Source organism: Homo sapiens, chromosome X (assembly GCF_000001405.40).
Source record: "Homo sapiens chromosome X, GRCh38.p14 Primary Assembly".
In the NCBI taxonomy this organism is placed as follows: Eukaryota; Metazoa; Chordata; class Mammalia; order Primates; family Hominidae; genus Homo; species Homo sapiens.
Genome location: NC_000023.11, coordinates 3,301,031 through 3,373,119, shown reverse-complemented (window position 1 = coordinate 3,373,119; position 72,089 = coordinate 3,301,031). Strand labels below are relative to the sequence as shown.

General features: G+C 43.4%; 1 protein-coding gene and 1 pseudogene across 1 annotated transcript, besides 1 other annotated feature; one reads left to right on the top strand and one right to left on the bottom strand.

Moving 5' to 3' along the window:
* Positions 4,511–6,072, bottom strand: ASS1P4 (argininosuccinate synthetase 1 pseudogene 4; annotated as a pseudogene).
* Positions 9,678–10,228: an enhancer, noted in NCBI's record as "OCT4-NANOG hESC enhancer chrX:3280933-3281483 (GRCh37/hg19 assembly coordinates)". NCBI's record gives its function as "activates a minimal SCP1, AML or CMV promoter by ChIP-STARR-seq in naive H9 embryonic stem cells {active_cell/tissue: H9 hESC(naive)}" and the evidence as "EXISTENCE:reporter gene assay evidence [ECO:0000049][PMID:30033119]".
* On the top strand, positions 26,468–64,555 carry MXRA5 (matrix remodeling associated 5). Its single transcript, NM_015419.4, has 7 exons — positions 26,468–26,605; positions 29,259–29,474; positions 42,347–42,476; positions 42,712–43,102; positions 48,145–53,112; positions 55,117–56,017; positions 61,496–64,555. The coding sequence occupies exons 2-7, from the start codon at positions 29,287–29,289 to the stop codon at positions 63,402–63,404; spliced, it is 8,487 nt and encodes a 2,828-aa protein (NP_056234.2). The 5' UTR covers positions 26,468–26,605; positions 29,259–29,286; the 3' UTR covers positions 63,405–64,555.

Sequence of the window (72,089 nt, the reverse complement as noted above, 5' to 3'; positions counted from 1 at the left end):
GGTCATGGGTGAGAACGCTGAAGCTTCCATTGAGCTCACATTCTAGTGAGAGAATCAAATGCAGTAAAATAAACTCTAAACTCACATAGGAACTGTTTCCAAAAGTGAATCAGGGCAAAAGGAAAGGAGAAGATTATTTTGGAAAGGGACAGATGAAAAGCCACTCGGAGGAGGTGGTGTTGGAATAAATCATTCAGCATTTGGAGAAAGAAGCTTCCAAGCAGAGGGGCCAGCAGGTGCAAAGGACCTGGGGTGCATTTCTCTTGTAGGGAAGGTTGACCAGCAGGACGATGAGTGTGCAAGTCTGTGGCTGCTGTCACAAATTATCACCCATGTCATTGCTTAAAACAACACCCATTTATTCTGTTACACTTTTGGACATCAGAATAAAATAAAGATGTCTGCAGAGCTGTGTTTTGAGTATTTTAGGAGAAAAACGATTTCTTTCTGTTTCCAGCTTCTAGAGGCTGTCTACATTCCTTGGCTCATGACTGCTTCCTATATCTTCAAATTATATCAAGCCAACCTGCAGCCTGCAGCCTGTGTCTTTTCTGTAGCTTTGACTCTCCCACTTCCCTTTTGTAAGGATCCCTGTGATGATAGCAGACCCACCTGGATAAGGCAGGTGTTCTGAACCTCTCCACACCATACCTGATGAGCAGAGATGAAAGAGTGGCTTGAAAAACTTTTAGGAATGTCTACAACTGGTTGAATGTAAACCAAGACTGACAAATACCTGTCTAAATCAAACAATGTGCTGTGATATTCAGCTCCAATCAGCTGAAGTGTAGGCACCAACAGTCATCCCAACCTGGTCTCCCTGGATACCCACAGTGCTGAGTGCTCCATTTTGAAGGCATATAGTAGAGTGAATGCTGCTATAAGAAACTGTATCCCAGTCAATTCAGACTTCTGTAACAAAATACCTTAGATTGCATGGCTTATAAACAGCAGACATTGATTTCCCATAGTCCTGGGGCTGGGAGTCTAATATCAAGGAATGGCAGATTCAGTGTCTAGTAAGGATTCGCAACCTGGTCTCATCCAGATACTCCTGGCACTGAGTGCTTGAATTTGAGGAAATATAGAAAAGCGAAAGTTGGTGTAAGGAACGTATTCTAGTCTACTCAGACTTCTCTAGCAAAATACCATAGCCTGGGGGGCTCACAAACAGCAGACATTTCCTGCTCACATTTCTGGAGGCTGGGAGTCCAAGGTCAAGGCGGGGCAGATTCAGTGTCTTGTTAGGACCTGCTTCCTGGATTAAGATGGAGCCTTCTCGCTGTGTCCTTACATGGTGGAAGGGGCGAGAGAACTTTCTGGGGCCCTTTTTCTAAGGGCACTGATTCCACTCATGAGGCTCTACCTTATGACCTCATCACCTCCCAAAGGCCATGCCTCCCAATACCATCACCTTTTGGTGAGGATTTCAGTATATGAATTTGGGGTGGGACATAGACATGCAGACCATAGCAGACTCTTAACCTCAACAATGCATGAGTGCATATTTATTCTAAACCAAATTAAGACACAGGAAGCATGATTATTTTTGTGCGTGTGCCATTTAAGATTTGAAGGGCTGCTGTGTAGTCGAAGTATCACAGACATTCTACAGGGTCCCTAGCGGTGTACCTGTGATCCATGAAACTTACCTAGAGGTGGATTTTTGTCTCCCTAAAAGGAAAACCCACACAATAGAGCTGGTGGAATGTGGAACAGACCTACCCCTAAACGAATTGAAATATCACTGCCTATCGCTGGAGGCTGGGCAGGCCTTGGCAAGGGTGTTGTGGGTTTAACTTAGTCATCAATTGGGTGATACAACTACATGGGAATTATATAACCAGATAGGAAACTGCAGCCATTGAATTTTATTTCTTTTGAAAACACACTGATACCTGTTACTTCAATTACTCTTTAAACATGAATTAAGCACATTAGCTACTGTTTCCTGCTTTTTGTAGGCTTCCTAATGAATAAAGGTGGATGCAACTTCAGATCTTCTGACCTATTGTGGATCTGTTCATTCTCCTTTCTATCAGGGTTACACTCTATTATTGCTACTGTATCTTTGTTTGCAACTAATTTGGCCACCCAGGTTATATACTCAGACTATGGTTTCCATATGTGGACAATATGCAGTGTATCTGTCTTCCCACAAAACAAAACAAAATGACATCATTTTCCAAGTGTCTCATAGGTGTTCATAGCCAGGGGCAACGTTTCTGTAGGAACACCTTACTTGCATTTTGTTCCCTTAACAATCCTGAAATGTTTAGTCTCTCTAGCAAGCTGTTACATAACAGCAACAGGCTATGAGTCACTTAGGGATATAGGGGATTCTGCTAAGTAAACAAAATCCGGGCATTTTAGTTACTTCTTCACAACAGGTGTGGAGATTGTGGGTGGTTCATTTAGAACAAAGGTCTCATATTTTAAGATTCGAATTCAAGGGCACCTAGTGCTTTTTTCTAGGATGGACACAGGGCAGGAGATCAAATTACGTTGTTCAATTCATATTTTATTTTATTTTATTTTACTTTATTTTATTTTGAGGCAGGGTCTTGCTCTATTGCCCAGGCTGGAATGCAGTTGTCTGATTATAGCTCACTGCAGCCTCCACCTCCTGAGCTCAAGTGATCCTCCCACCTTAGCCTCCTGAGTAGCTGGAACTACAGGTGCGTGCTACCACACCAGCTAATTTTTTTGTATTTTTTGTAGAGACAGGGGTCTCATCATGTTGCCCACCTGGTCTTGAAATCCTGGGCTCAAGTGCTCCTCCTGCCTTGGCCTCCCCAAGTGTTGGGATCACAGGCGTCAGCCACCGCGCCCAACCTGAAAAGCTCTCATATTTTAAGACTCTAATTCATGTGTACTTACTGCTTTTTTCTAGGACAAACAGAGAGTAGGAGGTCAAATTATGTTGTTCAATTCAGTTATTTTTAAAATGTATCCACTTACATAGTCTAACTTGCAGTAAGCACCTTAATAAACCATTTTAATGAAAGGATGGTGGAAGGTAAAGTCCCTAAACTGGGGATGATGATCATGAGATATACGTTGTGATAATTGTGGTGATACAATTAGACGGGGAATACATAACCCAATCAGAGCCAGTCAGGGCAGGGGGTTGGGGTAGCTCCCTGCAGGCAAGATTCCAGGTAATGGCTAGATGTGAGAGACCAGGATCCCACTGGCTAGGAGAAAACAGCGGGAGCCAGAGGATGCGGGGAACACAACAGGTATTCTGTGTCTTCTCCCCACCTTCCCCACTAAAAAAAATTCCATGTCTGCTCGAAATTTTGAAATAGGACCTTATTTGGAAATTGAGTCTTTGTAAATGTAATTAGTACGGGATGTCAAGATGAAGTCATGCTGGATTCAGTACCCTAAATGCAATGACAGGTGTACTTGTAAGAGACAGAAGAGGAGATACAGATACAGAGGTGAAGGCCATGTGGAGACAGAGGCAGAGACTGGATTGATGCAGCCACAAGCCCAGGGATGCCTGGAGCCCCCAGGAGCTGGGAGAGGCAGGAAGGACCCTCCCCTAGAGCCTCCAGAGGGAACTAAGGACACCTGTAGTGGCTTAAACTGTGGTCTTGGAAAGATATATCTATGTCCTAATGCCCGGATCCTGTGAATGGGACCTCATTTGCAAATAGGGTCTTTGCAGATATACCTAAGTCAAGGATCTCAAAATGAGATCATCCTGGATTAGGTTGGGCCCTAAATGCAATGGCAGGTGTCCTTCTAGGAGACGGAAGAGGATACACAGACACAGAGGAGAAGGCCACATGGAGATGGAGACAGGGACTGCAGTGATGCAGCCACAGGTCCAGGAATGCCAAGGATTGCCAGTGGCTACTGGAAGCTAGGGAGAGGCCAAGAAGAGAACTAGGAGATCAAAAATGACTTACTTTTACATTTAAAAATAACTAAAAGAGTATAATTGGATTATTGGCAACACAAAGGGTAAATGCTTGAGAGGCTGGATACCCCATTCTCTGTGATGTGATTGTTATGTATTGCATGCCTGTATCAAAACATTGCAGATATCCCATAAACATATACACCTCCTATGTACCCACAAAAATTAACGAATTTTGAAAAAAACAGAACTGGGAGATAATACATTTATGTTGCTTTCAGCCACCCAGTAGGAGGTCATTTTTTTTTTAATCTTCTTTTAATTGTCATTTCTGGCCAGGTGTGTTGACTTACGCCTGTAAGGCCAGTACTCTGGGAGGCCGAGGTGGGCAGATCACCTGAGGTCAGGAGTTCGTGACCAGCCTGGCCAACATGGTGAAAGCTGGCCTCTACTAAAAATACAAAAATTAGCCAGGCATGGTGGTGTGCACCTGTAATCCCAGCTACTGAGGGATGAGAATGAGAATGAGGGATGAGGGATGAGAATCACTTGAACCCGGGAGGTGAAGGTTGCAGTGAGCCGAGATCGAGCCACTGCACTCCAGCCTGGGTGACAGAGTCAGAACCTGTCTCAAAAAAAAAATGTCATTTTATAGCTCCCCACTGCAGCTGCCCCCCACCCTTCCCTTTGATGACTATTTTTGCAGGCTTCAGGGGGACCAGGGAACAAAGCTAGGGCCTGGCAGGCCCACTACGCTGCCAGCTGGGAAAACAAGTCACAATTACAAATTATCACAACAATTAGTGCCTGTACTTGGGGGATCTGCAAAGTGAGGAGGCCCCAGCTCCCACTTGTATAGGGGTCCATTTGGCAGTGACGTTGCTCTGGAGATGATGATATTCCTTCAGCCTAAGGGAACTGATGGTGATGAACCCGGTGGCATCAACTGGCTCCTAATCGCCCTGCACACTCATGCTCACCAGCTCCTCGTTGTAGAGAGGCAGTGGGGACTCCTGTCCGAGGATGTATACCTGGCCCTTGAAGACGGACACCTGCACTTTCCCTTCCACTAGCTCCTGGGACTTGACGATGTAGTGGCGGACAAATTCACACTCAGGGCTGTGCCAGAAACCGGTGTACAGCAGCTCAGCAAATTTCAAGCCCAGGCCTTATTTGATTTTGCGCACTTCCCGATCCATGGTGAAGGCCTGGATGTGTGAATGAGCATGGTAAAGGATGGTGCCTGCTGGGGTCTCATAGATGCCTCAGGACTTCATTGTAATGAAATGGTTCTCCACGATGTCAATATGGCCCAGGCCATGCTTGCTTGCAGCTTGGTTCAGGTACATGAAGAGCTCCTAGGAGGTCTGGTGGGTGGCGCCATCCTTGACGTTGGTCACCTTCACAGGGACCCCTTTTTTGGACTCAATCTCGAGAATGTCAGTGGTGTTGGGGGCTTTGGTGAGGTCCTTAGTCTTCATGTAGAGACCTGGAGGTGCTTATGGTACTTGGGTTTCTCCAGAATTCCAGCCTCGTAGCTGATATGCATGAGGTTCTCGTCTATGCTCCACGGGTTCTTGAGAGTGACTGGGATGGGAATCCGATGTTGCTTTGCGTATTCCATGAGATCATTAAGGCCCTTGAACCAGCTGTAAAACTCGGGCATCCTCCAGGAAGCAATGACCTTAATCTGAGGGCCAGTGAGCAGGTGAGCTCAAACAGGACATGATCGTTCCCCTTTCCCATGACGCCGTAGGATACATACTTGGTCCCCTCCTGCTGGGTGATTTCCACTTGTTTGTGGGCGATGCAGGGCCTAGCCAGAGAGGTGCCCAGGAGGTAGTAGTCCTCATACAGGATGCTGGACTGGATGGCTGGCCAGATGAACTCCTCCACAAAGTCCCTGCTGACATCATCAATGAACACCTTTTTGGCCCCAAGCTTCCATGCCTTCTTCCTGTCATCCTCGAAGTCTTCCTTCTGGCTGATTTTGGCCAGGTAGGCAATGACATCATGGCCTTGTTCCTTCAGCCACATGAGGATGCAGGAGGTGTCCAGGCCACCACTGTGGGCCAGAACCATGGAGCCTTTGCTGGACACAGCGTCTGGGATTGGAGGTGTGAGTTCCCTGCATCTGGAATCTGTCTTCACAGTGCAGTGAACCACTAGGACCCCGGGCACCTGAGGCAGGTGATAGAGCAAGAGGAGGTAATTTTTTACAGCAAGTGTACCAAACTAATACCCTTCAGGTTAGAGGCAACATCAAAATCAATGAGAAATATCAGGTGGGTTAGCACACTGACCAAGAGTTTGGGTCAACACGGGCCCCAGGCCCGTGAGCCATGCTCAGACACTGGGTGGAGAGTGTGGTAGTGTACACTGAAAGAGCTTTGAATGCTCCTTTGGAGCACCATGGCCTTGGTGTGGCTGTCAGATGTGCTTGGATTCAGTGCCTATCAGCTGAGGAGCTGAGCCTATTGAGAACTCTGTGTGTCAAAATTGGTCAGCATTTGGGGCAGTTCTGGGCTATCAGGGGGAGACAAGATTCCATGGCAGACATGAGCCAGAGTCGAAGAGAGATGAGTATGGTGGTCTCTGGAAGCTGGAAATGATGTTCAGTTTATAGCCAGCCAGAAAGGGAGACCTCGATTCTACAACCACAAGAAACAATTCTGCCACCATCCTTGAAAAGCAAGGAAATGAATTCTGCCCAACATCTTCTCTAATAGAATGCAGCCCTACTGACACCTTTTTGCTATTGTTTTTTTTTTCACTTTTATAATTATAACCACTTTAAGGAATGATTTAATGTAAAAATTAGGAAAAAAATCAACATTTGTACCAGACCAAAGATCAGGTTTAAAAAATGAATACACCATACATCTGTTCAAAAGAGATTCCAGAAGGAAATTCACAAGGATTTTTCATTCTTGGTGAAGGTTTTTATTTTTTAAAATAACTGCCAACTTGTACTTGTGATTAAGGGTTACATGTGCAGGTTTATTACATTGTTACATTGCGTGACGCTGAGCCTACCGACATCTTGATTTTAGCCCAATGAAGCTCTTGTTGAACTTCTCACCTCCAGAATTACTGAACTGTAGAAGTGTAAGAAAATAAATTTGCATCATTTAAGCAACTAAGTTTATAGCAATTTGTGACAACAGCCACAGAAAATTAATAAGTTGGCAAATGGGTGAGGGCCTGTGAACTCTCTATCTTCCCAGGAGGCAGCCATTTATCCAGTAATAATGCACTGTACATCAGGAATTACTGGGCCACAACGTGAGTCATTTCTAGTGGTAGGAATTGACTGCCGACCCCCCCCCGCTGTACCTTGGTCTTCTCACCTGTGAGCCATTGGGCACCCTTGTGAGTAACTAGGAAGGTTAACAAAAGAGCCAGTGTCCCTGAACTACTCTTTCTCAAGGTGAAATTGACCTGTCATGGGCCCCGTCAGGGTTATCACTCAAAAAAGCCAATGAGCCAGTGTAAACAGGAGATTCCTTCAAATCAGAGTATCCTCTGGGAGATGCACGATCCGTATTCTACTTGCTTCAGAAACAACTCGGGTGTTCGCCAAAAATGTGCAGCCCCAGGTCAAACGCTCGGATTAGCTCAATGAAGGTTTCTGGAATGGGGCCTCCACTGTCTCATTTTCTGGTTCTCCGATGGGTCCTTCCTGGTATCACCGCCCCATAAACACCTTACCCTCAAATCCTAGTCTCTGCTTGTGCTTCTAGGGGGAACTCAGTTTCCTACATTTAATTCTGCTTAAACCCCTACCCCAATAAACCTACCATAACCCTACCAATAACTCTTTCAAGCAATCCATGTAAGTCGTATGAGCCATAGACAGATAAACTAAGTGTAAGAAATGTTGGAATAAACAGATCAAACATTTAGATTTTAACTCAAGTTTATTTATGCTTTTTCCAGTTGAAAAAGAAGGAAAGCTTATACAGAATAATGAACTCCCTAAAGGCAAAGGGAAAATATGTTTGCATGCTTATCTAATTAATATTGAAATCTGCATAAGATATTCATACATATTTAAGTGCATAACTTAAATGTATACATGTTTGAATAAATATGAATTTATTGTAATACATAAATATTTCATAATACACTATATATTGATGCTGATACATTTAAATGTATTGCTATAATACTATAAAATATAAATTTTATTTAGATGTTTTTAAGTTAGATAATTAGATAACTTGATTAGATAAACATTAGATATATTTAAATGAATGTATAATATATAATATACAAATATATAAATATAATATATGAATATATTATATAATAGAATGAATATATCATCAATAACATAGATATTACATATTACAGAAAGATATTTATGTTATGATGCAAGTTATATATTCATATGTAACTTTTTTTTTTGAGACAGAGTCTCACTGCGTCGCCCAGGCTGGAGTGCAGTGGCGAGATCTCAGCTTACTGCAACCTCCGCCTCCTGAGTTCAAGCAATTCTCTTGCCTCTGGTTCCCGAGTAGCCGCACCACGCCCGGCTAATTTTTGTATTTTTAGTAGAGATGGGGTTTCATCATGTTGACCAGGATGGTTTCGATCTCCTGACCTTATGATCCACCTGCGTTGGCCTCCCAAAGTGCTGGGATTACAGGCATGAGCCACCACGTGTAACTTATATGCAATATATTATATATAATATAATATAGTGTGTATTTCATGAATATGATATAATTTTATAATATATCTTATACACCTATATAACTTATAAAATATACTTAAAGACACATATACTTATATAATATATATTATTTGCATTTTTAACAATAAATATTATAATAATTACAATATTAAATCATTTGTGATACAATTATTAACAAATATACACAAGACAAAATTGCTCTAATAAATTTTGAAGAAACCAGTGATAGAACACGATGTGCCTGGAAATCAAGTGATCTCTTCTAGGCGTTATAAGATGTTAAAAATGGAGGCTAGGCGTAGTGGCTCACGCCTGTAATCCCAGAACTTTAGTAGGCCAAGGCAGGAGGATCGCTCGAGTCCAGGAGTTTGAGACCAGCCTGGGCAACACAATGAGACCTCGTCTCTACAAAAAATATAAATGTTAGCTGGGCATGGTGGTGCACACCTGCAGCCCCAGCTACTCAGGAGGTTGAGGCAGGAGGATTACCTGAGCCCAGGAGGTCAAGGCTACAGTGAGCCACAATCGCACCACTGCACTCCAGCCTGGGTGACAGATTGAGACCCTATCTCAAAAACGAAACAAAACAAAACAACAACAACAAACAGACGCTCACTTTCCTTTGAAGTTTCCATATTGCATAATTAGGAGATATTTACAAACAAATCTATTATCTTCGTTTCAGTAAATAAACTGGTATAAATCTTTTTTCCCCAAAAAAGCTGTTAGAAAAATCTTTAAAAATTGAAATGAGATAGTCTATGTTAAAATTAGGTTTTAGTAGGCTGGAGAAGCACATTCCTAAAACTACACAGGCAAGCATGTTACCAATGTGATATGGTTTGGCTGTGTCCCCACCCAAATCTCATCTTGAATTGTACTCTTGTAATTCCCATGTGTTGTGGGAGGGACCCAGTGGGAGATAATTTGAATCATGGGGGCGGTTTCCCCCATACTGTTCTCATGGTAGTGGGTGGGTCTCATGAGATCTGATGGTTTTATGAGGGGTTTCCGCTTTTGCATCTTCCTCATTTTCTCTTGCTGTCGCCATGTAAGAAGTGCCTTTCACCTGCTGCCATGATTCTGAGGCCTCTCCAGCAATATGGAACTGTAAGTCCAATGAAACCTCTTTTTCTTCCCAGTCTCAGATATGTCTTTATCAGCAGCGTGAAATGGACTAAGACACAATGCAATAAAAGTTTGCACTGAAATAGCATTCGGACTGATGAGGGCAGGTGTGCCAATTGAATGCCCCGGTGTCCTCCTTTCTCCCAGCCCTTGGCAGACATCAGTGATTTCTCGAAGTGATTTTCTCTGCTTAGCCCAGACACATCCCCAGACTGGTTCTCTATTTGCACTTCAGACAGGTTGCTACTGATCTGCAGGAGCAGACAGGCAAGACGGCACATGCTGTTCCCTGCTGAGATGTGGAGTGTAGCCAGGAGTTCCCATTCTGACCTCCCTGCCTGAGTAAAGAATTCAGCAAGTGGGATTAACACAATTTAGGCCCATGTGGAGTTCAATCTACATCAATACACTAGACATTGTGTGATTTATTAACTAGACAAATGATTAAATCAACAAATGCATTTTCTATCGCTTGACTTTTTAAATTATGACTTTTAGAAGCAGTGTAATTGGTTTTTAAAAAAATTTGTATTAATTTATGGGGTATAAGTGTGATTTTGTAACCTAGATAGATTGTGCAGTGGTGAAGTGTCCATCACTGGCATAATGAATATTGTGCCCATTAAGTAACTTCTTATCCCTCAGCCCCCTCCTACCCTTCCCGGTCAGCAATGTCTATTATTCCACACTCTACGCCTATTTGGAAACATTATTTAGCTCCCACTTATAAGTGAGAACACGTAGTATTTGTCTTTTTGTTTCTGAGTTGTTTTACTTAAGAAAATGACCACCACTTCCATTCATGTTGCTGCAAAAGACATGGTTGCATTCCTTTTTGTGGCTGAATAGTGTTCCAGTATGTACATATACCACATTTTCTTTATCCCATCATCCATTGATGGACACTTAGGTTGATTCCATATCTTTGCTATTGTAAATAGGGCTTCCAGTACAGGTATCTTTTCTTTTCATTTTGAGGTGGAGTCTCGCTCTGTCTTCCAGGCTGCAGTGCAGAGGTGCCATCTTGGCTCACTGCAACCTCTGCCTCCCAGGTTCAAGCAATTCTCCTGCCTCAGCCTCCTGAGTAGCTGGGGATACAGGCGTGCGCCACCACGACTGGCTAGTTTTTGTATTTTTATTAGAGACAGTGTTTCACCATGTTGGCCAGGCTGGTCTCGAACTCCTGACCTCTAGTGATCCACCTGCCTCAGCCTCCCAAAGTGCTGGGATTACAGGCATGAGCCACCCCGCCCAGCCAGTGCAAGTATCTTTTTGATATAATGATTTCTTTTCCTTTGGGTAGATATCCAGTAGTGGGTTGCTGGATTGAATGATAGTTCTATTTTTGGTCCTTTGAGAAATCTCCACACCCTTTTTCATCAAATTGTACTAATCTACATTCCCATGAACAGTGTGTAAGTGTTCCCTTTTCTCTGCATCCTCACCAACATCTGTTTGTTTGTTTTTTTAATAGTAGTCATTCTGACTGGTGTAGGATGAAATCTCATGGTATGTGAATAGTTATCTTGCTACAGCGTGTTTAAATGTACTTTGCTGTGTGGCTCACTTTACCATGAAACAAAATCACAGCCCATCATATCTTTTAGTGGCAATTAAAATGCTCACATGAGGCCAGGCGGGGTGGCTCACACCTGTAATCCCAGCACTTTGGCAGACTGAGGCAAGCGGATCACCTGAGGTCAGGAGTTCAAGACCAGCCTGGTCAACATGGCAAAACCCCATAGCCAGGTGTGGTGGTGCACGCCTGTAATCCCAGGTACTTGGGAGGCTGAGGCAGAAGAACCACTTGAACCCGGGAGGCGGAGGTTGCAGTGAGCCGAGATCATGCCACCGCACTGCAGCCTGGGCGACAGAGCGAGATTCTGTCTCAAAAACAAACCAACGAAAGTGCTTACATGTTAAGATCTACCATAAAATTTGGTATGCACAAAGAGATTACAGATAGGTCTAGGCTGAGTGTACTTGTAGCTCCATGAATCTACATAAAAATCAGTCATCTACTTTTTCATTTACAGCACTATTCATATGGAAGGGGGGCAGGGAAGTGCTGGGTAGAGGAGGGTGTGGTCCCTGGCTAGGGCTCCACCTGTGGGCCTGTGCCCACGGACCTAAGTGAGGACAGGCACTCCTGTTTTCCTGCCCAAATGTTGCATTTCCCAAGACCACTCTGGCCTGCTATGCCCCCAATCTGTGCTTATAAAAACCTCGAGACCTAGCAGGCAGACACACAAGTGCCTGGACATTGAGAGGAACACATCAGCAGAAGAAGACACAAGCAGCCGGACCTGGAGGGGAGCACGCCAGCGGAAGAGTGCAGCGGCGGACGGCAGCGGGCCGGCGGGCCATTGACCAGCAGAACTACACGGATTTTGGCGGGGAAGGTCAGAGGAAAGCCTGGATTGCTGAGCGGCCGGCAACTCCAGGGGAAAACCATCTCCCTTCTGGCTCCCCCATCTGCTGAGAGCTACCTCCACTCAATAAAACCTTGTACTCATTCTCCAAGCCCATGTGTGATCTGATTCTTCCGGTACACAAAGACAAGAAACCAGGGATACAGAAAGCCCTCCATCTTTGTGATAAGGTAGGGGGTCTAATTGAGCTGAGTAACACAAGCCGCTTATGGGTGGCTAAACTAAAAGAGCACTCTGTAACACACGCCCACTGGGGCTTCAGGAGCTATAAACATTCACCCCTAGATGCTGCCGAGGGGTCGGAGCCCCACAACCTCCCGGTCTGCCTGCACCTCCGAGGGGTTTGCGCAGTGGGGCACTGAAGGAGTGAGCCACACCCCCATCGCACGTCCTGTGAGGGAGATGAGGGAACTTTTCCCCTTTCACTGTGGCTGAGATAGTCAGATACCTACGTGACACTCATTTTCCCTTACTTCTTCACTGAGTGTAACAGGCTGCATACAGGTGCCCAGAGATGTCCACATCCTAATCCCTGGAGCCCATCAATATGTTATTTCATGTGGAAACAAATGACTTTGCAGATGTATTAGGTTGGTGCAAAAATAATGGCAAAAACCACGATTACTTTGGCACCAACCTAATATTAACGGCAAAAACTGCAATTACTTTTGCAGCAAGCTTATAATTAAGTTAAACATCCTGAGATGGGGAGATGAGCCTGGGTTGTCCAGGTGCACCCTGATGTAATCACAGGGTCCGTAGAAGAGGGAAGGAGGAGGGTCAGAAAGAGAAAGATTGGAAGACACTAGGCAGCTGGCTTTGAACATACAGAAAGGGACCACGGATTTCACCCAAGAGCCTCCAGAAGGAACACAGTCTTGCCAGCACCTTAATTTTGGACTTCTGAGCTCCAGAACTATAAGATAATACATTTGTGTTGTTATAATCCACTAAATGTGTGGTAATTGGTTACAGCAGCTGTAGGGGAAAAACACTCACATACCCACACACTATGCAATATGCTCAACAGAAAAATCTATTCTTTTCTAAAGATTCTTCCAATTGACACTTTGTAAGTTCAGTGGTGCTGGGAGCTCCTGGAGGGGGTCTTGTTTTGTTTGTTTTTCTTCCTTCCTCCTGTTCTCCTGATTTATGTCTGGAATACAGATGGGGTGGCTGAAGAGTCAGCAGCTTTTGTCTTTTTTTTTTTTTTTGAGATGGAGTCTGGCTCTGTCCAGGCTGGAGTGCAGTGGCACGATCTGGGCTCACTGCAACCGCCACCTCTTGGGTTCAAGCAATTCTTCTGCCTCAGCCTCCTGACTAGCTGGGATTATAGGCATGTGCCACCATGCCTGGCTAATTTTTGTATTTTTAGTAGAGATGGAATTTCGCCATGTTGGCCAGGCTGGTCTCGAACTCCTGACCTCAACTGATCTGCCTGTGTTGGCTTCCTGAAGTGCTGGGATGACAGGCGTGAGTCACCGCTCCTGGTCAGCAGCTTTTGTTAAACGTGGGAGTCCACATGCTAAGGGAAGAAGGTGCCGGCATCCCAGAACTTCATCCCTGGGTTTTCCATCTCGAGAATTCCTATAAATGAGGGAGAAACAAATGGTGCTCTTGTTAAAACACTATTTCTGCCAAACAAACACAGTATTTAAATTGTACAAGCACTTTCAAGTCAAGTTTTTTATTTTTCTTAACACCCTGCCCCTTAGGAAACAGGAGAATGTACGGACTTTGAAGGATTGACTAAAAGAAAGAGCTGGAAATCACCATTTTTCTAGACATCTCCAATATGTCACTCATCAATTAAGTCCCAAGAATTATATAAAGCCTGCATGATGAGAATGAAACAAATATTTTTGTTCTTTGATTAGCCACACTGCAGCACAAACAACAACAATAACAAAAACCAGACATACGTACATGCAAAAAGTTTATATAGTGTTTTAGGAAAATCTTACACACTTGCCAAGGGAAAAAAAATAAACGAAAGGATTACAATAAAGTCACTTTTTAAAGAATTTAGACTGTATTTTATTACAACTGCATTTTATTCTATGGAAGGAAAAAAATGATCAAACATGATTCTAAGCTAACCTTTGAAGAAGGCTATATTTTTAATGAAACTAATAAAAAATGAATGTTTAAACTTATCTCAAGTATAGGTAGGTGGATATAAAGATAGAAAATAGATAGAAAGATAGACAATAGAGATGGTAGATGATGGATAGACCAGCAGTCCTCAACCTTTTTGGCATGAGGAACCAGTTTCACGGAAGACAATTTTTCCATGGACTTGGTGGGAAGGTGGTTTTAGGATGATTCAAGGGCATCGCATTTATTGTATACTTTATTTCTATTATGATTACATTATAATACATAATGAGATAATTATACAACTCACCATCTTGTAGAATCAGTGGAGCCCTGAGCTTGTTTTCCTGCAACTAGATGGTCCCATCTGGGGGTGATGGGAGACAGTGACAGATCATCAGGCATTAGATTCTCATAAGGAGCACGCAGCAAACTCTAGATCCCTCACATGTACAGTTCACAATAGGGTTCTTTCTCCTGTGAGAATCTAATGGGGCCGCTAATCTGACAGGAGGTGGAGCTCAAGCAGTAATGCAAGCGATGGGGAGCAGCTGTCAATACAGATGAAGCTTCGCTCTCTCACCTGCTGCTCACTTCCTGCTGTGTATGCCAGTTCCCAACAGGCCACCGACTGGTACCAGTCCATGGCCTGGGGGTTGGGGACCCCTAAGATATAGGATAAACAATCAATAGGTGATAAATTAGACAACTGACAGAGGTTAGACACATAGGTATACATAGACAATCTATAGGTTGATAGAAATATAGATGGATATATGGAGGATGGATAGATAAGTTTACTCATTAAGAAAAAAATAGAGTATGCTGAGAGTTCGTAAATAAGAAGTCTGTGCTTGCCTTGCAAATATTGTCTATATAAGGTTTCTATCATAACACCCCTGGAGAAACATGGGAAGTGTAGTTTCACGGTGGCTTTCAGATGTTCTGCACGTCATATTAATGGGTGCTCATTTCATGATGTGCAGATTCTGTGCCTATTTCACTAGATCGAAAATGAATGCTGATGTATTTGGTTCTTTTCTAAAAAGCATTACAGGCTGGGTGTGGTGGCTCATGCCTGTAATCCCAGCACTTTGGGAGGCTGAGATGGGAGGATCACTTGAGGTCATGAGTTCAAGACCAGCCTGGCCAACATGGTGAAACCCCGTCTCTACTAAAAATACAAAAAATTAGCCAGGTATGGTGGCAGGCACCTATAGTCCCAGCTACTCAGGAGGCTGACGCAGGAGAATCGCTTGAGCCTGGGAGGTGGAGGTTGCAGTGAGCCGAGATGGCACCATTGCACTCCAGCCTGGGCAACAGAGTGAGACTCTGTCTCAAAAAAAAAAAAAAAAGCGTTACATATAATTACATATAATTTTACCTATCCATCCAAGGATCAAGGAATAAACAAAATATGTTCAATATGTTCAATTCCTACAGTCTAATATGATTCATTCATGAAATGGAATGAAGGTCTAATACAGACTACTATATATGTGAACCTTGAAAACACCATGCTCAGTAAAAGAAGCCAGGCACAAAAGACCACTTATATCATTCCATTTATATTAAATTTCAAGAATAGCTAAATCTATGGACAGAAAACAGAAAATAAGCAGTTTCCAGGAACTAGGAGAAAAGGAGAATGGAGAGTGACTGCTTAATGGATATAGGGTTTCCTTTTGGGATGTTTAAAATGTTTAGGAACTAGATAGTGATGATAATTGCACAATATTGTGAATGCACTATATCAGGGGTTTTTAACCCCTAGGCCATGGACTGGCTCCTGTCCATGGCTTATTAGGAACCAGGCCACACAGCAGGAGGTGAGAGGCAGGTGAGTGAGCGAAGCTTCATGCGTATTTACAGCTGCTCCCCGTGGCTCACACTACCACCTGAGCCCCACCTCCTGTCAGATCAGCAGCAGCATTAGATTCTTACTGGAGCAGAAACCCTATCGTGAACTGCACATACGAGGGATCTAGGCTGCAGACTCCTTATGAGAATCTAATGCTTGATGATCTGTCACTGTCTCCCATCACCCCCAGATGGGACTGTCTAGTTGCAGGAAAACAAGCTCAGGGCTCCCACCTATTCCACATTATGGTGAGTTGTAGAATTATTTCCTTATATATTACAATGGAATAATAATAGGAATAAAGTGCATAGTAAATGTAATGTACTCGAATTATCCTGGAACCAACCTCCTCAACCCCACCACCACCATCCGTGGAACAATTGTCTTCCACTAAACCAGTCCCTGGTGACAAAAAGGTTGGGGACCACTGCACCAAATGCCACTGAATCATACTTTAAAATGATTAAAATAGTCCATTTTATGTTATATGAGAGTTTTACCCCAAAATAGAAAGCGAAACTCATGGAATTACTAAACTTCAGACACATTTTATTTAAATGAGTAATATTTCTTTTTAAAAGATTATTTTGACCAGGCGCGGTCACTCACGCCTGTAATCCCAGCACTTTGGGAGGCCGAGGCGGACGGATCATGAGGTCAGGAGTTCAAGACCAGCCTGACCAATATGGTGAAATCCCGTCTCTAATAAAAATACAAAAATTAGCCAGGCATGGTGATGTGTGCCTATAATCCTAGCTACTTGGGAGGCTGAGGCAGGAGAATAGCTTGCACCCGGGAGGCGGAGGTTGCAGTGAGCCAAGATCGCACCACTGCACTCCAGCCTGGGCAATAGAGCAAGACTCCATCCCCTGCCAAAAAAAGATTATTTCAGAGTAAAAGAAGAAAAAAAGAAAAACCAGGAGATGAAAAGCACTACGTGACTTGGGTCTTTTAGGAGTTTAACTAGGTTAACCTCATATTCCTTAATGGCTTTAAGTTTAAATGTCAAGGCAATAAAACATCCAGTGGTCCTTTTAAACATAAAAATCAGAAGACATTCTTTCTAAACCAAACAAATCCCCCTTTTGGGTATAAAACCAAAAATGCGTAGAGTAAAAAAAAAAGAAAAAAAATTCAATACTAAGTCTTTTTGTCTACCCCCAATCTCTTCTTCCAGAGTCTTAAAAACACAAAGTGGTCTTTAGGAATTTCTTTTAACTTCTCTGAATTTTTATATATAGTGAATCGTGTATTAATACATATGGATGTGTGCCATTTAAAATATTTTACATAATGAATGAATAACATTCATACTTATGCCTATCTTTACAATGGTTATGCCTGAGAAATAAATGAGGAAAGACTGATCATAAACAATTATCTTATAATAATTTAGTCTTATCTAATATCATTAGATAAGATAATATTATATTATTAGATATTAATAATTAATAATTATAATATTATTAAAGATGATATTAATAATTAATAATTATAATATTATTAAAGATGATATTAATAATTATTAAAGATGATATTAATAATTAATCATATCTAATAATTTTCAAAATAAAAGCCCATGGGTAAAATACTCTCCCTTGTAATAAAAATACAATATAACATAATAATAAAAACAAAGCAAAACTTACCTTCATGTGTTGGTTCTTGCTTCTTTCCTCTAGTTCCTTACCAGAGGAGTAGTGGATTTGGTAATTTAAGAAGTGTCAAATCTTCCCTTCAGCAACCACATGCCTGTCCAGGGAGTCAGCTCACAAATCACGCATCAATTATAAGAACAGATGGTAGACCCTGTGCAAGAGCTCTGTATGAGTTTCCTGTGGCTGCTAAAACAAATACCAAAAATGCTGGGTGAAAACAACACACATTTATTCGTCTGCAGTTCTAGAAATCAGAAGTCCTAAATGAGTCTCCTGGGGCTAAAATCAAAGTGTCGGCCAGGTTGGTTCCTTCTGGAGGATGCAGGAAAGAATCCATTTCCTTGCAATTTTTACCTCCCAGAGGCTGCCTGCATTCCTCGGCATGTGGTTTCTTCCTTCATCTTCAAAACCAGCAACAACCAGCAGAGACCGTCTCACATCTCATCATTCTAACCTCCATTTCTTCCTCCCTCTTCTACTTTTAAGAGCCCTTGCAATTACATGGGGTCCACTTGGATAACCCAGAATAATCTCCTCATTTTAGGATCAGCTGATGGGCAAACTTCATTTTCCCTCCAACTTTGATTCCCCTATTGCCCTATAAGGTAAAATTTTCATAGCTTCTGGGAAAGAGGATGTAAAAACATTTAGTTAAGGATCTTGAGATGAGATCATCCTGGAGTAGAGTCAACCGTAAATGCAATTACAGGTGTCCTTCTAAGAGACGGAAGAGGAGATGGTACACACACAAAGGAGAAGGCCACGTGGAGACAGAGGCAGAGACTGGAGTGATGCGGCCACAAGCTCAGGAATGCCTGGAGCCCCCAGGAGCTGGGAGAGGCAGGAAGGACCCTCCCCTAGAGCCTCCAGAGAGAGTGCAGCCCTGCCCACACCTTGATCTCAGACTTCTGGCCTCCAGAACTGGGAGAGCATAAATTTCTGTTGTTTTAAGACACTCAGTTAGTGGCGATTTGTGCGGCAGTCCTGGGAAATGCATACAGATTGTGCCCACGTTTGAAGGCTAATTAGGAATCATTACAAAACCACAGTTTCTGTTTAAGCTAGATATTTTCTTTGCCTTTTTCTTCTTTGTAAGGTATTCAGGGCAACATTTAGAAGCCGAATTTTCTCATCCAGGCTTTCTAACGGCTTTGAGTTATTTGTTTCTTTCACTTTATTCATAAGAGAGTTATATTTATATCTTTAAAGAGCGTGTTCCAAAGTGTTTTGATACTTCTTTAAAATACATTAGTGCTCCTTTGAATTTAGTTTGAGTTTTAGTGAATCTCTAAGCTTGTCCACTTACAAACACACACCTATATTTATAATCGAGTAAATCTCAGTATGTTTCAATCTCATGATTATGCAGGGAATCAAAGGTCACTGTGTTTAAGTACTAATTTCCTCTTCTGTATTTTAAGAATAACTTAAAACTTGTTCCATGAGTCACCCCGGGTCTGTTAACTAAGGCGGCTTCTTCTAATTCATGAAAGAGACATCTTACCCAAAGGGAAAGCACTTCACGTGGTGTCCTATAGAATTTTGAGTATTCATCACCTATAGGAGGTCTTTCTGAAATTAATAGTTTCATGCTGAAGGAGAGACCATTTGCCATTTTTATTTTGAAAAGTGAGATGGATCTTGGAATCCATCCACATGTAAGAACAATGTCGTAGGACAGGGGTTTGCAACCTCATGGGCCATGGACTGCTACCAGCCTGTTAGAAACCAGGTTGCACAGCAGGAGGTGAGCAGCAGGCCAGTGAGTGAGGCTTCATCTGTATTTACAGCTGCTTCCCATCCTGAGCTCTACCTCCTGTCAGATCAGCAGCAGCATTAGATTCTTACTGGAGCAGAAACCCTATTGTGAGCTGCACATACGAGGGATCTAGGCTGCAGGCTCCTTATGAGAATCTAATGCCTGATGATTTGTCACTGTCTCTCCCATCACCCCCAGATGGGACTGTCTAGCTGCACAGAACAAGCATGGGGCTCCCATAGATTCTACATCATGGTGAGTTGTAGAATTATTTCATTATATATTACAGTAGAATAATAATATAAATAAAGTGCACAATAAATGTAATGTGCTTGAATCATCCCAAAACCATATGTCCCACCCCCATCCTGCTCTACGGAAAAACTGTCTTCCATGAAATTGGTCCCTGGTGCCAAAAAGATCAGGGACCGCTGCCCTAGGAGATTTCTAGACCATGCCACTTGAGGGCAAGGTCTCCACCAGCCAGTAGTGCTCAGAACTAGTTTCAGTGACATTCTTTCCTTCTTCCTCACAAGCTTCTAGGGCAGCTTCCATGTGGAATCCCCTAGAAGCCATTTGGTTTTTATTCCAAGAGGCCGCTTGTCTGAAAGAAGACAAGTCAGCAAAAATGTAAGCCAAAACAGATGGGAGGAAAAAAAAGAGTCTTGACTCTTTAAATATAGAATTTTTAAAACTAGACTTTATTTTTAGAGCAGTCTGAGCTGCAAAATTGAGCAGAAGGCACAGAAATTTTTATATATCCCTTTCCTACACACACACACACCCCCTCTTCCATGATCAATAGCTCTCAGCAGAGTGAGACATTTGTTACAACAGATGAACTCACACGGAGACATCGAAGTCACCCAAAGTCCGTAGTTTTCATTAGGGTTCCCTCTTGATGTGAACTCCAGAATCGTGAGTATTCATCATTTATAGAACATCTTTCTGAAATGAATAGTTTCATGTTGAAAATGTGCCATTTTTATTTTGAAAAGTGAGATGGGCCGAGTGTGGTGGCTCATGCCTATAACCCCAGCACTTTGGGAGGGCGAGATGGATGGATGACCTGAGGTCAGGAATTTGAGATCAGCCTGGCCAACATGGTGAAACCCCATCTCTACTAAAAATACAAAAATTAGCAAGGCGTGGTGGTGCGCACCTGCAGTGCCAGCTACTCGGGAGTCTGAGGCAGGAGAATCGCTTGAACCCGGGAGGTGGAGGCTGCAGCGTGCCAGGATTCCATCACTGCACTCCAGCCTGGACAACAGAGTGAGACTTCATCCCCCCACAAAAAAGTGAGCTAGGTCTCGATTTCTGCGATTTCTGCTGAATGACCCATCCAGGATTGAGGTCTTTGAAGGGATTCATTAATAATTGCTGACATTCCCTTGCCTTTCCCTGTCTGCAATTCACTGGCCTGTGTGGTCTGGGTTGGGGAGGAAGGGGATAACCTTCCATGATCTCATCTTCTGCAGCTGTTTTCTACCGACTGAAATTTTAGGGATCCAGAGCGGAGAAGCCTGTGTCTGTGAGTTCCACCGTTCTAGGTGCCGCTGGTCCCGGTAAGACACAGTAGTAGATAAACAGCTTTCATTTTGCCGAGAAATCCCCATCAGCACATCTGCCCAAGCTGGGTCAGGCTAGTTCACTTCTCCACGATGTGTTTTCTCTGTAGGTTGATATGCACCATGCTAAGCAGAATTTTCTCCAGCCTAATCTGCAGAGATAACTCAACTGTGCTCAGGAGAGCTAGAGGGTTTCTCTGACGTGTTCTTTGTATTTATTTACTTATTTTCCACGCTGCTGTTCTATTTTAAAGTATGCTGTTGAGAAAATTTGGAAGCATTTTAGTACATGCAAGAGAACAGAGTATTCCTACCGACTGTGCTATGAGGATAAGAAGCAAAACAAAAATACCCCCTCATTTTCATTGAGGTGGCCAGTAGCCCGTATTTTCATTGAAGGTTTACCCTACACAGATGAGGGCAAGTTCCCATGGAAAATTCCTAAAAGTCTGTTTCTGCTCAAATAAAGATACAACCCCACTAGCTATTAGTCTGCCCCTGAGATTTCTGAGCTATGCAAGCCCATGAGTTTGAAGTAGAGATTTCCTGTGTCGATTTTTTTTTTTCCCTCCAGTCATCCAAGGGTATTCACTAGGTCAGCCCTTCTCGTGATTACAGAGTTTGGGAAGCAGTGGGGTTTGCAGTCATGTGACTAAGAAAGTTACTTTTACAACCCTTGTTAAGAAAATTACATAGTGATCCACAGAGTCCTTTAGAATATTAGACTTTCACATTGAAATCAGAATCGCCAGGAACTGCAGTTCATACACAAAACAGCCAGTGCACCTCCAGAGACTCTGCGCTGGGGTAAAACCTGGATAGGAAGATAAAAGACACAGCAATAAAGCTGAAAAAAATGACTGTAGATTCGCTGGATCCTATATATAAATATTAACTACAGATGTGGTGCAGGTAGTATGTTCAGTTCTCTCTATACAGCATTGCATTCTGTCTTTACGCCACCTCCAAGAGGTAAAATTACCCTTATTGTACCCTTGAGAAATCTGGTTTTAGGAAGGGAGAATAGTGTGTTCTAGGCCCTCTGGCCAAGAAATAGCGAGTAGTAGGAGGAGGTGGTTTGAGCTCTACTATCTGTCTGACTCGATCACCTATGGCTCTGCTGTTGGTTAAAGCCTTGCAAGAAAAGTGGATTTTAAAGATCTTATGACGGAGGCAGAGGGATGATGGCTCCCCAGTGGTAAGGGCCTCCTGGGTCTCCTGGGCTGCAAGTTTCCCTACCTCCACATTTCTAGAGGAAAGGGGGTCTCGATGGAGGATCAGGGTTGCGTGATGGGAAGTGAGCTAGCAAACCTGTTTGGATTTCCTTCTGAATGCTCTATTTTATATATATATATATATATATATATATATATATATTCACAGATGTCTTTTGTAGATCAAAGACAAAACAGGCAAATGTTGATAATAAGGACATGTTGTCAAAATGCTGGTTCAGGAAGAGAAATGCTGCTAACCAGAGGAACAGTGAAAAGCAGTGGCTGGTAAAAGTCACTGGTGCATCCTGCAACAAGCTGCAATCCTTCAGGTTCCATGGCATCTGGCGATTAGGAGGGCTCCGGCCTTTTGTTAATCACTGAGCTTTTGCTTGAAGTACATTCTGTAGCTACAAGGACTGACCTGCCCTTCATTTGATCATCCCTCCTCACCCTCCACATGGTGGAATTATTAGCAAGCAGATGAATTTAATTTAACCGACATGTACTCCAAACCTCTTGTATTTAAGGAACTCTCTTGGCACTTCAAGGGATTCAACAATTAATCAAACATGGTCCCTGCTCTGGGAACACATCACCAAGCAAGCAGGCAACATTAGCAGGACAAACATCAAAACAAAAAAGACTAAATGCAGCAAACTATGCATTTTATTTAAAAAAAGTACAGAATGACGAGATTCCATAATGCTTTATTTGTGGATTTATTGTACAAGTTACGCCCTGGGACTTTTCTAATCTAGGCATTTATTTTTATTAGTATGTGTGTTATTAAAAATAATTTATTGAGGTGAAATTCACATCGTAAAGTAAACCATGTTAAAGTAACAATGTCATGGCATTTCGTACATCCTCAATATTGTGCAACCATCACCTACATGTAGTTCCAAAACGTTTCTGTCACCCTAAGCTAAAACCCTGCTCCCATTCAGCGGTCTCTTTCCGCTGCTCACTCCCCTTCATCCCATGCATGAAATTTGCAAAGCAGAATTGAATTAGTTGACTTGATATTTTATTTACTTCACACTTGTAAGGAATTAAAGCCATTATGTTTGAGTTAACCATCTCATTTCCGTAAACCTGTGCCTTTAACTAGACTTCGATAAATCATTTTTGGGGTGCAGATTGTACAGGTAACACAAGTATTTAGAGGTATTGATAGATATTATCTATTAAATGTGCCAATAATAATCCCCCTGGATAAGGTAGTATAAACAGATTTCCTTACTGCAGAGAAATCCAGACTTTTTTAAATGTTTTTTTTTTTTGAGGCAGGGTCTTGCTCTGTCACTGTGGCTGGAGTGCAGTGGTGCGAACTTGGCTCACTGCAAACTCTGCCTCTCAGGCTCAAGCAATTCTCCCATGTCAGCCCCCAGTATGTAGCTGGAACTACAGGCATATGCCACTATGCCTGGCTAATTTTTTTTTTTTTTTTTTGTAGAGATAGGGTTTTGCCAGGTTGCCTAGGCTGGTCTCAAACTCCTGGACTCAAGCAATCCTCCCGCCTTGGCCTCCCAAAGTGCTGGGATTACAGGCGTGAGCCACTGCGCCTGGCCAAATCTAGACATTTCTTAATAGAATTCAACGTCAGTCATGCGCACATTCATTCATTCATTCATTCAATTGAACGCTTAGTGTATGCTAAGCTCTGTGCTATACTCCAGGTGTCAAGAAGCTATGACGGCATAAAAAGAAGGTGAGTGATTGTCCACAATGCAGGAAAAAAGCCCACTTTAGCAATGGGCATGGAGGTAAGGAAATACTATACAATGGAGATTGAGGAGAACTTTGTCAAAACAGTGGCGTGAACCAACAACAACAAAAATCAGGGATGTGCTACTTGTTCTTGACAAGCCAGATCTATCACCAAAAGGAAGATCCCAGGGACAGGCTGGGAAGCACAGGGCATGGCACAGGCCACCCATGGAAAACTTCAGCCTTGGGTTTGAGGATGATGGCATCCCTCTAAGTCTCAGTGATGGGCTGGAAGGGATGAATGAGAAGGAGTTGGTGGAGGAAGAAGTTGTCAAAATCTAAGACATATCCATGCAACCGCAGTGAGAGAGGTGGAGAGAAGAACACGTTGGGCCAAGAGATTCTTAGGCATCAGGATCTAAACTTGGCAACCAGTTGACTATGAGGAAGACATGAAGGAGAGGCAGAAGGCAAGGATGGCTTGAGTTTCTAGTTTAGCTGACGAGATGGGTGGCAACATCATTAACAAGGGTAAAGAGATGTTCAAGAGACAGTTGTTTTTTGTTTTGTTTTGTTTCGTGATTTAATCAATGGGTTTGGGGCATGCCCAGAAAGAGGCTACCTAAGGGCATTATTTGACTAATCCCTGGAACTATGTCAACACACACTGAAAACTAAAGCTAGAGAAGGAATGAATTCCCATTTATGAACCAGTATTTCCTGACTATCAACTCTGTGGAAGCCACCCTAGGCGCAGGAGGCAGGTGGTGAGGAATTCCTAGACGCTGTGTTTCTTAGGAGGAGCTAAGATGAACCACGCTTCATGCAGGGGAAGCAACTTGTTTCTTAGGCTTAGTCCTTCCTTCCTCCTGAAAGCCCCCTGACAGAGTGCTGGACGTAGGGCAGGACTTCTGAATCTAAAGAGCAGGCACTTCTCAATTATACTTTCTCCATGCATTGCCTTTTAAAAGCTGCATGCCTGCTGGGCTGGGTGGCTCACGCCTGTAATCCCAGCACTTTGGGAGTCCGAGGTGGATGGATCACTTGAGGCTAGGAATTCGAGTCCAGCCTGAGCAACATAGTGAGACCCTGTCCGCACCAAAAAAAAAAAATTAGCCCAGCGTGGTGGCGCAAGCCTCTAGTACCAGCTGCATGGGGGACGGAGGTGGAGAATCGCTTGCGCCTCGGAGGCAGAGGTTACAGTAAGCCGAGATCGCACCACTGGCACTCCAGCCTGGGCAACAGAGCGAGACTCTGTCTCAAATACATAGATACATATATACATACATACACACATACATAAATGCCGCACGCCATCAGCCTGCTTCAGGGGCATCTCAGCAGACAGGATTCGTTGTACAAGTACATGGTACCACTGGGCTTGTAAAAAAAATTTTTTTTATACTCACAGATGTCTTTTGTAGATCAAAGAACACAACAGGCAAACACTGACCCTAAGGACATGTCAAAATGCTGGTTCAGGGAGAGGAATACGGCTAACCAGAGGTATAGCGAAAAGCAGTCGCTGGTGCACCCTACAACAAGCTGGTGCAATGGTGCCTTTCCGGGCCCTACACACCTGTCTGAGCTCCATGTTTTTACCCCAGGTTGGCTCTGCTGACTGAAGATACTCGCCTGACCTCTCCCCACCATTCCAGGTCTGACTTATCCAGGAAGCCAGGCAGCCGCCGCCTCCTCTTCCTCTGCCTCCTGGAATAGGGACCTACCCTCTGCACCCTCTACTTTTTGCCTTGTCGCCAGGTCGCTCCCACCCTCCCACCGCCCCCTCCCCAGACAATACCATCAGACTCTCCGAACGTCCCAACCCTCGCCTTGCCCCTCGAATGCTCCCCAAGCCGGAGGGGAGCCGTTCCACCTTTCTGGCAGGAAGACTCTGGCAAGGGGAGGGAGGCGGGCGCCGGGGAGTCCTGGAGAGGCGGGAGGGCGTGGCGGCGGCTCTCACGTTGCAGCCCTGCCTGCAGCTAGTGGGATGCCGGCGGGGCCAGCCCGCTCCTGCTTGCACACGGTCTGGGAAGAGCTGCCGAGAAAACACCGTCTGGCCCGGAGAAGCGCAAACCCTGCTCCTTCTCTCTCTCCTGAAAGGAACGGAAACGTTCCCAGCGCTGCTTAGGCGCTCTCCAAGCGCGGACTCTACTGCGGCTCCCACCGCGCTCCCTGCATCTCGCCCTTCCCTCCTGGGGTCCTGGACTTCTCTCTGACAAAGAGCCCTCCTTCCCCGAGCCGCCTGCGGTTCTTGCAGCTGGAGTGGGCGAGGCATGCCCACCCGGGCCCAGGCGCAATGAAGACGCGAGAGGAAGGCTGAGCGCAGAGCGGCGCGGCCAGGGTCCCTTGGCTCGGGCCCGCGCCCCGTCTCCCCGGGGTGGGGCAGGGTGGGGGTGTGCCGAGGCGTGGACTTGGGGAAGCCTCGCAGCGCCGGGAATAAAAGGGCGCCGGCTTGCTGTGCCGCGCTGGGAAGCCGAGCTGCCTCACCCCCGGCCCCGGGAAGGGCATGGCCCCGGCAAACTCCCGGCCGTGACTCGCGCGCCCCGGCTCGGTGGATGCTCCCGGCGCACCGCTCCCGTGTGCGGCGGCTTCCCAAGGACAGGTGAGGACCCAGGGTGGCCAGGGCGCCCCAGGGCTGCCGTGTCTGCCTGCAGGGGGTGAAGGGATTTGAGACACCCAAGGGAAACACTGGGGGTAAAGGGCCTGCATGCAGGCAGATTGCACCGTTCCCCAGCACTGTTTGAAGTTGCTAAGAAATCAGGATACCTGAATTCCTGCAATTTTAAGTAGCTAAGGATCAGATAGGGAGGAGAGCCGGATCTTGAAGGAGGATGCACTGAATAGGTCTAATTAAGCCCAGACATCCCATGCCTCCTTTCCTCCCTCTCCCCAAAGCGCTCCCCATCCCTGGCTCTCTCTGGAGACCTTCAACCCCGCCATCCCGCGTTTCTAGGAAGCTGCCAACGGAATTCCTAAGTGAAGCCCACTCTGCTCTTGCAATCGGTGGGGGAAAGGACGCTTGAGGAGCCTCTTTCCAAGTTGCTCAGGCTGTGGCTACTTCAAGTCTCCTCTCCCTCCTCTCTTCCCCCTCTCCTTCCCCGCCTCTTTCCTCCTACTCTTACCCAGGCTTTCCCTGGAAAGGGGACAGCCCAACGCCTAGAGTGATCCGAGCCATGCAAAAAAACCGGGACAGTCATCACGCAGACAAAAGGGGTTTGGTGTCCGAGTCCCGGGCGGCGGGGACTCGCAGGGCCACCCCAGCCGCGTTCCGGGAAAGCTCGTAATTCATCCCGCAGCCAGCTCGACGCGACCCAGCGGACTCTGGAAGCCGGCCAGGGGCTCAGGGCTGCCCGCCCGGCCACTCCAGGTTGTCTGCCCAGGGCCAAGACGAAAGCAGACGGCCTCACGCCCCCACCCCTGCTTCCCGGCGGGGTTCGCAGACCGTCTCTGGCGGCCTAGCTGGCGCCAGGCCGCTTTCTCCGCGGCGGAGAGACCCGACCCCGAGTCCCCGGGATTAGGGTTGTCTGGGGGCGAGTTTCCTGGGTCTCCCGGGAGGTTGGTGCCGGGGTGGGAGGCCGGACAGGGAGTTGGGGCTGAAGAGTCCTATGGAACGCCCGGGCCAAGTCCGCCCGCAGGCACAGGACGCTGGGGACTGGCGCGGCTGCCCTTGGAACCAGCCCAGCGCCGAGGTCAGGCGCGCAGGCAGGGGCGGGGAAAGCCCGGGCTCTGGCGAGAGAGAAAACTCCGAGGACTTTTGCAGAGCTGCAGGAGCCGGTTTGTTCCAGCGCCCAGAGGCGGAGCCCGGACTTGCTTTTTTGCAAAACTACCTGTGCGCCATCAGTTCTTTATGGGCAGCTGAAGGGAGACGCGCCCCCGGGCTTAAGAGAATAACCTTTTCTAGGTCACTTAAAGGCAGGAAAAGCTACAGGTTTGGGATGTTCCTCTCTTATAGGAAGGATTTTAGAATTTTATTTTTATTTTTTGAGACGGAGTTTCGCTCTTGTTGCCCAGGCTGGGGTGCAATGGCTCGATCTCGGTTCACCGGAACCTCTGCCTCCCGGATTCAAGCGAATCTCCTGCCTCAGCCTCCCGAGCAGCTGAGATTATAGGCATGCGCCACCACGCCCAGCTAATTTTGTTTTGTTTGTTTGTTTGTTTGTATTTTTAGTAGAGACGGGGTTTTTCCATGTTGGTCAGGCTGGTCTCGAACTCCTGACCTCAGGTGATCCGCCCGCCTCGGCCTCCCAAAGTGTTGGATGACAGACGTGAGCCACCGAGTCCGGCCTGGGTTTTAGAATTTTAATCAGCAGTTCGCGCTCGTTCAGAACCCGGGCGAATGGGCAGGCGCGTGTTTGTTGTGTATCCCTATTTACTTTCCATGTGTGTCACTATTTTTAAGTGAACGCCATTCAAGAGATGACAAAAATGTTAGATGACATAGGCATTGCCAGGACAAGAAGAAAATGATCACCGCCATTCTAAATGAAGTAGCTGATGCAATCTAGCTTTACCCGAGCTTTTCCATTTTTTAGTGACTCCATTTTTTTCTGTTTGCCTGAATATATTTCATAAGCAGTCCCTTCCTGTTTATTGAATGATCAGAGGTTCCCCCAAACTTCCTCCCCGATTAACAGCAACTCTATATCATCAAAAAAACTCTCTGGCTTTTCCAAGACAAAAACATAAGGATAGTAAATAAACCCAGAAATAACAGGATGAATATCCTTCTAGCAAATACCTCTTTAAGCTCTTCAAGAAGCTAGAATTAAAGGTTTGAAAAATATCATTAAAGGAAAGAATACGAATAAACACTTCTTGGGAAGTTTTAAATTCAAATATATGCAATATATAATGGCTCAGTCTTGTTGGAGGCAGAAACACAATATTTTATTATTTTTTAATTATGGATACATAAATATAAACCTCTTTCTTCTCTCTCTCTCTCTCTCTCTCTCTCTCGTCTCTCTCTGTTTCATAGCCGCAATTACAGAGTGCAAGATAGATTTCCAAATCATAGTATCGAAGCCAAGAATCAAGACTATATTCTATAGTCATGATTAAAGTGAATGGTGAAAAGTTTAGAAAAAAAACCATGTTTCATCTTTCTCAATTCCCATGGTTTAAGCGTCACTACAACACATCGTGTGAAGTCCTGGGAAGCTTGAAACCCTGATGCACAATTCAAATTTAAAAATTGCCCACAGTTCGTCGGTGCTACCTGTGAATAAGCTCATCTCTTCGTTGTTCTACCTCAGGTATCCGAGAATCAGGCACCCCGACAAGATGCCCAAGCGCGCGCACTGGGGGGCCCTCTCCGTGGTGCTGATCCTGCTTTGGGGCCATCCGCGAGTGGCGCTGGCCTGCCCGCATCCTTGTGCCTGCTACGTCCCCAGCGAGGTCCACTGCACGTTCCGATCCCTGGCTTCCGTGCCCGCTGGCATTGCTAAACACGTGGAAAGAATCAATTTGGGGTTTGTACCACTTTCTTCCCGAACCTTCCCACTGTCAGTGCGTGCGTCTTGATCTGGTTTTGCGTGTGTGTATGTGCATTTACTTAACTTCATATGTGCATTTCCTCTGTGTAGCTCTGTCGAGAATTATGGAGCTGCAGATGGGCAGAATAGAGAGAAAAAGTTTTAGTTATGCTAAACGCAGCTTTTTCGATGATTATCTCAATATATCCATCAGCTGCCACTGCTGTAAGGTCTATTAACGAGCAGCATGAACAACTTTAGAGTTTGTTGAGAAATTCCCTTGATAGCATTTCTTTAATACATTGTTGAGGTGAATGCATGAGACACACACTTAAACATATGAAGATGATTTAAGTAGACTTCAGCAACGATTTAAGAATAATAAAAATAAGCAGAACATCTGTGCCATTTTATAAGTCATGTAGATGATAGAATTGCGACTTTGAGGCAATAAAAGAGTTCCTGCAGATTTTGCCTGTTAAAAATATCAACGTCTTTTTAAAAACCTATTTTGATGTGGCTTGCCAGACAGACTTTTAATATACTGGTTTCATTTTATACACACGAGGGTTGTGTGGACCGAAGTGTTAGTTGCTATGAACTACAGGTGCTCAACTGCAATTTTAATAGTCAACAATCATTTGGAGTTCGTCAACAAAATATAATAGCTACTTTTTAGCATCCATCCCCAGAACAACTGATTAAATTAGTGTTTGTGAAATATCCACCATGGAGATGTTTTAGTAAAAATAAAATGGCCAGATTTGAGCCAATGCAAAATAACTGTAAATGTACCTGGACATCTTATAGAACAAAGTTAAAAGAAAAAACTCTCCTCCATTGACAGTGGTAGAAGAAGAGAATGAAACATTGAGATAATAAGATGGAAATTTCTCTATCGACAGTGGTAGAGTCAGGGAATGAAGTGTTGAGGGAGTAAGATGGAAACTTCCCTGTTGACAGTGGTAGAATAAGAGAATGAAACGTTGAGGGAATAAGATGATAATTTCCCTAACCCATGGCAACAGACCATTAAATAGGTTTCTCAATGAAATGCTGTTAGACTTTATGAGTTGACCATCTGAACATCCAACCACAACAATGATAGCTCATTGGGGAAAACAGCTTGGCGTTGGCAGAGGAGGGAATAGTAACACATAAGCCAGCTTCCCTTTTTACAATCTTGTAATTTATCGGACACATTTCTTGTGTAATGGAAGTAAGAAAAAGGGAAGAGGTGCTAAAGCCCATTAGTTTTGTTTATTTATTTATTTACTTAACTTTAAGTTCCAAGATACATGTGCAGAGTGTACAAGTTTGTTACATAGGTATATGTGTGCCCTGGTGGTTTGCTGCACCTATTGACCTATCCTCTATGTTCCCTCCCCTCAACCCCCACCCCCCAGCAGGCCCTGGTGTGCGTTGTTCCCCTCCCTGTGCCCATGTGTTCTCAATGTTCAACTCCCATTTATGAGTGAGAACATGCAGCGTTTGGTTTTCTCTTTCCCTTGTTAGTTCGCTGAGGATGATGGCTTCCAGCTTCATCTATATCTCTGGAAAGGACACGATTTCCTTCCTTTTTATGGCTGCATAGTATTCCATGGTGTATATGTACCACATTTTCTTGGGCATATGGGTTGGTTCCATGTCTGCTAAAGCCCATTTGAATCCTGGGGGAAGGTGCGTGTGATATTTGCAGAACAGAAAGTGGGGCTTTAACTGTAACTTCTTTTTCCTCCACCCTTGGTGTGCAAAATGGCTCTGTCTAGGAATTGTTTTTTATACATGAACCATTTTAACACATGGTCTAACTTGCTGGGATTAGCCACCTCATCTCTCAAACCCAGCACCTTGGCAGGTCCCATGCTGGGGGTACCATCAGCCAGGCCTTGGTGGAGCCCTCTAAAAAGCTTGGGGTTGATGCAGAATGTATATATTTTATATATATTATCTTTATAATATATATAATATATAATGTAAATATACATATTATATAATATATAATATATGTATACTATATTATATATTATATATATTATATATAATAATAATATATATTATATATATTATATATAATAATAATATATATTATATATATTATATATAATAATAATATATATTATATATATTATATATAATAATAATATATATTACATATATTATATATAATAATAATATATATTACATATATTATATATAATAATAATATATATTACATATATTATATATAATAATAATATATATTATATATATTATATATAATAATAATATATATTATATATACATAATATATAGTAATAATATATATAATGTAAATATACATGTTATATATAATATAATATGTATATTATATATATTAATTATATATTATATATAATTCTATTATATATTATATATATAATTATATAATTATATACATTATATATATTATTATATATTATATATAATAATTATATATTATATATATTATGTATATAATATATAATATATAATATATGTATAATATATAATATATTATGTATAATATATTATATTATATTATGTATAACATATTATGTATAATATAATATATTATATAATATATAATATATATTATACACAATATATATTATACATTATATATATCATGTATAATATATATTATACATGATATATAATATATATCTATTATACATAATATATATCTATTTGCGGTGCTTCTTGCACAGCAGGTTTGTGTGTTTGTGTTGTGTGTTGGGAAGGGGGATATCAGGCTGGAAATGAGGGTGGAGACAGTCCCTGCATGCACCCTCCCCAAAGAGGTGATTTGTTTAATGGCTTGAGACTTACAGCACCAACAAGACTATTACTTCTGAAGTTGTTTGCATCTCATTTACAGTTTCTGGGATGCTTTTCTTCCCGTTCATTTTTAAACTGAAGTACTTTGTAAGTGCAAAACATAACTAACCTCTAAATTACAACACCATTTCTGATGGTTTCATTTTAAACAACTCACGATAAAGATTGACTTTAACGTAGGAATAAAACAGACATACCAACATGTTAAAGTTTCTTTTTCCTATTGCTGCCAGTAATATCTAGAGATAGTTTTCTGTAATATTAAAAAGAAAAGAAAAAGTTTAAAACCCTAGAGAATCACTTCACTGCATCAACATCTATTACTTCCATCTGGTTTAATTTGTAACAGGAACTAATATACTACTTGAAAAAAATCACTAATAATATCATAATAGCATTGTTTCAGAAAAATCAATCTCAAATTAGGTAATGAGTCTGGCATCTTGCATTTTGTTGGGGAAAAAACTGAAACAAGAGCAATGTCTAACAGATAAAACTCAGAGATTGATTTGTGTTTTAACAGTCTGGAGAAAATATAAGACTCTCAAGGAATGAGGAATTGTTGGCCAAGTGCTAATGAAACCTTCTATTCCCACACAGCTGTTTTTAGGGTTCTTTGTCAGCATTGCTGTTTCCTGCTTGGACAAACTAAAAGCGTTTCTGAAAATTGCTTTCCAAATATTTTTTTTCAGGAACCAACAACATAGCATCCACCTAGAGATGGATTTACAGACTCTTAAGTATTTTTTTCCCTCTATTAAAAGACTGGTTTTGATGATGCCTTTCTGCAACTTCAACAATGCCCATACTTGCCTATTTTATTTTAAGTTCTGCCTTGTGATATTAACCGGAACCGAAGACATAATTTTGCAAATATTGTCTGCCATAAACATTTCACAGAGTTGGTTATACATTCAGTGATTGCCAATCAATAGGCGATGAAGATAGTCTGGAATGTAAGCCAAGGGGCTAATAAGCCATAGAACTGCACTTTATGCAGGGTCATCCCAGTCTCCAGTTAGATTCTGTTCCCTGAGTGTCGTGCTAATTTCCCAGACTCTGCTGATTTTTAGAAGGATGCAAGAAGGGGACATGTATACCCTTGGGTTCTGAGAGGGGGTACTCAAGTGATTCCCTGGGCTTCTGTATGTTCCAGAATATCCGCCCCATTCTCACATCTGGCACCCTTGGCATCTGCATCTGCAAGCTCTCTAATGCCCCTTAAAAACAAGCAGGGGGGTCCGGGCACGGTGGCTCATGCCTGTAATCCCAGCACTTTGGGAGGCTGAGGCGGGTGGATCACGAGGTCAGGAGATCGAGACCATCCTGGCTAACACGGTGAAAGCCCGTCTCTACTAAAAAATTCAAAAACATTAACTGGGCGTGGTGGTGGGCTCCTGTAGTCCCATCTACTTGGGAGGCTGAGGCAGGAGAATGGCGTGAACCTGGGAGGCAGAGCTTGCAGTGAGCCAAGATCGCGCCACTGCACTCCAGCTTGGGTGACAGAGCGAGACGCCATCTCAAAAAACAAAAAAATAAAACAACAACAACAACAACAAAACAAGCAGGGGCAAGATGACAGGGTCAGGCAGGTTTCTGAGCTGATGTGGAGCCCGTCCCAGACTTTGGGTGCCTTCCTGAAAGGGGAATTTATTCAGATGTGAAGGGAAATCAACCAGTATTATCCTTTGTTCCTATTTTCCCTTCTTCTCCACCTTGATAGTTGTGATCAAAATTCTCAGGTTAAATTTGACATTCAGCTATCCATGGCTTTAGTATGAGCCATTCTGTTTTTCTCAATATCTATCTATCTATCTATCTATCTATCTATCTATCTATCTATCTAACTATCTATCTATTATCTATAGTCTGCCTATTACTTGTCTACCTACCTATCATCTATCTCTATCATCAATCAACAAATCTATCTCTCTACCTGTCTATATCTATCTACCTACCTATCTATGTATCTATCTATCATCTATCTGTCATGCATCTGCCTATCACCTATCTACCTACCTATCATCATCAATCAGCCAATCTATCTCTCTACCTACCTATCATCTATCTATCAATCTATCTATGTATCATCTGTCTGCCTATCACCTACCTATCATTGATCTCTATCATTATCTATTGATGTATCTATTCTATCTATCTATCTGTCTATCATCTATTAATCTACCTATCTATTCTCTATCATCTATTTATCAATAATCTATCTACCTACCTATCATCTCTATCAATCAATCTATCTCTATCATGTATTCTATCTATCTACCTATCATCTATCATCTATCTATCACCTATGTACCTGTCATCTATCTTTATCATCTGTCTAGCTATATATTATCTATCTATCTATGTACCTATCTATCATCTGTCTGGCTGTCTATCTATCTATCTATCTATCTGTCTATCTATCTATCTATTTATCATCTGTCTGCCTATCTATCTATCTATCATCTATCTATGACAATAGTTATCAACAATGGATGAGTTTGCCCCTGGAAAACATTTGGCAACATCTGGAGACCTTTTTGGTGACCACAACTATGGAAGGAGAACATATCACACCCTTGAAGTAAAATGTGCTGAGGAACATCCAGCTGTTTCTGACCCATTTCAGAGACAGAGCCTCAGAGCCCTATCTCCTCTGTCTGAAGATCTGCCTCCTTCTTCTGGGCTCCGTTCAGGTGATATTATTTACTCCCAGGGCTCTATTCCATTGGTCGGTTGGCCAGTCTCCCCTGAACGTGCATCATGGGTCTCCATCTTGGTCTTGAGCCCTATTCTCCCCTTAGATTCTTACAAAATTCTCAAACATCCCATGGCAAATACAGCTTTGAATTCTTTCCCCAACACCTGTCTCTCCCAGCCTTTGCTGTCCAGCAAATGATAGAATCCACCCACTTACTCCCCTCCAAGTAGAAGTCCTTCCCCCAAGTTTGTCCTCATTCCCACTCCCACCACTCAGCAATGCCTGCTGGCTCTTCCTCTAAATACATTCGGAAATGTTCTGTGTGCCTTCATGCTTACTGCCACACCTGGTCATGGATCCAACATCCCTCAATATCTCTGCAGGATTCACCTCATTTCTGCCTCCCTCCCTTGCCCAGCTCTGACACGTTCTCCAGGAAGTGGCCAACATTGCTGTTTTAACACATACTTCAGTTCATGGATGAATAGATATATAATTGATATATAGATTATAACAGATAGATGCTTGATAGATGATAGGATGATAGATGGATTGATAGAGAGGATTATAGATAGATTGATGGATGATAGGTAGGTATAGGGTAGGTAGATAGATAGATAGATAGATACAGACAGAGGGACAGATAGACAAATTTGCACGTGCTAAGGCAAAGTTACCAAATTTCTGCAATCTTGATGTTTAGGACTGAATCAATGTGGGTTGTAGGGGCCATCGTGTGCATTACAGGATGTTGAGCATCATCTCTATAGAGAACAAATCAATGGCCGTGCCATAAAGTGGGCAAGCTTGGTGAGTCTAAGGAACAGAAAGATGGCCAATAACTCTGAACTTTATGGCCAACAGCAAAATACCAGAGAGCTAACTAGTTGTCCACCACGGAATATTCTTCTAAAATGATGAGGCCATGCCCAAACGTCCCTTTGTTTCTTAAGCCCTACTTCAAATCTCAGCTCCCCAGAGAGCCCTGCCGTAGACATCGGCCAACCAAACCCCTTCTACTCTCCTTCCTGTGCTTTAATTATTTCCTTATGAAATTTACAACTATCTGAAATGATCTTTTTCATTATTTTTACCTTTCTAGTCATGCTTCTTGCTAAGAGAGCTGAGCCCTTGCCTATTTGGTTGACCCACCCAGAATAGTAACTTGCAGACACACAAAGCTCAAATTATAGCTGTGACTGCGTTGCAGAATGAATCCATGCATGTAGAATCTGTAGCAGACATCGTTTCATATTGAGCGAAGTTCAAACAGCACCTGCCTTATTTTCCTTTTGATTTCTCCATCTCTAAAAGCATTAGAACTTGTTTTCAGAGCCCACTACATCCTGAAGGCACATACGAAGCTGATCTGTACAAAGTTTTTGCAATTTTTTAAAGTAAAATTCAAATGACATGGCATTCACCCTTGTAGCCTCTACAATTCAGTGCCATTTAGTACATTCAAACTATTGTGTATCCATCATCTCTATCTTGTTCCAAACATTTTCACCACCCCAAAAGGAGACCTCATATCCATGAAGCAGTCATTCTCTACTCCCTCTCCTCCTCCAGCCTTTGGGAACCACTGCTTTGTTTTCTGTCCCTATGAATTTGACTATTCTGAACATTTCATATACATAGAATCATACAATAGATCAGCGGTCCCCAGCCTTTTTGGCACCAGGGACCAGTTTTCATGGAAGACAATTTTTCCACAGACAGGATTGTGGAGGGAGTAGTTTTGGGATGACTCAAGCATATCACATTTTTGTGCACTTTATTTCTATTATTATTACATTGTAATAATATAATGAAATAATTCTACAACTCACCATAATGTAGAATCAGTGGGAGCCCTGAGCTTATTTTCCTTCAACTAGACAGTTCCATCTGGGGGTGACAGGAGACAGTGACAGATCATCAGGCATTAGATTCTCATAAGGAGTGCGCAACCTAGATCCCTTGCACACACAGTTCAGAATAGGATTTGTGCTCCAATGAGAATCTAATGCCGTCACTCATCTGACAGGAAGTGGAGCTCAGGCAGTAATGCCAGCAATGGGGAATGGCTGTAAATACAGATGAAACTTTGCTGGCTCACCCACCACTCACCTCCTGCTGTGCAGCTTGGTTCCTAACTGGTCCGGTACTGCTCTGTGGCCTGGGGTTTGAGGACCACTGCAGTACGTGACCTGTAGGGCTTCTTGCAGTGAACAACATGGTTCAAGGGTCACCCACATGGTAGCCTGTGTCAGAGCTTCATTCCTTTTTGTAGTGTGCATCTTGAGCAATGATTACTGCCACTGCATAGTGATTTTGCAGAAAATCAATTTAAAGAGTGAATGAGAATATGTGCCATGTAGACTTCTACTCTGTCGTCGGCATTTCTGAAATGTACATTTAGACTCTCTTTGCTTCTCACTCACGTGCATTGCATTTTTCCTCATGGCTGTTATTTCAGTCAAACAAAAACCTCTGAACAATTCTGAGGATGCCATCCGCAAACATACCCTGTAAGACCTTCTTGGCCCTCTCTTGTGTGCTAAATCATCTGTGCTTGTGTTTAAATAAGAAGAAATAAGGTATTCTTTTAAAAATAAAAATGGCGGCCAGGCGCAGTGACTCACGCCCGTAATCCCAGCACTTTGGGAGGCCGAGGCGGGCAGATCACCTGAGGTCAGGAGTTTGAGACCAGCCTGGCCAACATGGTGAAACCCTGTCTCTACTAAAAATACAAAAATTAGCCAGGCGGGGTAGCACACGCCTGTAGTCCCAGCTACTCGGGAGGCTGAGGCCAGAGAATTGCTTGAATCCGGGAGGCAGAGGTTGCAGTGAGCCGAGATGGCGCCACTGCACTTCAGCCTGGGCGACAGAGGGAGACTCTATCTCAAATGAATAAATAAGTAAAATAAAAATAAAAAAATAAAAAATAAAAAATGGCAACTTAGTATGGTCATTATCCATGATTGACACTTCATTTACCCACAAGATGGGAACTTAAAAACCCTGCAAACACAGCAACAACAACAATAATGTCCCCATTATAGAGGAGAGGAGACTCTGAACGACGCTGAATGCATCCAAGAATACACAGTCACTATGGTAAAACACAAGGATCTTGAGACCAAAGCTTTACCTTGCATTCAGGGACGATTAACTGAGGCGGGAGAGGCTATCAATATCTACTTGACACTTTATTTTATTTAGTGAGTTGAAACATATGGAATCAGGGTGCAAAGTTCCTGGAAAGATAACGTAGCAAAGAATGAATTAGAAATGTATCAGGTAGATTTCTACTCTGGAGTCAGCTGAAATCAGGTCTGAAATTGGTCATTTGAGTGTCTCTGAGAAGAATCATTGAATGGACATGTTTACGAATATTATGATTCCTGTATGATTTTTACATTATTCATATTATGTATAAATTTTTGAACATCTGAATATGTTTTCATTGAATGTCTTTATTCATATAACATATTGCTCATTATTCCCCTGCCTAACTACATTTTAGTTGCCATTTTTAACTCACGAATTCTTAGCATGTCTCTTTTTGTGTCTTGCTTGGCTGTGACTTTCCCTTTGATCTCCCTGGTATCAGCCTTGGTGTACCTATTCCCTCCAGAAACTCTGTAGCAGTCCTTGACACAGAGCAATGTCTGAGTGGCTACAGACATTATGTCCTTTAACCCACACAGGGCTCTCTGAAAAAAGAATCCTCAGTAGCATTACTAATGAAGAGTTTGAGCTTCCAAAAAGCTTGGTAACTTCTCTGGGATAGCCAGCGGGCAACGTGAAGTGTGCCTGACCTCAAAACATGAGGCCTAGAGGGTGTGGTGGCTGACATCTGTAATCCCAGCCCTTTGGGAGGCCGAGGCGGGTAGATCACTTGAGCTCAGAAGGTCAAGACCAGCTCGGGCAACATGGTGAAACCCCATCTCTACTAAAAATACAAAAATTAGCCAGGTGTGGTGGTGTGTGCTTGTAGTCACAGCTACTTAGAAGGCTGAAGTAGGAGGATGGCTTGAGCCCAGGACACAGAGGTTGCAGTGAGCCAAGATTGTGCCACCACACTCTGGCCTGGACAACAGAGCCAGACCCTGTCTTGAGAGAGAGAGAGAGAGACCTTTCTATGCTTCTATCTCACCTCTAAGGATCTCACGTCTACACACTGGGACCTCCTTTCCCCACCCAGCTTGCAGTAGTCAACACCTTCCTTCCCCTTTATTATACTCTGCAGGAAACTGCTGAGCTCATGATTGGAAAAAATGCACCTCTTTCTTCTCTTACTTGGAATTTTACCCACTGAGGAGGTTCATGGTCCTTAACATGAAATAAAGCTTCATGCCCTTGAATTTCACTTATCTTTGCAGCATTATATTTCGGGGAGTTTTGCACCATGATTCCATGAATTTGAACTCACTAAATAAAATAATGTCAAGTAGATATTGACAGCTTCTCCCACCTCAGTTAACAGTGTCTGAATGCAGGTTGAAGCTTTGGTCTCAAGATACCTGGATTTTACTCTCACTGACTGTATTCTTGAATGCATTCAATGTCTTCTGTGAGTCTCCTCTTCTTTGTAAAGGGGACATTATTGTTGTTGTCACTGTGTTTGCTTGTGGAATATTTAAGTTCCCATCTTGTTTTAATAAGACCAAAGTACCACTAGGTAATAGGAAAAAAACTTTGGAATGGAACATTGCATGGTTTATCCTCTTTTTTCCTATTCCTTGAAAATTTTGGAAAGTTTCTTTTTTTCTTTCTTTCTTACTTTTTTTTTTTTTTTTTTTTTTTTTTTTTTGATATGGGGTATTGCTCTGTTGCCCAGGCTGGAGTACAGTGGCACAATCACAGCTCTCTGCAGCCTCAACCTCCTGGGTTCAAGTGGTCTTCCCTGCTTAGCCTCCTGAGTAGCTGGGACCACAGGCATGCACCATCACACCCAACTAATTTTTGTATTTTTTGTAGAGATTAGGTCTCACTATGTTGCCCAGGCTGGTCTTGAACTCCTGGGCTCAAGTGATCCTCTCGCCTCACCCTCCCAAAGTGCTGGGATTATAGGCATGAGCTGCCATGCCCAGCCTGGAAACTTTCTTGAAACTCAGTTTCTGCTGTGGAAAGTTGGCCTGCTTCATGGGGTTTAGGTGATAAAGGGCAAAAAGTAATACAAAGAGGACAAGGCTCAATTCCAGCTAAGTTTCCCACCTTCTATGGAATCCAAAGCATGTTCATAAGGTACACACATAGCTATGAGCCCAATTCTTTTAATATTTTACCTCTCACCAGTGTTAAATAAAGCAGAGCTTAGCTGACAAGACACTGGAGTAATGCACTAAAAAGAAGAGTGAAAAATATCATGTAATCAAGAAGAGAGAACCACTATATATGATTGTTCATTGACTACATGAGTCAAAATGATGAACAGGAAATAGGATCATCTTCTACTATATTTTCCCCATACACCATATTGAATCTATACAACATTATTTCAATAAGGTGGGATGCATTTAATTCCATCTGATGTTTTCTTTGCATAAATTTATCTTAAAAAGAAGAATGTGGCCGGGCGCGGTGGCTCACGCCTGTAATCCCAGCACTTTGGGAGGCCGAGTGGGGCGGATCAGGAGGTCAGGAGATCGAGACCATCCTGGCTAACACGATGAAACCCCATCTCTACTAAAAATACAAAAAATTAGCCGGGCGCGGTGGCGGGCGCCTGTGGTCCCAGCTACTCGGGAGGCTGAGGCAGGAGAATGGCGTGAACCTGGGAGGCGGAGCTTACAGTGAGCCGAGATGGGCCACTGCACTCCAGACTGGGCGACAGAGCGAGACTCCGTCTCAAAAAAAAAAAAAGAAGAAGAATGCAATTATGAAAGGAGGTCTTTGAAAAGTTTGATGCAATCAAGGTGAATGGTTTTTGAGGGTAGAGCTTATAAATTTCCTGCACTCAAAAATTTGTAGCTGAAAGGTGCTTCCTAAGGCTGGGTCTTAGGGGAGTCACACCTAACCTGGTGTTTCTGTTGACTTTGGAATTGTAGTCCAGGTTTGAGCACATATGAGTATGAGAAAATTGGACCATGCTAGTATCTGCTGCATTTAGCTATGAGCTGTTCACTTATGTTCCCTGCTAATTGATTTCCTTTTATGTAAGTGATAAGAAGAAGCAATCAGTGATATCAGGCTAGATGTGTTATGTCTCAGCAGAAACAGTGATTTATGGTAACAGCGTGCAGGCTTCTCTATTCCTTTTTCAAATTGCTTATCCAGGGATCAAGTTTAAGCATTGTTGTATGCTATTACCAATATGGCAATGAGAAATTTCTAAATTGGTCAAGAAAGCATCTTGACAATTATATACACAACAACAAAAAACCAAAAATTTAAAACAAAAAGAACTTATCTTGAGGACAGGTTACAGGAAGAAACAAAACAAACAAGAAACCTAGCATGTCTACGAGTAACTTTGATCATCCGTCAGACATGGCAGCCTGTCCATGGGAAATAAGAGTGTTGGTGTCTGTGGTCAACATTTCTATTTGGCCTTTAGCATGGAGCTGTCTCCTTTCTTACCATATGCAAAGCAAATTCCAATGCCGTGGATTTTCCCGGCCCTGCTAGCCACGTGTCCCTCTTTATTACTGTCACTTCAGCACAGAGTTTCCAAGAAAGAGACACGTGGAACAGCCTCATGTTGAATTCTAAATCCTACTGATGGACACACCAAATAGCCTCCTGACCACAACAGCATATTCCAAGTCAAAGTTCTCCATGAATGTTCCTTAGCAGACTGAAGACAAATAAATACATGTCACTTTCTTCTTGACCCCAGAGATAGGGACACGAAGGGATAAACGTCTTTGGGAATGGCACCCCTGTAACCTCAGAATCACTACTTCATGACCAGGTGCAGTGACTCTTGCTTGTAATCCCAGCACTTTGGGAGCCCAGGCAGGAGGGTCATATGAGGCCAGGAGTTCCAGATCAGCCTGGGCACATATGAAGACCCTGTCTCTACAAAAATGAAAAATAAAAAATTAGCCAGGGATAGTGGCCTGTGCCTGTAGTTCCAGCTACTTGGGAGGCTGATGTGGGAGGATTGCTGGAGCCTGGGAGGTGGAGGCTGCACTGAGCTACGATTGCACCGCTGCACTCCAGCCTGGGTGACGGAGTAAGATTGTCTCTAATAAATAAATAAATAGACAAAAAGACTCACCATTTTACTAATTTGCTCTTGGGCAGGCTAGGGAATGTTTCCCATATGGGAGTTAAGTATTCGCTATTTATTTTCTTAATTATTATTATTGTTATTATTATTATTACCATTCTTTAGGTTTAATAGCATACAGGCCCTGTCAGAAACCTCATTTGCAGGACTGACCAAGTTGGAGCTACTTATGATTCACGGCAATGAGATCCCAAGCATCCCCGATGGAGCTTTAAGAGACCTCAGCTCTCTTCAGGTAAACCCACGGCATTTATAAGCGTCACTAAATTGCATCCTCTAAGACCAGTAATAAAGAATAGAAATTATGTCATTCTCCTTAATGATCAATAAAACGGCTATTGTTTGACATGAAAGACAAGCTTCATGTCATTACTCTCCAGCCCTTTGTACTGGTTTCTGTTTGTGGTTGTGGCTTTTTAAACTATAAACAGGATCCTTTTGTTTTGTTTTGTTTTCCCCTGTCCTTGCAGGTTTTCAAGTTCAGCTACAACAAGCTGAGAGTGATCACAGGACAGACCCTCCAGGGTCTCTCTAACTTAATGAGGCTGCACATTGACCACAACAAGATCGAGTTTATCCACCCTCAAGCTTTCAACGGCTTAACGTCTCTGAGGCTACTCCATTTGGAAGGAAATCTCCTCCACCAGCTGCACCCCAGCACCTTCTCCACGTTCACATTTTTGGATTATTTCAGACTCTCCACCATAAGGCACCTCTACTTAGCAGAGAACATGGTTAGAACTCTTCCTGCCAGCATGCTTCGGAACATGCCGCTTCTGGAGAATCTTTACTTGCAGGGAAATCCGTGGACCTGCGATTGTGAGATGAGATGGTTTTTGGAATGGGATGCAAAATCCAGAGGTAAGAAGAGAGGAGAGCAGACCACTCCTAGCTGCACATTCTTTTATCTTTTTGGAGACGTTCCATTCTCCAAGGTTCTTATATTGACTTATTCAATGAAATCTGAGCTTCGATGAAATCTGAGCACCCAATCAGCTAGACAGGAACTCAGACTTTAAACGTTACCACTTAAATGTTAAGACATCTCCATTCCCCAACGCAAAGGCAGTTATCCCTTAGTGAAATGTAGTGCTCATGTAATCAGTTACATACAGGTGATGTGGGTTGCCATGGAATGGGTATCTGGAGGATCATGCCAGCCTTGGACTGCAGCTTAATGTGGGAAACTGGGACTGGGAAGGGGCTGTGAATCCATGTTCCATGAGAAATTCACAAAGGATGCTTGGAAAAGAGCAGGCTGGTGAGAGGAGTGGCTACAAGGTCATTATTTTACGGACACGGAAGCGATTCTCACTATTGATCTAGAGAGCTATGACAACAACCAGGACTTATGTGTTGCAGTTGCAACAAAGTAGATTGTGATTCCTTTCTGCCTTCCTTCCTTCTCTCCCCTTCCTTCATCTTCCTTCCTTCCCTCCTTCCTTCCTTCCCTCCTTCCTTCCTTTTCTCTCCTTCCTTCCTTCCTTCTTCTCTCCTTCCTTCCCTCCTTCTTTCCTTCCCTCCTTCTTTCCTTTCTTCCTTCTCTCCTTCCTTCCTTCTTTTTTCCTTCCTTCCTTCCTTCTTTTTTCCTTGCTTCCTTCCTTCTCTCCTTCCTTCCCTGCTTCCCACCTTCCCTCCTTTACTCCTTCCTGCTCTCCTTCCTTCCCTCCTTCTCACCTTCCTTCTTTCATTTTTTCCTTCCTTCCTTCCTTCCTTCCTTCCTTCTCTCCTTCCTTCTCTGGTTCCCACCTTCCCTCCTTTACTCCTTCCTTGTCTCCTTCCTTCATTCCCTCCTCCTCTCCTTCCTTCCTTCCTTCGTTCTCTCCTTCCTTCCTTCTTTCCTTCCTTCCTTCATTCCCTCCTTCCCTCCCTGCTTCCCACCTTCCCTCCCTCGCTCCTTCTTTCCTTCCTTCGTTCCTTCCTTCCTTCCCTCCCTCGCTCCTTCCTTCGTTTCCTTCCTTCCCTCCCTCCCTTCCTTCATTCCTTCCTTCTTCCTTCCTTCCTCCTGCCTTCTCTCCTGCCTTCCTTTCTTCCTTCTGTCCTTCCTTTCATCCCTCTCTTCCTTCCTCCATTCCTCCCCCCTTCACTCTCCCTCCCTCCCTATCTTCCCTTCCTTCCTTCCTTTCTCCCCCTTCTCTAAGCCCTACCTTGCAACCTATCCCCATCCTTAGATTGCATTGTGTTTACCATATCCTGGATCTATTTCCTCAACTCCATCCTCACAGCTGCTGGCCTGGATCAAGCTCCTTTCCTCTCTCTGGTAGAAAGGGGGAGCATTCTAAACAAGTGTCCCCATGTCCTTGTCAGCCCTGTTTTCCATTCACTCTCTACAAAGCAGTGAGAACATTTTTACAGGATGTGCACCCATTCAGGCCACACCTCTGCGTAACTGATTTCCATTGCTTTTAGGATAAGATACACATTTGCACATTCCCTCCAAGAAGTCTCCACACAATGGTCGCTCCACCTGTCCCCACTATCCTCTAGCATGGTGGTCCCATTGCTCTTCTTATTCGTTTATTTCTAGCCACACAGTCTTCCCGTCTGTTCCTTGCAGCTTCTAAACTTATTTCCAACTCAACATCATTGGATTTGCTCAGTTGCCTACTTGGGAGTCTTTACTGCTAGACATTCAAGAGGCTTGCTTTTTCTTAGCTTTTAGAGCTTCATTCCAAGAGGCCATCAAGCAATGGATGTGGGAAAGACAGAGGTACACCCACTTGTGAATGGTCTTAACCAGAAAAGACACACGCCTCCTCCACTCATATTTCATTGGTGGGAACCAGTCCTCACACCCCAGTGGATGTAAGGGGGCCTGAAAATGCATTTGGATGGCTATTTTGTAGCAGCAACACTATATTATGGATGTGGACCCACAAAACTTTGCTGGGCAAAGAACCATCTCTGCTACTGTCTGGAGATACGCATGCATGTCTTTGTGTGTGCATGTCTATGCATGTATTTGTGCACATGTGTGTACATCTGTGTATGTGTAGATTTGCATGTATGTGAAAGAAACTCAAGATTGTAAAGTATTAAGGTTAGTTTTATATAGTGAGCATTTCTGAAGATTGCAATCCCAGGATCTTTCAGAGAGTTTCTGTTAGACTGCTGCATAGCAAGGTTTCAGCCCACAGCTTATACACAGATGGTGGAGTTTCTGCAGGTGCTCAGAAGTCACACCAAATGTGGTCAGAATTCACATCAGTTGTGCTCAGAAGTTATATTAGAGCTGATTCTCATCAAAGTTTGGGTGCCAGGGGACATCTGGTTATAGATTACAGAGGCATAGTCCTTAATCCTGCCAGACATTATCTTATGTGTAGAAAGAGGCAGGGGCTAGGAGCATTGAACTCATCTTTTCTAAAAGTGCAGTGATTCAGGCAAGAGACATGTGGACCTGTGCTCCATCCTGCTCATCATCTTCAGGGCATTCATGTAGAGGCTGCGCTCATTCGCTGAGCCATGAAATTCAGCTGGCCAAGGGATTTTGTGAAATGCTCCTGCTTGTGCTTGCTGCCTTGTCTCACAGCATGTATGTGTGTGGGTATGAGTGTGAGTGTGAGTATGTGTATGTGTGTTGGGGGGAGATGTGCAAAACAATCCTATTCGCATGTTGAGGTGTTTGCTTTGAAAGTCACACAGAAAACCATGGTCAGGAGGGCAAAAGGAAAGATGGCAAAGCCAGTTAGGAGCTTTATAATTCTCCAAGTCATAGATGAAGCAGTATGACTGGCTTCTTCCCAATGGGAACGGGCAGAAGTAGGCAGAGGACTGCCATGAAAAACTCCTAGTCTTCCAGTTTCCCCAGGCAGAGAGAGTATGGCATCACTTACTGAGATAGAACAGGCACGAGATTCTACATTTAGGTCAGGGAGAGAATATAAATTTGTTTCATAGATGTCAGTTTGAGGACTCTTCTTGCTATCTAAATAGACATGTCAAAGAGGCAATGGGGTGTGGAACTCACGGAATGTGTTTGGACTAGAGAAGCACATATGGTAGTCATCACTGGCGGGTGGATGGTAATTGGAACCACACATATGCGAGAGGCCATTGACGCTGAAGCCGACCAGAAAGGAAAGGGGCTTAGGCTCAAGTCAAGGAGGACCCAGTCAGCAAAGATTCAGGCAGAGGAGGAGGAGGAAGCAGTGACTGAGACCCAGTTGTGGCCAGAAAGGACGGAGAAAATTCCAGAGGATTTCATATCCAGGAGACCAAGAGGACAACGTGAACTCAAAAGCAAACACTCTGTGAAGTGTTTACTACAAATATAGAGAGAGTTATAAATATAGATATAGTTACCTAGATACATACGTATTGATTATATATACATTATATATTATAAATGTATAAATATAGTTATAAATATAGATATAGTTACCTAGATACATACATATTGATTATATATAAATTATATATTACAAATTTATAAATATGCAGAGAGTTATAAATATATAGTCCCTAGATACATATTGATTATATATAAATTATATATTACAAATTATAAATATACAGAGTTATAAATATATAGTTCCTAGATAGATACATATTGATTATATACAAATTATATATTATAAATGTATAAATATATAGAGAGTTATAAATATAGATATAGTTACCCAGATACATACATATTGACTATATATATTTATATATAAATATATAAATTATATATTATAACTTATAATTATAAATTATATATTATAAATTATAATTATAAATTATATATTACATATAATTTATATATATAAATATATATAAATGTATTTATGTATAAATATATATAAATATATATAAATGTATTTATGTATAAATATATATAAATATATTTATATATAAATTTATATATAAAATACATATAAATATATATAATATATAATATATAAATTATATATTATAAATTTATAATTATAAATTATATATTATAAATTACAATTATAAATTATATATTATAAATTTATGATTTAAAATTATACATTATAAATTATAATTATAAATTATATATTATAAATTATAATTATAAATTATTTATGAATAAATATATTATTATATATTTATTTATAAATATATGTACATCTATAAATTTATATATTGTTATATCATGACTTAAAAAAGTAAATATGATGTGATACATGCCAAAGATTCTTCCTTTTACCTGAAAATACTTTCAAGGGGTTTATATATTTATATCCATATTTAATTTACATATTATTTATATATACTTAGATATAAATATACATTGATTATATGTCAATATATCTACATATTAATATATATTTATTAATATATCAATATATGTTTATATATCATGATAGATATATATTATATAAATATATATGTATTATATATCTATATGTTATCTATCTATATATCTATTAAGATAGATACATATTTGTATATATTGAGATAGATATCTATCAAGATTTTTTAATATATATTGGTATATATATCAAGATGAAAAACAACAAAAATTAGATATGATGTGATACGTGCAAAGATTCATCCTTTTACCAAGAAATGCTTCCCCAGTTTGCAGTATATTTATATAGATTCTCCTAAACTTTCACAGAAGTTACATTGTAAAATGTATGTGAATGAAGTTGTTTTCTTTAACTTAGAAATGTTTTTTAAATACCCGTTAGTAAGTATTTTAAGACATTTTTAAGTAAAAATTATTATTAATGGTTAAGCAGTTATAAAGCACCCGTTAGTTACCACACAGTGTGCTAAAACTGTGGTTTAACATGAAGCCTCAAAGGCAACTCATGTATAGGATTCCTTGTTTATGGGATTACAGCTGGGTGATAAAGATGCAAACATAGGCTTTATCCTCTGGCCATGTGCAAGGCATGCCATTCTTTGGCTCCTTACCCTATTGTCTATTTGCTTATTTGTTTTAGGAATTCTGAAGTGTAAAAAGGACAAAGCTTATGAAGGCGGTCAGTTGTGTGCAATGTGCTTCAGTCCAAAGAAGTTGTACAAACATGAGATACACAAGCTGAAGGACATGACTTGTCTGAAGCCTTCAATAGAGTCCCCTCTGAGACAGAACAGGAGCAGGAGTATTGAGGAGGAGCAAGAACAGGAAGAGGATGGTGGCAGCCAGCTCATCCTGGAGAAATTCCAACTGCCCCAGTGGAGCATCTCTTTGAATATGACCGACGAGCACGGGAACATGGTGAACTTGGTCTGTGACATCAAGAAACCAATGGATGTGTACAAGATTCACTTGAACCAAACGGATCCTCCAGATATTGACATAAATGCAACAGTTGCCTTGGACTTTGAGTGTCCAATGACCCGAGAAAACTATGAAAAGCTATGGAAATTGATAGCATACTACAGTGAAGTTCCCGTGAAGCTACACAGAGAGCTCATGCTCAGCAAAGACCCCAGAGTCAGCTACCAGTACAGGCAGGATGCTGATGAGGAAGCTCTTTACTACACAGGTGTGAGAGCCCAGATTCTTGCAGAACCAGAATGGGTCATGCAGCCATCCATAGATATCCAGCTGAACCGACGTCAGAGTACGGCCAAGAAGGTGCTACTTTCCTACTACACCCAGTATTCTCAAACAATATCCACCAAAGATACAAGGCAGGCTCGGGGCAGAAGCTGGGTAATGATTGAGCCTAGTGGAGCTGTGCAAAGAGATCAGACTGTCCTGGAAGGGGGTCCATGCCAGTTGAGCTGCAACGTGAAAGCTTCTGAGAGTCCATCTATCTTCTGGGTGCTTCCAGATGGCTCCATCCTGAAAGCGCCCATGGATGACCCAGACAGCAAGTTCTCCATTCTCAGCAGTGGCTGGCTGAGGATCAAGTCCATGGAGCCATCTGACTCAGGCTTGTACCAGTGCATTGCTCAAGTGAGGGATGAAATGGACCGCATGGTATATAGGGTACTTGTGCAGTCTCCCTCCACTCAGCCAGCCGAGAAAGACACAGTGACAATTGGCAAGAACCCAGGGGAGTCGGTGACATTGCCTTGCAATGCTTTAGCAATACCCGAAGCCCACCTTAGCTGGATTCTTCCAAACAGAAGGATAATTAATGATTTGGCTAACACATCACATGTATACATGTTGCCAAATGGAACTCTTTCCATCCCAAAGGTCCAAGTCAGTGACAGTGGTTACTACAGATGTGTGGCTGTCAACCAGCAAGGGGCAGACCATTTTACGGTGGGAATCACAGTGACCAAGAAAGGGTCTGGCTTGCCATCCAAAAGAGGCAGACGCCCAGGTGCAAAGGCTCTTTCCAGAGTCAGAGAAGACATCGTGGAGGATGAAGGGGGCTCGGGCATGGGAGATGAAGAGAACACTTCAAGGAGACTTCTGCATCCAAAGGACCAAGAGGTGTTCCTCAAAACAAAGGATGATGCCATCAATGGAGACAAGAAAGCCAAGAAAGGGAGAAGAAAGCTGAAACTCTGGAAGCATTCGGAAAAAGAACCAGAGACCAATGTTGCAGAAGGTCGCAGAGTGTTTGAATCTAGACGAAGGATAAACATGGCAAACAAACAGATTAATCCGGAGCGCTGGGCTGATATTTTAGCCAAAGTCCGTGGGAAAAATCTCCCTAAGGGCACAGAAGTACCCCCATTGATTAAAACCACAAGTCCTCCATCCTTGAGTCTAGAAGTCACACCACCTTTTCCTGCTATTTCTCCCCCCTCAGCATCTCCTGTGCAGACAGTAACCAGTGCTGAAGAATCCTCAGCAGATGTACCTCTACTTGGTGAAGAAGAGCACGTTTTGGGTACCATTTCCTCAGCCAGCATGGGGCTAGAACACAACCACAATGGAGTTATTCTTGTTGAACCTGAAGTAACAAGCACACCTCTGGAGGAAGTTGTTGATGACCTTTCCGAGAAGACTGAGGAGATAACTTCCACTGAAGGAGACCTGAAGGGGACAGCAGCCCCTACACTTATATCTGAGCCTTATGAACCATCTCCTACTCTGCACACATTAGACACAGTCTATGAAAAGCCCACCCATGAAGAGACGGCAACAGAGGGTTGGTCTGCAGCAGATGTTGGATCGTCACCAGAGCCCACATCCAGTGAGTATGAGCCTCCATTGGATGCTGTCTCCTTGGCTGAGTCTGAGCCCATGCAATACTTTGACCCAGATTTGGAGACTAAGTCACAACCAGATGAGGATAAGATGAAAGAAGACACCTTTGCACACCTTACTCCAACCCCCACCATCTGGGTTAATGACTCCAGTACATCACAGTTATTTGAGGATTCTACTATAGGGGAACCAGGTGTCCCAGGCCAATCACATCTACAAGGACTGACAGACAACATCCACCTTGTGAAAAGTAGTCTAAGCACTCAAGACACCTTACTGATTAAAAAGGGTATGAAAGAGATGTCTCAGACACTACAGGGAGGAAATATGCTAGAGGGAGACCCCACACACTCCAGAAGTTCTGAGAGTGAGGGCCAAGAGAGCAAATCCATCACTTTGCCTGACTCCACACTGGGTATAATGAGCAGTATGTCTCCAGTTAAGAAGCCTGCGGAAACCACAGTTGGTACCCTCCTAGACAAAGACACCACAACAGCAACAACAACACCAAGGCAAAAAGTTGCTCCGTCATCCACCATGAGCACTCACCCTTCTCGAAGGAGACCCAACGGGAGAAGGAGATTACGCCCCAACAAATTCCGCCACCGGCACAAGCAAACCCCACCCACAACTTTTGCCCCATCAGAGACTTTTTCTACTCAACCAACTCAAGCACCTGACATTAAGATTTCAAGTCAAGTGGAGAGTTCTCTGGTTCCTACAGCTTGGGTGGATAACACAGTTAATACCCCCAAACAGTTGGAAATGGAGAAGAATGCAGAACCCACATCCAAGGGAACACCACGGAGAAAACACGGGAAGAGGCCAAACAAACATCGATATACCCCTTCTACAGTGAGCTCAAGAGCGTCCGGATCCAAGCCCAGCCCTTCTCCAGAAAATAAACATAGAAACATTGTTACTCCCAGTTCAGAAACTATACTTTTGCCTAGAACTGTTTCTCTGAAAACTGAGGGCCCTTATGATTCCTTAGATTACATGACAACCACCAGAAAAATATATTCATCTTACCCTAAAGTCCAAGAGACACTTCCAGTCACATATAAACCCACATCAGATGGAAAAGAAATTAAGGATGATGTTGCCACAAATGTTGACAAACATAAAAGTGACATTTTAGTCACTGGTGAATCAATTACTAATGCCATACCAACTTCTCGCTCCTTGGTCTCCACTATGGGAGAATTTAAGGAAGAATCCTCTCCTGTAGGCTTTCCAGGAACTCCAACCTGGAATCCCTCAAGGACGGCCCAGCCTGGGAGGCTACAGACAGGCATACCTGTTACCACTTCTGGGGAAAATCTTACAGACCCTCCCCTTCTTAAAGAGCTTGAGGATGTGGATTTCACTTCCGAGTTTTTGTCCTCTTTGACAGTCTCCACACCATTTCACCAGGAAGAAGCTGGTTCTTCCACAACTCTCTCAAGCATAAAAGTGGAGGTGGCTTCAAGTCAGGCAGAAACCACCACCCTTGATCAAGATCATCTTGAAACCACTGTGGCTATTCTCCTTTCTGAAACTAGACCACAGAATCACACCCCTACTGCTGCCCGGATGAAGGAGCCAGCATCCTCGTCCCCATCCACAATTCTCATGTCTTTGGGACAAACCACCACCACTAAGCCAGCACTTCCCAGTCCAAGAATATCTCAAGCATCTAGAGATTCCAAGGAAAATGTTTTCTTGAATTATGTGGGGAATCCAGAAACAGAAGCAACCCCAGTGAACAATGAAGGAACACAGCATATGTCAGGGCCAAATGAATTATCAACACCCTCTTCCGACCAGGATGCATTTAACTTGTCTACAAAGCTGGAATTGGAAAAGCAAGTATTTGGTAGTAGGAGTCTACCACGTGGCCCAGATAGCCAACGCCAGGATGGAAGAGTTCATGCTTCTCATCAACTAACCAGAGTCCCTGCCAAACCCATCCTACCAACAGCAACAGTGAGGCTGCCTGAAATGTCCACACAAAGCGCTTCCAGATACTTTGTAACTTCCCAGTCACCTCGTCACTGGACCAACAAACCGGAAATAACTACATATCCTTCTGGGGCTTTGCCAGAGAACAAACAGTTTACAACTCCAAGATTATCAAGTACAACAATTCCTCTCCCATTGCACATGTCCAAACCCAGCATTCCTAGTAAGTTTACTGACCGAAGAACTGACCAATTCAATGGCTACTCCAAAGTGTTTGGAAATAACAACATCCCTGAGGCAAGAAACCCAGTTGGAAAGCCTCCCAGTCCAAGAATTCCTCATTATTCCAATGGAAGACTCCCTTTCTTTACCAACAAGACTCTTTCTTTTCCACAGTTGGGAGTCACCCGGAGACCCCAGATACCCACTTCTCCTGCCCCAGTAATGAGAGAGAGAAAAGTTATTCCAGGTTCCTACAACAGGATACATTCCCATAGCACCTTCCATCTGGACTTTGGCCCTCCGGCACCTCCGTTGTTGCACACTCCGCAGACCACGGGATCACCCTCAACTAACTTACAGAATATCCCTATGGTCTCTTCCACCCAGAGTTCTATCTCCTTTATAACATCTTCTGTCCAGTCCTCAGGAAGCTTCCACCAGAGCAGCTCAAAGTTCTTTGCAGGAGGACCTCCTGCATCCAAATTCTGGTCTCTTGGGGAAAAGCCACAAATCCTCACCAAGTCCCCACAGACTGTGTCCGTCACCGCTGAGACAGACACTGTGTTCCCCTGTGAGGCAACAGGAAAACCAAAGCCTTTCGTTACTTGGACAAAGGTTTCCACAGGTAAGATGTTTAAGCATCTACTTTTTTTTTTTTTGGTCAATTTTTATTTTATTGGCTAGCAATATAATACATTAAAACAGTATATGGTGAACAACATAAACACATTAGGAGAAATTTTTATAACACATTTGGGGAAATTTTTTACTCGAATAAGTGTTTATTTTTATTTTTATAACTTCAGCTTTTATTTTAGACACAGGGGGAACATGTGCAGGCTTGTCACACGGGTATATTGTGTGATGCTGAGGTCTGGGGCACAAATGATCCCATTACCCAGGTAGCCAGCGTAGCATCCAATAGGTACATTTTTCAACCCTTGCCACCCCTCCCTCTCTCCTCTACTAGTCCCAAGTGTCTATTTGTCCTATCTTTATGTCCATATGTACCCAATCTACACTTCAACCAGAGTTTGTGTAGGAGAAAGTTACTGGAGTCTTACTTTAGGATTAATTTACCTTTCTTATGGACTCAAGGGCCTCTCTGGGCAGGGGTGGCTGGCCACTGCAAGCCTGGGATGCCCATGCAGCCAGCTAGCCCGAGGAGTTCAGGAGAACAGCATGAGCATAAATAAATAAGGGAGAGGCTGTGTCTCTAGTAATTGAGCTTGTGGCATCTTAGCTCACCTTGGAAGTGGCTGGGACTCATGCCTGCTTCCAGAATTCTCTATTAAACCCACATTTGCTGTCCTTTGCCTGAAGATGGCCCTGTTTCTGGGATTAGTGTAAAGATGAAAAAGAGAAACAAAACATTCTTTTTCTCTATCCTTTTTTTACAGCATACTTATTTCGTATGTGTGTGATGACAACACAAAATCTACTCTCAACAATTTTCAAGTATAAGCTAAATTGTTATTAACTATAGTTGCCATGAGTATAATATCACTTAAGCATATTCCTCCTAACTGAACTTCATACTCTTTAATTAATATCTTCCCTTTACTCCCATCCCCAGCCCCTGGTAACCACCATTCCACTATCTGCTTCAGCTTCTATGAGTTCAACTTTCTTACGCTGCACATATAAGTGAGATCATGCAGTGTTTGTCTGTCTGTGCCTGGTTTATTTCACTTAATCTAATGTCCTCCAGGTTCATTTATGTTGTGGCAAATGACAGAATTTCGTTTTTTGTTTGTTTTTTTTTTAAAGAAAAAGAAAAGACAGAATGGCATTTCATTGTGCATATATACCACATTCCCTTTATCCATTCATTCATTGATGGACACTTAGCTGAATTCCATATCTTGGCTATTGTGAATAGCACTGTGGTAAACATGGGAGTGCAGATGTCTTGTCAACATACTGACGTCATTTCCTTTGGATAAATACCCAGTAGTGGGATTGCTAGACCATAGGCAGCTCTATTGTTAGTTTTATGAGGAATCTCCATACTGTTTTCCACAGTGGTTGTACCAAATTACATTCCCACCAACAGTGTACGAGGGTGCCCTTTTCTCCACATCTTCACCAGTGTCTGTGTTTTTGGTCTTTTTGATAATAACCATTCCAGCAGGCATGAGATGATATCTCAGTTTTACATTTCTTTCATGGTTAGGACCAAAACAGGCTGGGTGTGGTGGCTCACACTTGTAATCCTAGCACTGTGGGTAGCCAAGACAAGAGAATCACTTGAGGTCAGGAGTTCAAGACCAGCCTGGGCAACACAGCAAGACCATGTCTCTACAAAAAACAAAAATTTAAATTATCCAGGAGTGGTGGCCTGCACCTGTAGCCCCAGCTACTTAGAAGGCTGAGTCCAGGAGGTTGAGACTGCAGTGAGCTATGATTGTACCACTGCACTCTCGCCTGGGAGACAGCAAGACCCTATCTCTAACGAATAAAATAAATATAAAAAAAACTTTTAAAAACACTAAAACATTCTACCTACTACATTTGCTTTTGCTGCCTGGGTGTTAAAGTGGAGAATTAGATTAACTAATACTGCTCGTTTGAGCATTATCAAAAGGGCACAGTTTATGCCAAAGCTGACTGTGTTAATTTTCTCCAGGAGCTCTTATGACTCCGAATACCAGGATACAACGGTTTGAGGTTCTCAAGAACGGTACCTTAGTGATACGGAAGGTTCAAGTACAAGATCGAGGCCAGTATATGTGCACCGCCAGCAACCTGCACGGCCTGGACAGGATGGTGGTCTTGCTTTCGGTCACCGTGCAGCAACCTCAAATCCTAGCCTCCCACTACCAGGACGTCACTGTCTACCTGGGAGACACCATTGCAATGGAGTGTCTGGCCAAAGGGACCCCAGCCCCCCAAATTTCCTGGATCTTCCCTGACAGGAGGGTGTGGCAAACTGTGTCCCCCGTGGAGGGCCGCATCACCCTGCACGAAAACCGGACCCTTTCCATCAAGGAGGCGTCCTTCTCAGACAGAGGCGTCTATAAGTGCGTGGCCAGCAATGCAGCCGGGGCGGACAGCCTGGCCATCCGCCTGCACGTGGCGGCACTGCCCCCCGTTATCCACCAGGAGAAGCTGGAGAACATCTCGCTGCCCCCGGGGCTCAGCATTCACATTCACTGCACTGCCAAGGCTGCGCCCCTGCCCAGCGTGCGCTGGGTGCTCGGGGACGGTACCCAGATCCGCCCCTCGCAGTTCCTCCACGGGAACTTGTTTGTTTTCCCCAACGGGACGCTCTACATCCGCAACCTCGCGCCCAAGGACAGCGGGCGCTATGAGTGCGTGGCCGCCAACCTGGTAGGCTCCGCGCGCAGGACGGTGCAGCTGAACGTGCAGCGTGCAGCAGCCAACGCGCGCATCACGGGCACCTCCCCGCGGAGGACGGACGTCAGGTACGGAGGAACCCTCAAGCTGGACTGCAGCGCCTCGGGGGACCCCTGGCCGCGCATCCTCTGGAGGCTGCCGTCCAAGAGGATGATCGACGCGCTCTTCAGGTAGGCAGCTCTGCGTGGCTTCCTGTAAATCGCTGGGCTGGTGGCCCCAACGAATATGAGTCCTTTTTCAGGATGAATATGCACACACGTTGCTCCCTGCGTCCGATAAAATTAAATGAAATTAATTAGCAGGGCACGGTGGCTCACGCCTGTAATCCCAGCACTTTGGGAGGACGAGGCGGGCGGATCACTTGAGGTCAGGAGTTCGAGACCAGCCTGGCCGACATGGTGAAACACTGTCTCTAATAAACATACAAAAATTTGCGGGCATTGTGGCGAGCGTCTGTAGTCCCAGCTACTCTGGAGGCTGAGGCAGGAGAATTGCTTGAACCCGGGAGGTGGAGGTTGCAGTGAGCCAAGATCATGCCACTTCACTCCACCCTGGACGACAGAGTGACATTCCATCTCAAATAATAATAATAATAAATTCATTAGAGACAGGGTGTCACTCTGTTGCCCAGGCTGGAGTGCAGTGGTGCGATCATAGCTCACTGCAGCCTCAAACTTCTGGGTTCAAGCGATCGTCCAGCCTCAGCCTCCTGAAGTAGCTGGGACTACAGGTGTGCACCATGAGGCACGGCTTGTTATTATTATTATTATTATTAACTTTTTGTAGAGATGGGTTCTGCTGTGTTCCCAAGGATGATCTCGAACACTTCACCTCAAGCAATCTTCCCGCCCTGACCTCCCAAAGTGCTGGGATGACAGGCTTGAGCTCCTGTGCCTGGCCCGGTGTGTGATTTATTTATTTATTTATTTATTTATTTATTTATTTATTTATTTATTTTTGAGACGGAATCTCGCTCTGTGGCCCAGGCTGGAGTGCAGTGGCACTATCTTGGCTCACTGCAAGCTCCGCCTCCCGGGTTCACGCCATTCTCCTGCCTCAGCCTCCCGTGTAGCTGGGACTACAGGCGCCCGCCACCACGCCTGGCTAATTTTTTGTATTTTTAGTAGAGACGGGGTTTCACCGTGTTAGCCAGGATGGTCTCGATCTCCTGACCTCCTGATCCGCCGCGCCCGGCCCCAGTGTGTGCTTTTTCTGCAATGAAATTTTGTCCCTCTAAACTCGGATCCAGAACAAATACTCAACTTCTTAACAAATACTTAACTTCCTCCTCTCTTGCCCCATAAAAAAAAAAAGGAAAAAAGGATAAATGAACCAAGAAATTCTTGTTTTAATGATTATATGTTTAACTATAATGTTAGGACAAACAATTCAGCTTGCCTCTATTTCCATTATTGATTTCAACAAAATACATAGACGTGTTAGGCTTTATTTTAATATGACATTATTGATAGAGTCAAAGTGTATACATTGTTTTAAAAGCATCATTACCACACCAACATAGTGCACTTGAAATGATAAAAATGTACTTGGGCTATGAAGAAAGCCAAGCCACCTTCTAATCAAGTGCCATCTGTTCCCAGATATACAGGTTTATGGCAGTGCTTTTCAACCAAGGGTGATTTTGCCCCAAGACAACACTTGGCAATATCTGAAGACACCTTTGATTATCACAAATGGGGCAGTGGGTGCTTCTGGTATCTGGTGGGTGGAGGCCAGGGACGGTGCTCAACACCCTGCAGTGCACAGGATGGCCCATCACAGATTGTCATCCATCCTACCTTCAATGTCCATAGTGCCAAGGTCAGGTAACTCTGTCTTAGCATGAAAGGTTCTATCTATCTATCTATCTATCTATCTATCATCTATCTATCTATCTATTCTATCTATCTATCTATCTATCTATCATCTATCTATCTATATCTATCTATCTATCATCTGTCTGTCTTTCTGTCTATCCATCCATCATCTATGGCAGTGGTTTGCAACCAGGCATCAGGTGTTCCTTAGTCCCCAAGGGACAGTTGGTGATGTATGGAGACATTTTAGGTCATGATGACTCTGGGGTGGAGGGTGTGCTTCTGGTATATGGTGGCTGCAGCCCCGGGATGCTGCTCAACACCCTACAGTGCACAGGACACCCCACCCCAGATTAGCATTCATCTTGCCTTAAATGTTACTACGGCTGAGGTCAAGTAACCCTGTCTTAGCATGTAAGATTTTGCCTATCCATTTACCTATCTATTTATCCATTCATTCATTCCTGTATACTTAACCTATCCATCCATCTTTATCTCTTATGTATCTATTCATTCATGCATCCACCCATATCTATCTATCTATCTATCTATCTATCTATCTATCTATCTATCTGCCTACCTACCTGTCTATGGCAGTTGTTTACAACCAAGGAGATTTTATTCCAAGGAGATATTTGGCTATGTCTGGCAACATTTTTTTGGTTGTCACAAATGGGATGAATGTTACTGGCATCTGGTGGGTGGAGCCCGGAGATGCTGCTCAACACCCTACAGTGCACAGGACAGACCCACCACAGAGAATCCTCCATCCAGCCTTAAATGTCCCTAGTACTGAAGCCAAGAAACCCTATCTTAGTATGAAAATGTTGGTCTATCTATATACCTGCTTATCCATCCATCCATGTCTATCTACCTAACCTATCCATCCATTCATTCTTATCTCTTACGTATCCATCTATTCATCCATCCATCCATCTATCCATCCATTTATCCATCCGTATCTATCTGTCTATCTGTCTACTCATCTATCTAGCTAGCTAGCTATGGCAGTTGTTTGCAACCAAGGAGATTTTACTCCCAGGAGACATTTGGCTGTGTCTGGCAACATTTTGTGGTTATCACAGATGGGATGGATGCTACTGGCACCTGGTGGGTGGAGTCCGGGGACACTGCTCAACACCCTACAGTTCACAGGATGGCCCCATCACAGAGAATCTTCTAGCCCCAAATGTCCCTAGTGCCAAGATTGAGAAACCCTGAGCTAGATACAAAAAAAGAGCTAATATCTCTTTAATAAGCGTTTCAAAAAATAGAGGACCCAGATAGTAGAGGAAAGGTAAAATGGAGTCCAACTAAATTCACAGTGCAATGGTGGAGAACCCCTGGATTGTGCTGTCTTCAGCACTCAGTAGCTCGAGCAGGAAAGCCTCTTACCGTGGGTCCCTCCCCAGGGTAGGAGCAAAATCAGCGTCCAAGGTTTTCTTCTGCACAGTTGTGTCTGGCCTCCCAGGACTCTTTTCAATTCAGGAAAAGGGCTGAGATGCCTTTTCCCTGCCTGTATTTTATACTTTAGATGGCTGGGTGGTGCCCTGAAGAGCTTGCACAATCAATCCAGAAGAGCCATGTACCCAATTTACCCAGGAATGCCTTCCAGCTTAGCAGATGTGCTGCCACATAGAGAACTGCTTTCCATTGAATTTGGCATGGTGGAGGCAATTTTGAATGGATAACAGTATAAGAATGCAGTTCCAGTAAGATTTTTGGGTCATTCCATTAATGTCTCCATATAAATCCTAAATAAATTATAAACCATTATTTCTGTCACTTCATTCTTAGTAAATTCTGACTATATTCTTAGTAAAGTGTAATTGAACAAACCATGTGCATTTTGTCAAAGAGCAGGCTCTGCCCTGCTATTTAAAAATACAAATATTGAGCCAGGCGCAGTGGCTCACACCTGTAATCCCAGCACTTTGGGAGGCCGAGGTGGGTGGATTGCTTGAGGTCAGGAGTTCAAGACCAGCCTGACCAATATGGTGAAACCCCGTCTCTACTCAAAATACAAAAATTAGCAGGGCGTGGTGGCCTATGCCTGTAGACCCAGCTACTCGGAAGGCTGAGGCAGGAGAATCATTTGAACCTGGGAGGCGGAGGTTGCAGTGAGCGGAGATCAGGCCGCTGCACTCCAGCCTGGGTGACAGAGCGAGACTCCATCTCAAAAAACAAAAACAAAAACAAATATCAGAGCTTCGTTTCTTGAAGCTGAATCTCTCACGATGCACAGGCATCTGTGGCTTTGAGATTTGCTCAGTTGATTCTGATGACAACTGGGCTAGGGGTCACTGTTAATGGAAGCCTCAGAATGTTTACAGACACATGCTACCATACTCATTTTTGGATTCAAATTCCAAGGCACATTTAAATGTCCTTGCCTGTCCCACACCTGTTAAATTCCTTACCAAGTTACATTGACTTGATTCTCACTCATGGCCCACAAAACAGTGTATATGGTCATTGTTAATCATTGCTTTTATTACAATGATTAGGTTGAATGTAATCACAACTGGGCTTATTTTAAAAGATCTATGACAGTGTCTTAGACATGCCATTAGAAAAATGGAGTCTTGCCAGGTATGGTGGCTCATGCCTGTAATCCCAGCACTTTGGGAGACCAAGGCAGAAGGATCACTTAAGTCCAGGAGTTCAAACTCAGTCTGGACAACATAGCAAGATCCCTTCTCTACAAAATAAAAAATAAAAAAAACTCCATCCAGGCATATTGGTGTATTGTTGTAGTCCAAGCTACTCAGGAGGCTGAGATGGAAGTGTCCCTTGAGTCCAAGAGATCGAGACTACAGTTAGCTATGATTGCACCACTGCACTCCAGCCTGGGTGACAAACAAGATCTCAGTTCTTAAAAAAAAAAAAAAAAAAGAAAGTGTGGTATTTAGGAAATATTAAGGCTCCCATTATAATGTATGTGTAATTGAGAATTCAATAGGGACAACTTTAAAAGTGAGAACTTTCTCAATCTTTTCACTGGATTATTCAACATATTAGTTCCGAATAACTAAAGGATACTTCAGTATTTATAAAACTCTTACATACATAATGAAGATTTTCCTATCATCCTTTCTAGTTTGCCTCTGTTAAACCTTTTTGTAATTATTAACTCGGCAGTGCTTGGACTTCATGGGGAAGAATGACACACCAGCCTTGAGGTTTTAGCTAGTGAGTGTTATTCAGCTTTAATTACAAATTCTAGAAAACCTGTTACACCAATAGGGCCAGCTTCTGAAGATCCCAATTTTAGCCTTAAAACTCACCTTGAAACTCTGGGCATAACCATAATTACATGACCTTATTAGAGTTGCTTTTCTGACTCTTGCCCAAAACTGGGATACAACAGCTTTAAAAAAAGAAATTGCCAAGAGTAGAAACCGTGTCTAAAGCATTTTCTCCAGGAAGAATTTAACATCTTTATAAGGTTGACCCAGATTCTTCACCATCTCCATGACTGTAGCATTTTATCTGATTTTGTTGTTACAATGACCTCTGTAATGACCACCATGCAAATACTTGATCCACACACACTTGCAGGAATGGGATTGACGTCTTTGACTACATTTCATGTCCTTGAACCCATGGTCAGGCCAGCCTAACATCAGATTCAACAGGGAGTTCTTATTTGCAGTCAATCACTTTCCACAACCTTCTCCAGGCTGTAAAAACCACTGGGCATTCTGCAATAGCAGCCACCTGAGCTGATGCATCACAGAAACACCTATTTTTGTGTTATTCCAGCGACCTAATGCCACACTAGAGCATTTGGGAAACTGACATCTTACTCCTTTTTCTTTTTTTCTGTAGTTTTGATAGCAGAATCAAGGTGTTTGCCAATGGGACCCTGGTGGTGAAATCAGTGACGGACAAAGATGCCGGAGATTACCTGTGCGTAGCTCGAAATAAGGTTGGTGATGACTACGTGGTGCTCAAAGTGGATGTGGTGATGAAACCGGCCAAGATTGAACACAAGGAGGAGAACGACCACAAAGTCTTCTACGGGGGTGACCTGAAAGTGGACTGTGTGGCCACCGGGCTTCCCAATCCCGAGATCTCCTGGAGCCTCCCAGACGGGAGTCTGGTGAACTCCTTCATGCAGTCGGATGACAGCGGTGGACGCACCAAGCGCTATGTCGTCTTCAACAATGGGACACTCTACTTTAACGAAGTGGGGATGAGGGAGGAAGGAGACTACACCTGCTTTGCTGAAAATCAGGTCGGGAAGGACGAGATGAGAGTCAGAGTCAAGGTGGTGACAGCGCCCGCCACCATCCGGAACAAGACTTACTTGGCGGTTCAGGTGCCCTATGGAGACGTGGTCACTGTAGCCTGTGAGGCCAAAGGAGAACCCATGCCCAAGGTGACTTGGTTGTCCCCAACCAACAAGGTGATCCCCACCTCCTCTGAGAAGTATCAGATATACCAAGATGGCACTCTCCTTATTCAGAAAGCCCAGCGTTCTGACAGCGGCAACTACACCTGCTTGGTCAGGAACAGCGCGGGAGAGGATAGGAAGACGGTGTGGATTCACGTCAACGTCCAGCCACCCAAGATCAACGGTAACCCCAACCCCATCACCACTGTGCGGGAGATAGCAGCCGGGGGCAGTCGGAAACTGATTGACTGCAAAGCTGAAGGCATCCCCACCCCGAGGGTGTTATGGGCTTTTCCCGAGGGTGTGGTTCTGCCAGCTCCATACTATGGAAACCGGATCACTGTCCATGGCAACGGTTCCCTGGACATCAGGAGTTTGAGGAAGAGCGACTCCGTCCAGCTGGTATGCATGGCACGCAACGAGGGAGGGGAGGCCAGGTTGATCCTGCAGCTCACTGTCCTGGAGCCCATGGAGAAACCCATCTTCCACGACCCGATCAGCGAGAAGATCACGGCCATGGCGGGCCACACCATCAGCCTCAACTGCTCTGCCGCGGGGACCCCGACACCCAGCCTGGTGTGGGTCCTTCCCAATGGCACCGATCTGCAGAGTGGACAGCAGCTGCAGCGCTTCTACCACAAGGCTGACGGCATGCTACACATTAGCGGTCTCTCCTCGGTGGACGCCGGGGCCTACCGCTGCGTGGCCCGCAATGCCGCTGGCCACACGGAGAGGCTGGTCTCCCTGAAGGTGGGACTGAAGCCAGAAGCAAACAAGCAGTATCATAACCTGGTCAGCATCATCAATGGTGAGACCCTGAAGCTCCCCTGCACCCCTCCCGGGGCTGGGCAGGGACGTTTCTCCTGGACGCTCCCCAATGGCATGCATCTGGAGGGCCCCCAAACCCTGGGACGCGTTTCTCTTCTGGACAATGGCACCCTCACGGTTCGTGAGGCCTCGGTGTTTGACAGGGGTACCTATGTATGCAGGATGGAGACGGAGTACGGCCCTTCGGTCACCAGCATCCCCGTGATTGTGATCGCCTATCCTCCCCGGATCACCAGCGAGCCCACCCCGGTCATCTACACCCGGCCCGGGAACACCGTGAAACTGAACTGCATGGCTATGGGGATTCCCAAAGCTGACATCACGTGGGAGTTACCGGATAAGTCGCATCTGAAGGCAGGGGTTCAGGCTCGTCTGTATGGAAACAGATTTCTTCACCCCCAGGGATCACTGACCATCCAGCATGCCACACAGAGAGATGCCGGCTTCTACAAGTGCATGGCAAAAAACATTCTCGGCAGTGACTCCAAAACAACTTACATCCACGTCTTCTGAAATGTGGATTCCAGAATGATTGCTTAGGAACTGACAACAAAGCGGGGTTTGTAAGGGAAGCCAGGTTGGGGAATAGGAGCTCTTAAATAATGTGTCACAGTGCATGGTGGCCTCTGGTGGGTTTCAAGTTGAGGTTGATCTTGATCTACAATTGTTGGGAAAAGGAAGCAATGCAGACACGAGAAGGAGGGCTCAGCCTTGCTGAGACACTTTCTTTTGTGTTTACATCATGCCAGGGGCTTCATTCAGGGTGTCTGTGCTCTGACTGCAATTTTTCTTTTTTTGCAAATGCCACTCGACTGCCTTCATAAGCGTCCATAGGATATCTGAGGAACATTCATCAAAAATAAGCCATAGACATGAACAACACCTCACTACCCCATTGAAGACGCATCACCTAGTTAACCTGCTGCAGTTTTTACATGATAGACTTTGTTCCAGATTGACAAGTCATCTTTCAGTTATTTCCTCTGTCACTTCAAAACTCCAGCTTGCCCAATAAGGATTTAGAACCAGAGTGACTGATATATATATATATTTTAATTCAGAGTTACATACATACAGCTACCATTTTATATGAAAAAAGAAAAACATTTCTTCCTGGAACTCACTTTTTATATAATGTTTTATATATATATTTTTTCCTTTCAAATCAGACGATGAGACTAGAAGGAGAAATACTTTCTGTCTTATTAAAATTAATAAATTATTGGTCTTTACAAGACTTGGATACATTACAGCAGACATGGAAATATAATTTTAAAAAATTTCTCTCCAACCTCCTTCAAATTCAGTCACCACTGTTATATTACCTTCTCCAGGAACCCTCCAGTGGGGAAGGCTGCGATATTAGATTTCCTTGTATGCAAAGTTTTTGTTGAAAGCTGTGCTCAGAGGAGGTGAGAGGAGAGGAAGGAGAAAACTGCATCATAACTTTACAGAATTGAATCTAGAGTCTTCCCCGAAAAGCCCAGAAACTTCTCTGCAGTATCTGGCTTGTCCATCTGGTCTAAGGTGGCTGCTTCTTCCCCAGCCATGAGTCAGTTTGTGCCCATGAATAATACACGACCTGTTATTTCCATGACTGCTTTACTGTATTTTTAAGGTCAATATACTGTACATTTGATAATAAAATAATATTCTCCCAAAAACCGGGCAGTGATGACAATGCTATTTTCAAGGACAAAAGAGGGTCTCATGAATCTGGGTTTCCATCAGAGCAGTTGAAAAAACTGCTTTCATTCACTTTCTCTCAATGATTAGCTTCTCTACACATTTTTAACAGGCAAGGAAACTGAGTCAAAGGCAATGCTTCTGATGACAGATTTGGCAGGCAGGGTTTGAGTGTCACTTGCATGTAGTGACAATTTCAGTATGCAGCAAGACAGTGTGGGGACTGAGAAGCAGTGCTCTAGGAAATCCTTCAGGATTTTTCTTTTTTAATTTTTGTCAAAGTGACATCTGGAAATACATGTACTGGTGTTCCACAAATATGCAAAACTGTCCTTCTTTTGCTTCCCCTGAGAGGAAGGAAAAAGGCAAACAAGATAAACATTTGGGAAAAATATGACTGTCAGCATTTCAAGAAATGCACTGTCGCCAATTGTTAAAGAATGTTGGTCATTGAAACTAAAGAATGCAGTTTTTTTTTTAACTCTGTGGGAGGCATAGAGCCTGTCTCTCATTCATGAATCCACTTATTTGCTTAAATATGTCTGCACAGCCCTTACTGTGTGCTGGATATCAAGAGAGGCCTGTGGAGGCAAAGAGGTGGAGGAGGAGGTGGTGCTTGGAGTGTTTATCCTCAATAGACAGGCTCTTCAGATGGTGCAGGGTCTCTCAAAATGCACATGAATGACATTTGGGGCTGGATGATTCTCTGGGCTGGGGTGTCCTGTGTAGGGTGTTGAGTAGCATCCCTGGGCTCTACCCGCCAGATACTAGTACCCTCCCACCCCCTCAAAATTGTGATGACCAAAAATGTCTCTGGACATTGCCAAATGCCCCTTTAGGGGGTGCAAACTTGCTCCTAGCTGAGAGCCACTGACATAAACGATAAATTAGATTGGTAGATAGATAACTGACAGATGATTGATATAGATAGATAAGTGATAGATAGATGGTAGATAGATGACAGATAGATAAATGATTGATAGATATAAAGTGATAGATGATAGGTTGATAATAGATATGGATAGGAGACATAAATAGATAAGGATTGATACAGATAGATGATTTATAGATATAAATAGATAATAGATATGGAAAGGAGTAAGATAGGTAGATAGATAATAGATGGTTGGATGGATGATAGATAGATAAATGATGGATGGTTGGATGGATGATAGATACACAGATAGATAAAGGATGGATAGTTGGGTGGATGATACATAGGTATATAGATAAATAGATGATGGATGTTTGGATGAATTATAGATAGATGACAGATAATAAATGGTTGAATGGATGATCAATAGATGGATAGATACGTAGACTGATGATAGATGATTGGGTGAATTAGATAGGTAATTGGGTAGATGACAGAGGGGTAGATAGAAAAATAGATGATGGCTGGTTGGATGGGTGATAGATGGATGGATAATAGATAGATAGATAGATAGATAGATAGATAGATAGATAGATAGATAGATACATAGATACATAGATACATAGATAGATACATAGATAGATAGATACATAGATAGATACATAGATATAGATAGATGATAGATAGATAGATAGATAGATAGATACATAGATAGATAGATGATAGATAGATGATAGATAGATATAGATAGATGATAGATAGATAGATAGATATAGATGATAGATAGATAGATAGATAGATAGATAGATAGATAGATAGATAGATAGATGATAGATAGATAGATAGATGATGGATGACTGGATGGGTAATAGAGTTTCTCATGCTGAGGATTTCTCAGCCTCAGCACTATGGACATCTGGGGCTGGAGAATTCTCTGTGGTGGGACCGTCCTGTGCACTGTAGGGTGTTGAGCAGCATCCCTGGGCTCCACCCACCAGATGCCAGGAGCATCCACCACCCCAGTGTGATAATCAAAAATGTCTCTAGACATAGCCACATTCTCCCCATGAGGCTGTACCGTCCCTGGTTGGAAAACACCGTGCTAGATAAATACATGCAGCAAAGGGTTTTAGAAACACGTTCATTTGGACAGCCTGCTTCAGCGCATGATGTGGAAACTGAGATCTGGGGAGGTAAATTCTCCTAGGTGTAGATAATGTTTCTGCAGGACATACCTTGGTGCAATTTTACCTGGAAAAAAATGGTAACATCCTCTCAACACAAACTTCTGCGTTCACATGACGTGATGGGCTGAAGAGGCGTTTGAAAACATTAAAAGTGGTTCAGAGGGCATTCAGATTCTAGAGGATTAAAAAACCAGGTGGGATTGTAGTCCCATTAAGAAAGAGCTACATTTTGATGACTGAGATAACATTTTTACGGAGTCAAGAATAGAAGAATGGCTGGGCAGAATGATATGGACAAATGGGAGGACGTGTTCTCCCGGCGGCAAAAACATCATGAAGAAAGTTTGAGCCTCAAGCAAGGAGACCTTGGATCTAGTGATAGATAAAACGTAATAGTGGTGCAGGCCCATAGTCACAGCTACTCAAGAGGCTGAGGTAGGAGGATCACTTGAGCCCAAGAGTTTGAGGCTGCTGTGAGCTATGATCACACCACTGCACTACAGCCTGGGTGATAAAGAGACCCTGTTTCTGAACATTAAAAAGTAATAATTTTTTAAAAATAATAGACATATTTGGACTAGAGTCTAAAATGTGTTTCATTTGGGGTTGAACGTGGTAGGATATTGTAATTGGTTGGATAACATTCTGCAAAAGAATCATCTCTACCTGGAACCTGTCAGTGCAACCTTATTTGGAAAAAGAGTCTGCAGATGTGATCACGTGAAGGATCTGGAAATGAGATTATTCTGGATAAGGATGGGTCCTAAATGCAATAAGTGTCACTATAAGAGACAGATAAGGGGACACAGACACAGAGGGGGAGGTCACGTGGAGACAGAGGCAGAGACTGGAGTAACATGGCCACAAGCCCAGGGATTCTTGGAGTCCCCAGGAGCTGGAAGAGGCAGGAAGGATCCTCCCCTAGAACATCCAGAGGGAACTGCATACAATTGTAGTGTATTGAGCAGTGGCCCCCAAAATATATGCCCATATTCTGACTCCCAGAACTGGGAAATGGGACCTTATTTGGGAAATAGGGTCTTTGCAGGTGTAATTAAGGTAAAGCTCTTGAGATGAGATCATCCTGGATTAGATGGGCCTTAAATCCAATGACAGGTGTCTGTTTAAGAGACAAAAGAGGAGGCACAGACACAGGAGAAGGCCACGTGGAGATGGAGGCAGAGACTACAGTGATGCCCAGGGATGCCTGGAGCCACCAGGAGCTGGGAGAGGCAGGAAGGAGCCTCCTCTAGAGCCTCCAGAGGGAGCATGGCCCTGAGACACCTTGATCTCAGACTTCTGGTCTCCAGAGCTGGGAGAGAGTTCATTTCTTTTAAGCCCCTATTTTGAGGTGATTGGTTACAGACGCCCTAAGAAATAAATGCAAATATTTAAAATTTTCTTGTAGGGATGGTTATAATGAGAGGTACTTAGCACCTCATGACTTAGGTAAAATAAGAGCCATTTAAACCAGTTTGTCCAGAACACGAAGGTGTGTGATTTGAGCGGATCATTAAACAGAATCACATATGGCTGTATCATTATTTGTAAATACTATAATAACTAGAAGATAGTTGTTGTTTTTCTCCCTAAATGGATAAGTTCTAACATCTGGTATATGTGCTTGTAAATCTGTGGACACAAGCAAAATCCCTAGCTAACAGTCCATTGTCACCATTTAATTACTCTCAGGCCCTCACAGAAAAACAAAACTTCAACCAGGCTCTAGTCCTTGAAGTCTGGTTTGTAATTGTAAAGGCAGCTCTTGTTTCAATGAAGCTTGGCTGAATGTGGGACAAGGTGAGGAAGACCCCAACCCTGCTGCTGAATTCAATCTGCAAGACACTGAACCCCACAAGATCCTTTTCTGCACTTTTGTCATTTAAGACTCAAGTCTCACCTGTAATCCCAGAACCTTGGGAGACCAAGGCCTGCAGATCGCTTGAGTCCAGGAGTTCAAGACCAGCCTGGGAAAAATAGCAAGATCCCATCTCTACAGAGAATACAGAAATTAGCTGGGCATGGTGGTGCACACCTGTAGTCCCAACTACTCTGGAGACTGAGGTAGGAGAATCACTTGAGCCTGAGAGGTTGAGGCTGTAGTAAGCCAAGATCGCACCACTGCACTCCAGCCTGGGTGACAGAGCAAGACGGTCTCCAAAAATAAGAAAAGGATCCAAGTCTTTTGGAGGTGGAAGTTCAGTAACAGATTAATGATGAAACTAAGAGGAGTAGTGTTAGTGAGTTCCTGGATGGCCAGCACAAACTGACTCTGTTTTGGAAAAAAAAACAAACGTTGGTTTACCTTCATCCTGAGAGGCTGTTCAGCTTCCTTTTTAGCAGCATTTTTTGTGTGTGTGTTCTAACCTTGTTAGAACACAAGAAACCTTTGGCTCTTGTTGGCTTTATGTTATCATCTCCTGGATTGATTTAAACATCCTCATGTCCAAGTGTCTTCATTTCCTGGGACTGAGATTGCAAATGACCACAGAACTGGTGGCTTAAAACAACAGGAATTGATTATCTCACAGTTCTGGAGACCAGCAGTCTGAGGTCAAAGTGTGGGCAGAGCTGCACTCCTTCTGAAGGTTCTAGGGGAGGATCCTTCCTGCCTCTCCCAGCTCCTGGAGGCTCCAGGAATCCCTAGGCTTGAGGCCGCATCAATTCACTGTCTGCCTCCATCTCCGTGTGGCCTACTCCTCTCCGTGTCTCCTGTTCTGTATCTTAGAAGGACACCTGTCATTTGATCTAGGGCCACACTAATCCAGGATGATCTCTTCTTGAGATCCTTGATTTAAGTATACCTGCAAAGCCTTTATTTCCAAATAAGGTTCCATTGACAGGTTCTGGGGTTAGGATGTGGACATATCTTTTTGGGAGACTATGGTTCAATCCATTTGTATCCAGTTCCTTCTGGAGGCTTTAAGGGAGGATCCTTCCTGCCTCTCCCAGCTCCTGTGGGCTCCAAGCATCCTTGGGCTTGTAGCCACATCACTCCAGTCTCTGCCTCCATCTCCATGTGGCCTTCTCCTCTATGTCTCTTCTTCTGTCTCTCTCTCTCTCTCTTTTTTTTTTTTTTTTTTTTTTGAGACGGAGTTTCGCTCTGGTTGCCCAGGCTGCAGTGCAGTGGCGCAATTTCTGTTCACTACAACCTCCACCTCCCAGGTTCAGGCGATTCTCCTGCCTCAGCCTCCCAGTCCTCTGTCTCTTATAAGGACATGTGTCCATAGATTTAGGGCTCATCTAATCCAGGATGATCTCATTTTGAGATACTTAAGTCAGTTATATCTTATCTAAATAAGTTCACATTTATAAGTTCCAGAGGTTATGACATAGACATGTCTTTGGGGGCCACCATTCCACCTGTTACACCAGACTCTGACCTACAAATCAGAATCTCTCAGTGAGAAGCCTGGGTGAGTACAAAGTGCAGCAAGAATGTGATGAGGAAGTGGCATCTTTAGCACTGGAACTCATTTGTTCCTGAAGTGGTCTGGCAAAACTATACTGTGATCCATCACATATTTCTTATAATTTAACCCTCTATGGGGCAACCTATTGTGCTAATTTGTGCCACATTGTGTGGTGCCTCCCCCCATGAAGACATTAGAACCTTGGTGTGGTGTTGAAATTCTGCATGCTTCTGTTTTCAAATTTGTGGAAAAGAGGAAACTTATAGGACACTTACCTCATAAGGTCATTGTGAAAATAGAAGATGAGATTCTTAGAACAAATCCTGTCCAATCACAAGTACTCAGTATATGTTGGTTATTTTCATATTTATTGCTGTCATTTCTCCAGTACTTTGAAGAGCAATGGTTTCCAAAGTGCGTTCAAGTTAAGCATCACAAGCACTCTTGGGAGAGTTGAATTCTGAAGAAGCATGCTTAGATATGACCACTGTAATAGTGTAGGATAGGAGCACTGGTATAGGTCCAATCCTACACCATCCAACTTCAGCTGCAGCTTATGCATCCTAAGCCATGTAGCAGAACCAAAACTAGAAACCAAAACTAGAACCAACGTGTGTGCTGTGCTGTGTTGTGCCTAACCACGGAGCTTTGGGAAAACATGGCCGATCAAACAAGGTTTTGAGTGGATGGGACACTTGGGAAAACATGGCCAACTAAACAAGGCTTTGAGTGGATGAGGAGCCTTGGAAAAGCATGGCCGATCAACAAGGCTTTGGGTGGATGGAAAGTCTTGGGAAAACATAGCTGATCAAACAAGGCTTTGGGTGGATGGGAGCCTTGGGAAAACATGGTTAATCAAACAAGGCTTTGAGAGGATGAAAAGCCTTGGGAAAACATGGCCAATCAAACAAAGCTTTGAGTGGATTAGGAGCCTTGGAAAAACACGGTCCCTGAAACAAAGCTTTGAGTGAATGAAGAGCCTTGGGAAAACATGGCCAATCAAACAAGGCTTTGGGTGGATAGGGAGCTTTGGGAAAACATGGCTGACCAAATAAGATTTCAAGTGAATGAGACACAAGCTTGAATTTAGGTCCTGTTCTGTAATAGCTGTGGTAGTGTAGATGTCATCTACTTAAACTTCTGTTTCTTTGTGTGTGTCAAATGGGGATGACACCACTCACTTTACTGGGTCATTGGGAAAACCACTGCATATAGCTGGTGGGACAAAACTTGAAAGTTCCATTAAAAAAAAAGAAGAAAAACACTGAAGCTGTGTCCACTCCCTGGTAGGGTAGCATAAATTACCTGAAAGAAAAACGCACCTTTTTTGATTTAGCTAACACTCTATGATGCTTTCTAATTAGGTAAATAGAAAAAACTTCAGGGGCTAAATAGTCAGAGTATTTTCAGTCAAGGGGAATTACCATATGGTGTTGTCTGCAGAGGGAAAGGAAGGGCTGAGGAGCCCAACTAGAGCAGTAGGCACCCCAGAGAGTGAGTTGCAGAGTGAAGATATATCAGTTGTGGCTGCAACGTTGCTGCCCAAGGCTGAAACAGAGGAGATGCACCCACCTTCCATTCCTCCCACTTCTCCTCCAAACTCCTGCTAACCTGTCCCATTGCTGACTTCAGTAACAAGCCAGCTAATAGAAGCTCTGTTGGGGATGTCCTCCTTGCCATGCAGAGCTGAAGATATACAGGAAGTAGACCAGGGAAATGGGTGACAGGAAAGCTGGTGTAGAAGAGAACCACTACTCACAATGCCTAGTTGAAGACATTTGTCTAGTTTCTTCAGTGATGTGTGCACATTGACCTGGCCAGTGCCTGGAACATTGTAGGTACTAAAAAATGTCTTGAGTGGCTATAATAAAGGTATTTGAATTTTCTCTTTGGCTGGGAGATGATTATGAAGTTGACTTTATTTTGTCTTCCTCTGGGGAAAGCCTTGAATTCTGAGATTTATGGCAGTAATAAGGATCACGTGGACTGTTATAATTCCTTCTTAATTTGTTCCCACTTATGCACAATTTTCATTCTC

Bases quoted from the DNA above. Each gene is read 5' to 3' on its own strand.
- MXRA5 (NM_015419.4), top strand. From the start codon at position 29,287: ATGCCCAAGCGCGCGCACTGGGGGGCCCTCTCCGTGGTGCTGATCCTG. The intron at 42,477-42,711 runs GTAAACCCACGG...CTGTCCTTGCAG, and splicing joins GAGACCTCAGCTCTCTTCAG to GTTTTCAAGTTCAGCTACAA. The intron at 53,113-55,116 runs GTAAGATGTTTA...AATTTTCTCCAG, and splicing joins TTGGACAAAGGTTTCCACAG to GAGCTCTTATGACTCCGAAT.